Here is a 72089-nt window from a genome sequence, read left to right on the forward strand (position 1 = left end):
GGTACCAAATTTATCGTAAATTCTATCTCTCTTTCTGAAGGTAATCCAGGAACATCTTCAAGAAAAATGTCAATGTACTAAGAAACAACATGAAACTCACTAATGAATGAAATTTTCTTGACTTTTAAAGACATTAAGATCATGTATACTTGAGATTCTTTTTGGAACTTCATCTTGGTTGATAGTATAGTCTCTTTAATTCTTTTGAGTCATAAACTTCACCAATGTTTAATTTGAAACATTAAGATTTTATCATGACAATTTAGAAGAACATGATTGGAAGATAACAAACCCATTCCTAGAACACTATCCAAATGAGATAATGGTAGACATATAAGATTTATATAAAAATACCTATTGTCTATAGAAATACAAGAATTGCAAGCAAGTGAAGTGATGAGTGGGACATTGGTATGAGTATATACACTAAAATCACATGGTAATAAATAGGGAGATAATTTTAGATGTTTCACACAATTATGGAATATAAAAGAATGAGTAGCACTTTAATCACATAGTACATTGACGAGATGACCATTTATGATGCATTTACGTTGGATTAGGTCTTTAGATTGAATGAATAATACCATTCAAAGTGAACACTCTTTCAGCTATCTTAGTTCTTCCATCCTGATTTTTTCTTCCACCGTTACTTCCTCCATTTTTTTATTTTTTATTTATCAGCAAGAAACAACTAAATTAAATCAGCCCACTTAAGGGGTGGTTCAACCCTCATACAGAGTAAGAATGAACAAAAGGACCTTTCCACCTACACATTTAAATCATAAAGAATCTCCTACTGCCTTCCCCTACACTACCAGTCACAGAACGAAAAATTCACTGACGGTATCTTTGAAACATTCCACCTTAAGCTGTGCTAGGGAGAAAACTTTAGAATGATCAACCACACCACCTTTAAATAAGCAATTATTCTTGTGTCTCCAAATTTCACTAACCAATGTTATCCAAACATTACCCATAATAAGATTAACTGAAGTAGATGCATCTAAGATTTTGAAATGTTCAAAATGTGACCCAGGGATGTTATGATCAACCGAACTCAGTCCTAACCAATCATAACAAAGATTCCAAATTTGTCAAGCAACTCTACACCCAAAGAATAAATTATTTGTTGACTCCTCTAACTGCCTGCAAAAGCAACAAAGATTGCTCTCGATCCCTATCCCTCGTCTCTCTAGATTTACCTTGGATGCAACCTTGTTTTCAATCACCCTCCAAGTTGTAACATGAGCTGAAGGAAGCGCCTTAATCCTTCAGAAAAAATTGTACAGTCTCAAAACTTCCTCTCCTCCGTCTCTCCTTAAAGACCTATAAGCCGACTTGACTGAAAACGTTGTTGTCTCACTATCCTTCCAAACCCAGCTGTCCTCTGACTCCACCTCGAGCTTCTTGTTAGAAATTATCTCAAGGAGCTGACTTACTCGATCCTCCTCCCAAGCAAAAAAAAAACCCTTCTCCACTTTAAGTTCCACTTCTAGACCCCGTTAACCCAACTTCCAAAATCACGTAGATTTGTCTCCTTAAGAATAAACAAAGAATATAATCTCGAAAATTTGTTTTTCAAGACTCCATAGGCTACCCAATTGTCTGACCAAAATAGAATATCTCTCCCATTTCCAACCTCCCAATTAAAACGATCTTCAAACTTCCCTCCTCACTCCTCTGAATTCCATACCTTCATCAAATCTCTCCACCACAAAGAGGCCTTGCAATTATTAGAAAGTTTATCCTTCAGGCCTCTCCATCCACCATACTTGGAATCGATGACTTTCCTCCACTACCCCTCTTGTCCAAGTTACCTTGCTCCTTCTTTAACTCTCTGCATTCGTTCTGATAATGACCCAATTTGTCACAAAGTAAGTTACACTCTTATGGTGCAATTCCTTAATAGATAGAGTCTTTCAGTAAAAATATAAAATATTTAATAGGATTAGTTATGTCCAAAGTGTTCACAAGAAAGCAAATTCTAACATAAATTTAGAACTTTACTAATATCAGAGTCTCATAATTTTTTTTTTATTTCTTTTATACTACTATTATACTCTCATAAAGAAAAAGAAAATGTACTTTACATATATAGATTTTTTAAATAAATTTATCATCCGTTCATTCTATTTATTTATTTTGTTTAGATATATGTTACCCATTATTATTCGATATGATTATAAGCACGTGAAAGCAATCACAACTAAGTTACCATTAAGATTATACAACTTTCTTAATAGTTATATATTTAAAAGTTGAAAGTTCAGACAATTAGATAAATTTACTAGAACAATCTAATACTATTTAATTTGTACACACTGCATTCAATATTAAAATATTTTATTTTTAATAAGGGGATTAAAGATTGAGAATCTCAAAATTAATACACCAAATCTTAGTGCGTAACCACCAAGTTATTTTCTTTAACTTGTAACATGGGTTAACGTAATGTTCTTGGTGGATGTTGGCTTTGACCACCACCCCAACTTACATGGTTTTGTTGGGGTTGAAATCACATATTTTGTCAAACCGACAACCAAAATGTGGCAGTTTCTGATCCATGTAGAAGTAGGATATTGAAGTTGACGATACATTAATAAAGAAATAAAATCACTTTCAGAGACAGAGAAATTAAAAATGTTGGCACTCATTAGTTCATTTCCTTGACAGTTTCTGCACGAAAGAGGGTTAGGTTGGTCCCCCAGTTTCACAGCCATGGTCAAGGGCGGCCATGCCAGGGGTACGTCACTGCGTCTATCATTCACACCTATACTTCACCTGTCCTTCAAACTTTTACTTCTTTTACTGATGTACTGTCATCACCTTCATTCTATTTTTCTACTGTAAAAAATACTGTTCATCTTCAATACACTATATTTTAATTCTATATTAAAAAAAAGTTTGTTGAGAAATGAAACCAACTAAAATAAATTTTATGAGAATGATTATTTATAAGTGAAACTCCTAACTTGGTGATTTTTTTTTATCTTAACTGTTTTGGTTATTGAATTTTATAAAATTATACATATTATTGAATAAACATAAAAGATGAGTCTTACTAGTTTATAATTTGAGTGTGATTCTATTTTGGTTTGGAGTGCATTTTCTGCTACGATTAATGTTCCTTAGATGCTTTATAATAGGTGAAACACTTGTCCTAACTTTTTTTATCAGCAAGAAAAAATAAAATAAATATGAGTCACTTTAGGGGTGATCCAACTCTTATATAGAATTCAACACGCAAGACCCATTTATCCCCTTCCAATTATCTATACCATACACGACTTACATAAAATCAAACTACCCAACCAAAAGAGTTAATAAAACCCTTCTTACAAAAACAAACTACCGCAAAAATCAAAGTGACTTAATCAAATACATACATGCCAGAGGGTCGATGCACCACTCAGAGTAAGAAAAACAAGCAGGAGCAGATTTAGACGTTATCCAAGACCATACCTTTAGTTGAGCCAATGTGAATATTTCTGAATGATTTATCACTCCACCTTTGAAAATATGCTTATTCATGCGTTTCCAAATTTCACCAACAACTACAATCAATGCTTCCCCAAACCACGTTTACCTGATTAGGGACATTTATTAATTTGAAATGTGAGAAATGTGATACAGGATTTCGATGATCTATAGACGTTAACCCCAACCAAGCATAACACTTATTCCAAACCAGCCAAGTGACCCTACATTCGAAAAACAAATGTCTTGTTGACTCCACTTCCACCCTACAGAAACAACACAGGTTACTAACAATTGCAACCCCTTGTCTTTCCAAGTTGTCTTTAGAAGTAATCGAATTGAGCAACACTCTCCAAGTAGTGAACTGGGCTGAAGGCAGAGCAAAAGTCTTCCACAGAGAAACAAACAAACTATCTCCCTCATAAGTACCTCTTAAAATATGATAAGCAAATTTTACTGTGAACACACTATCCTTCCAATCAAACAGACCTCTCCTTCAGACGAGCTTCCACTCTCATCTACCATTAACCAACTCCCCCACAGGACTCTAACTTACCTTCTTTGTTACTACACTAGGAAAACAATCTTGGGAATCTACTCTTCAAGTCTTCAATACCCACCCAAACGCCTTTCCAAAAAAAGACTTCCTTCCCATTTCCCACTCCCAACTCGAAACAATCATCACATTTCCTACCTCAATCCTCCATCCTCCAAACTCCCTTCAGATCTCTCAACCAAATAGAATCCTTATTATTAATCTTCTGCTCTCTCAAACTCCTCCAACCTCCATACTTAGACTCGAGTATCTCCTTACACAACCCACTCTTTTCAGATCCCAAATACCAAATCCATTTCCTGAGCAAAGCCACGTTGAACAACCTTAAATTCAAAATACCAAGATCGCCCGCTTCTCGTGGCTCACAAGCCTTCTTCCAGGAAACCCACACGATCTTCCTCCCTTCCGCACCCCAGCCCCACATAAACCTTCTCTGAATTTTCTCAATCTCCTTCAACACTGAAGAGGGCAACTTATACAAAGAAATGTAAAACAACGGAATATAAGAGAGAACCGACTTAATCAGATAAACCCTCCCAGCCAGCGAAAGAAATCTACATTTCCACCTTCCCAATCTACTTTTGATTCTCTCTATCACACCATCCCAAAACGAAACTCTCTTGTGACACCCCCCCATCCCCCCCCCCCCCCCCCCCCCCCCACACACACACACACAAGCATCCCCAAATATTTAAAAGGAGCTTTCATCACTTCACAATTAAGAATAGCTGCAAACTGTTGTACTGTAATGTGATCAACCCCCACCCCACCAATTCTATTCTTTGAGAAGTTCACCTTATGGCGAGAGGCTAATTCAAAGTAGTGCAAGATGGCTTTCATATTAAACACGCTTCTTGTATTGGCTTTACAAAAAAACAAAGTATCATCCGCATATTGAAGCATATTTACCTTAACCTTCTTAGCCCCTATCTTCACACTCTCAATCTGGTTCTTCTCAACTTCTTCCCTAACAGCACCTGCCAAACCTTCCGCCACTATAAGAAATAGAAAAGGCGCTAAAGGATCGCCTTGGCACACACCCCTTTGATAAGTGTCTAATTTCAGTAATATTTCATATTAAAATATAGACACTTATGAGGATTTATTGCTAATTTACATATAAAATAATCCCTAATTTATGAATTTATACCTTTTTACATTTTTTATGATCTTTATTTGAATAAGAGTATTTTATTCCCAAATTTGGTGTTAATTGCAGATTTCTAAGGAAGATTGGAGATTTGGATTAAAGATGAATGATTTGAGCTTAAAAGATAAAGATAAGAAGGTCCCAGAATGGAAAAGATGCAAAGAAAGATTGGACCTTTTTTATGTTTTATCATTTAGCCCATTAGCGCGACACAATAAACAACCTAACCCTAGAAAACTAGGATAAATAGAGGGCTAGAGGCTCAACCTTAGGGTGCCAGATTGAGAGGAAAACATCATAGAGTGAATTGTAACCAATTGGGAGAATGGAAGGTGCTAGAAGTATGCGTGGCTAATTCTACCCTTTGGGATTGGGAGTAATCTACTCAAACTCTTATGTATTGAGGTGATATTTTATATATTAATATTCAGTTCTTGATTGATTATTGGTATTGTTGTTTTACTTTTAATTTTCCGTGACAAATTGAGAATCTTAAATCTGACCGGGAGGTATTTTTAGGGTTCGGACCTAAACAACAATACTTAACATATTTGAGTGCTAGGAATAGACTTGAAATGTTAATTGCTATTAAACGTCTGAGTTTCGTTCTAAGTTGTTCTTATAATTATGCGAGGGATCGATAGTTAGGGGACATTCTTAAGGATTTTATATGCGAGGAATCGATATAAATGATTTTTATACGGGCATCAATCTCAATTAAAGAACTTAATATTAACATGCTAATCAAAATACATGAGAGTGAGAGAGATGAAACTTAATCCCAATTTTTCCAATTGAAGCAACTAATTCTTTGTTTGTTTTCTTATTGATCAGTGCCAACATAATCACTTCAAACTCTTTTTTATTGTTCTGTTGTTATATTTAGCGAATATTGTACTCGATGATTCACTGTTCTTTGTGGGATCGATATCCGTCCTTAGGGACAATTATTACTTCTGACAAAAGCGGTGCACTTGCCAAACCTTCCGCCACTATAAGAAACAGAAAAGGCGCTAAAGGATCGCCTTGGCACACACCCCTTTTCGGGTGAAACTCCGTAGTTGAACTCCCATTCACTAGCACGGACACAAAAACCTAACCTTCCCAGCATGTAGTATAAGAACTCCCAATTAACATAATCGTATGCCTTCTCGTAATCAACTTTTAAAAACAATACAATTTTTCTTCTTCCTCTTCACGTCCTCTAAAACCTCATTGGCCACTAGGACGCTATCCAATAATCCCCTTCCTTCGAGCAAAGTTGATTGCCTATAATCAATTAACTTACTAATCACCTTTTTCAATCTCAGTGATAAGACCTTCGAGATTATTTTGTATAAGCAACCAACCAAAGATATAGGTCTGAAGTCATCCAGCTGCTGTGGATTATCAACCTTGGGAATCAAACAAATGAACGAAGCATTTGACCCCCTAGGTCTACTACCTCTAATCGTAAACTCGTTCACAACCTTCAAGATTAGGGTTTCTCTTATTTTTCGTGAAGGAAATGCATGTGCTAATAAACTTGCTAACTTAGGTTTTATTCATAAAGAATATTTTCATCGGTATAATAGATTTTCATTTAGTCTTTTCTTATAGTTCTTTATTAATATGTATAAATTACCTATATACCATTTTTGTTAATATATGAGTTTTGGTATAATCCATGTATTTTCTTATATTTCCTTTTTTTAATAATATTTTTTTCATATAGTGGTAGATAATTATTGTTATTTGAGATGTCAGTATAACTGAGATGTCAAATTTCATAATAATATTTAATGTAAGAGTTTTTATAAAAAAAATAATTGAAACTAATTGGTTCTCTTCATCAATATTATGGTGACTTGAAAAAAATTATATTTATGTAGTATTCGGTAGCATAGAAATAAGAAAGGCAAGTAGAAACAACCTTTGTTTATTTTTGGTTGAATGAAAATAAAGTAAAAACAAAAGGTGAGTACATCAACACTTTTTTGTACTTTATTGCACATCATTTATCATTCTCTTATTTTATTTTTTTTATTTTTTTGAATGAATTACTTTAGCTACCGATTCATAAACTTACACGCACTTTTTTCTTACAAAAATCTCTTATAATAAAATTGGTCTATTTTTTTAAAAAATAATTAAGAGAGGGCAGTGTAATTTTTTCAAACACTTCAGAAGTATTAACACAAGATAGAAAAAGATCAAACATTTTTATGTAATATATCAGGAAACTTGAGAACTATTTATGTAATTTAATTCCTTTTCTATTTTTCATTAAAAATTTAATTTTCACTTTATCTTTTATTTACTTCTATTAATTAACTTATTATTTTCACTTATTCCATAGTCATGTTTTCTAGCAGAACACCATTCATATTTTGGTTATCTTTGCCAATTCTAAAGTTTATATATATATATATATATATATATATATATATATATATATTCACAACATTATAGAAACATCAATATATGTATATGTGTAATTGAATGAATTTACTTGTATTAGACAGAGCGATCCACTATAACATTCTCTAATTACAAATATATTATTTAACATTTATTTATAATATTCACCATATTATATTTATTATTTTGAAAATTTCAAAATAAATTTTCTTTTTCGTAGGAAATCAAAATACATATATACATAAACATATTTTAAGAAAACAAAAAACATTCCCTTTCTCTTTTTGCATGTATGATTTCTTGGTCGGTCGCTTCCTTTCGCTTTCATGCGGAAGGCCCGTAGGGTGATATCCTTCCTTTGATGCTTGGCTCTGGACAGGGAAGAACCCGGATAAGACTTCAAAGTGAAAGGGCAGTAAGCGATACAAAACATAATAAAATTATTTTCAAAATTCTTGACTTATATTGTAACATATTTTCCTCTCATCCAACACACGATCATCTTGATAAACAAAATGCAAATAAGAAAACATCTTATATTTAAAAAAAAGCAATGTATGCATACCTAAATTCAATCATATACTCATATGTCATCCATATATTCTAATGGATAGAATTTCAATTCAAAATATTAACATTTATCAATTTATCAAAATCAAATGTCAAAATCTCAACCCAATTCACTATCTCTTAAGTCATAACTCAAAAACATTAAAATTCAAACAAAAAATTATTGATTTACCGACACAAAATTACTGATATAAATGCATTTTATCGACAGATTTAGGATCATTAGTAATTACGAAAACTATTTTTTTTAGTGCAAATCAATATTCGTCAGTAAACTTACCAACAAACACAAATTTATCGGTAATTGAACGCAAATCAAAATTCATTGATAATATTCGTCGATAAATGAATATTATGCGTCGATAAAATTCATCGTAATTTTCACAATATTAATATTTTTATAATAATAATATTAAATAAGATAATAATAACAATAATATTTATAATAATAAAAATAATATTATATTATTATATTATAAATAATAATGATATTAGTAATAATAAATAACATTAAAAATGTAAATACAAATTAATACTATTATTAATTACATATTTATGTGCATCGATAATTACCAAAAGATCTAAATCGTTGATAAATTTACACAGAAACATATTAGTGAGGTATTTTTGAATGTCGCTTTTGCGTCGATGATTTTCATTTATCGATTCATTTTGACCGTTTGTAAAATCATATTTTCATATAGTGATCATAAACACTTGAGTCTAATTCTGGAAGACTCTTACAATTAATTCGATTCAAAATAATTGCACATGTGATACTATGTTCACTAAGTTATCACTACAACAAATTTCTATAATAGAAAATAGTCTCATAAGACAAGGTAAATTTATTATGACCTACCATACAGTTTTTGCACATTGCAGACTAGGTCATAGGAACATCCTTCAACTCTCACCACTTAATATTTGTCTGAATGTGAGTCCAATATTAATAGATGTAGGAATATCTCTTTAAAATTTCCAAAATTAATACACAACCTAAACATTTCAACATAATATTTCATCCTTGAAAATAAGTATATTCACAATACATTGCATGTTATATCACAACCAAATCATCATAAATTTTGATTTACACAAACACATCCAACTCAATTCAAATGCTAATAAATTAAAAGTTCATCATCCATTATATTATAAAAATGTTCAAATACAATATATTGGTCAAATATAACAATATAATTAAAGATAAACATTTTAAATTTTATAAACATTTAAAAACATGTTTTTTCAAAGTTTAGGAAACCTCCTATCACTCAATCAACATTTGGCTCACCCAGTAAATTAAGCACGTGTTGCAATTTGCCAAGCCACCATTCTGCTCACCTACCAACCGACATCATAACGTCCAATAACCTTTAGCCGTCCAACAACTACACCATTGGAAATTTTTCATAAAAAACCTCTCGCCTACAAACCAAAGCTCTCAAGTTTTCAGTTAAATGAATTTTGTTCATCAAGAATTGGCTTACCTAACGACCAAATCATTAGGAGTTTTCATTTCAACTACTCTTCTAGCGAATTTGGCTTGCCTAGTGAATTTGGTTTTCCCAACGGTCAAAGCTCTCATGTTCTTAATTAAATGAATTTTATCTCGCCCAATGACCAATCCACTTGTAACTTGTATTATATAGCTCATCCAACGACCAAAGTTCTCGGGTTTTTGAGAAAACAAATTTCGTCGAGCGAGCACGTATCTTGTCGAACAAATTTGCATGAAAAATATGTTTTTTTAGAACCTAATAGGTTCATTATGATTGAAGCTAGTTTTTCAATTCCATTTCATCCTATCTTTGAATAAGTTGATTAAAAAATATCAACTTGAATCACTTGTCTATGTTCAATATTATAACATAAAATTGACAGATGCACACAATATTTCAAAAGCATTCAAAACAAAATAGGGTTTCATTTCAATCAAACTAATATCACAATTTCAAGTGAACTTATTCAAATCACAAATCAACCAATATATAATTCAAAATAAATCTGATTTAAATCACAAATAAACAAATACGCCAATTCATGCGAGAATTTTAAAATAATATGATCACACCACATTCACATCCAAATCATCTAACCTAAGGTAGTATTAAACATTAAACTAGTATCCCTTACATTTTTAACTTTCTCAACACAAAATCCATCACCAACTTCACAAAACTCACAGGAAGCCTAAACATGTACACAGAAAATCCTGATCAATAATTTGAACACACCCCTATGATCCTAACATGCAAAACTTCTCAAAATTAACTCAAATGAAAAAGGGACTAAGAATAATTTACTCTAAAGAAGATTCTAATCAATAATTTTCATCTAGAATTCCTATGGCAGGTCTTGATCTTCAAAAAGATGAACACGTTAGTCAAAATCTGAGAGAAAAGTCAGGAAAAAACAAAAAAGAGTTCGAAAGATGATTATTCATTTTAAAATAAAATTTAAATAACTAACTCTTACTATTTATAAATTTTACACTTTAATAATAAAATATTCATAATTAATCTGAGTTATATATTTTTATTTTTTTAAAAAGTTTTATGTTCTTACAATTTCTAATTCAAACTAAACATTATAATTTGAATATATATTGTCATTCTATAAAAAGATAATTGGAATTTATTGAACTTTTCAAGAAGCGTCAAACTTACAAGAAAGTCAATTCGGAAAAACAATTTATTTGAAATCGTTGTCTCTTACTTCTATCCTTCATCTTGTCTCACCATTTAAGACCTTGTAGTTAAAGCATAAGACGCACTTTTCTCCATCTTATTTCATTTGCAATGTTAAAGTAACATAAGTTTTCAAAAAATACTATAACAAATAATTGTTTATAATTTGCTTACTAAAAATGTAGAGTTAAGTGTAAATTAATGCAAGTGTTAGGATGTAAAGAATGATTTTTTTTAAAACAAACATATAAATAATGCATTTTTACTTTTTACGAGATGATAAATAATTTGAGACAGACTATAGTTAAATAATAATGTATTATTATGATCGAGATATAGACATATTTAGATAGTTTATACAAGTTCTTTTATCAAATTTTGTTATCTTACATGTATATGAAACAAGTGACAAAGTAATAAAAATCATGAAGTGTCTTTTTTCTTACATGTGTTTTTTGAAAAATGATTCAAGACCCCATCATAATGGTTGACAACACTTGGGGAGAGGAAGACAGAAAACATGGAAATTTGTATTATATGAGAAATAAAATTGATAAAAAGGATAAGTATTAGCAATTAGAGTGTTTGTAATATTGAGTTGTGTGTTAATATTCTTCTTTTTAGTTGAAGGATATAGGGAATGTGATTCAAATTAATGTGATTTATGTCTGTGAAATATTGGGTCTACCTAAGCTAGTGAACCATGAAACGCACATTAAACCTAAATTCACGCAACACGTTCAAGACGACCGTAGATAGCTAAGCCTACGCCATTGTCATGTGCAGAACTGACACAAACTGAATGTGAAACATTGACAAAACAAAAATCTCAGATTCTTAGTACCAAGGGGGTTCAGATGTTGAAAATGGCTAAGGTGGTGCCTACACTTTTTGTTAAAAGAGAAATCATGTTTTCACATAACTCATTTTTAAGAATAATATGATTATTAAAAAAAAGAATTTTTGTATTTGTAGAAGAAAAGAAAAAATAAAGGATTAAAGTAATAGAAGTGTAAAAATTTATTGGTATAAAAATATATAATAATGAGTTTTGGTAAACATAGAATCGAATTTGCACTTGGTCATGGAGCTCAAGAAAGCACAACATTGGATCTGAGATCACGCAAGATCCAAGAAAAAGGAACAACTTTTTACGCATTGAAAAGAAAGTTTAATTATATATCACCAAAATGATGATGGCTTAGGATCTCTCTGCACCACCAAATGCCAATAATTTTTAATGTAATGTCTTGATTGCAATCTCTTTTTGATTTTTTTTTTTCTGTTCCTGGATAGCCCTCGACCCCCTGAAACGAGACCCTATCTGGGTCTAATCTCTGTTTCTTTAAAAAAATATTTTTTAAAAATTAGGTATCATACATGTTATATAAATGTTAACCACCGCCCATTGTTATGCTTGCTTAAGCAGATTATGTTGTCATAGAATATTTTGACATAAGAATCATGATTTAATTTATAATTAAAGATTTTTATGCTAGCTTACACTTTTTAGATGATGTATACAAAAGAGGATCATACTTGTTATTAGGATTAAAGATTTTTATGTTAGCTTACACTTTTTAGAGGATGTATAAAGAGGAGGATCATACTTGCAACTGAATATTCTGTATAAAAATTAAAACATTTTTGTACGTATCCGTGTCTTAAGATCGGAATATTAAAGAATTTGCGACGATTATGTTTTTAACTGAATTTTTATTGTATCCTAAGTAAAATAGTTTAATAATGAGTCTTAAATAATGAAGGATTATTTATTGAATAATGAATAGTAGATATATGACTAATCTAAATGATTCATAAGGATCCATTCCAAAGATACTACCTGATCAATTTATAAATATCCATTTTTCAGGAAGTACAATTTATATTGTCACATACTCTTAGCTTAACTTTGATACTGTTAAAAAACTTATTATCTTTATACTTCTACTGACTTAATTATCGAAAAGTCTTTTTCAGGTGGATTTCTCCCATTTAGTGGAGACCAATTGAAAGTTCTTTCATCCTAATCGAAGTTCCTCCGAAATTATTTCGTCAAAACTGTTTCATTTATTATTTTTTACTAATAAAAAACACTAATAAATATATTAAACTAGCATATCTCTCATATATAATCATTACAAACTTATTTCAACAAAACAAAAAATAAAAAGGAAAATAAATTATTTCTCTATAATGACCACTTATGGTACGATGTAACTCTTACCCTCCAAATTAAATGCCATATCAAAATCATATGAATTTATTCAAACAGTTTAATACATTATTGATTCTCGAATATAAATGATAATACAAATATAGAAATATGAATTCTGTATATATGTAAACTATTGTTTATATACTAACTTCTTTCTCCGAGTAAGTTCGATTGTATACAATACATATGCGGTTATAAGAAAACGCGGTATGATTTCTTAAAGAATTTAATTTTTTTTTATTTCTGTAAGTATTTTAAATATTTTGGTGGGTTAATTTTTTGTGTCAATTTTTTTAGAAAATAATTCTAAATTAATATAAGGTATAGTTTTTGATACAGGTTGTGTGAGAATGTCCATAATATTAGATTCTGTTTTGGGAAGTTATATAAGAGAATTTTTTGTATAAAAGTTTAAGTAAATATCTTTATTTATTATTTTATTATTTGCTAATAAAAAAAATTCTCTTATTCGATAGTTTGGCAATGTGAAAAATTCCAATGGCTTGCAAGGGTGCAGGAACACGAATATGGAATTGTTGTCAGAATTAAATGGGTAAATTGATGGTAAAAGGTTGTGAGATATGAAAATTTAGTGTAAGGGATAATAGGGCTTTTGAGGGTACATAATTGGGATGGTGAAGGCCTATAATTTTGAGAATAAGAAGTTATAATGTAAGGGAAATGTTTGACAATAGTGCAACTCTTTTCCCCATTTACATGAAGCATTACTATTGTCCCTATATTGTTGTGTCTCTTACTTGTAAATGGTAAAATAAGAAAATGTAAGATAAGAATAAAAAGAAGAGTTAAAAGGTAAAGGAGAGGGAGAGAGAGAGAGAGAGAGAGTGAGTGGGGTGCCCTCCAGCGGCGCACATGGGATAGGGTTTGACACCTAGGACTACATAAGGCCAACAAACCCACATGGCCACTTCCGTGGGACCTAACAATTCTTTCCAATGAATCTTACCACATGACTCTGTGACATATATTGGTCCCACCCTTATGCCTATACCCAATTAGACCGAAGTGGGAAAAGGGCAAACTCAACTCAAATCACCTCCTACACCATTTTTGGTATTCATATTCTTCCATTTTCATCAAACTTCACATGTTTGACCATCACCTCCCATTTTCCTATATTCTAGACTCTACAATTCTGGATGTGCCGTTTTAAGGACTTGTCAATTAACTTCTTTTAGTATTCATTCTCACCTTTAAGATTTTTATTTATTATATATATCCTTCATATACCTATTTTTTTATGCCACTTTCTTGCACATCTTCAAATAATTAAAACAATTTTTTTATAACTTTGTAGTTTTAAATGCTATTTCTTTCTTTCTTTTAAATATCATCTCACGGAGTTTGATCTATGAAATGCAAATAAATATCTTTCGATAGTGAGTTTCTATACATATTAATATCTCATGCATGATTTTAAGCCTTCTAAAAAGGAATCGAGTTTCTTCTGCTCAACCCGAAACATGCATTTTGATGCTTTGAATTTTAAATTTGTTTCTCTATCATGATAAGATAAATTTCGGATTAAAACATTTTTAAGTTTGTAGAGATTCAATAATGATTACCAAACTATACAAACATTCGAACTCTTAAAAGCAATATACGAAATGCAACGGGAAAAAAGAGAGAAACCTAAAAACAGTTCAGACTTTTTGTTTTAATCAAATATTAAAGCTTACATGTTTAGTACAATAAGCCTATGTATAGGTGTGGTGCATAGAGGGATTTTTAAATAAAATATTATAAATTATAAATCATCTATATATATAATTGATTACCATTAATTTAAGAGTATACATACAGTAGCATGTTAGGTTGCACATAATAAAGAAAAGTTTGTGTAGAAAGATATAAGTTTTGAAATTATGATTATGAAGTTGATAAGCTGGAAGACTGTTGATAAGAAAATGGATTTTCTTTGAAATGATGTCTCTCAACTTGCGTGAATGAGGATCACAGTCATCCCACAAATTAAAAGCCATTGCGAAAACAAGATTTGGATGTCTGAAACTTAACCTGACTCGAATATCAACCACGATGAGAAGGTCTTAACATAATCTTGGACACAATCTTTTCAGTTTCTTTTCTCACTGTCTAGTTTGACAATCCCAGATGTTGAAGGGAGAGGACAATTGGGGCAACATGAACGTGGCCACCATGTGTGCGTGCAATTCTCAAGTAACGCCTCACGGATCATACCTCAAATCTTTATGTGTATGTACACAGTAACAACAAACAGTTAAGTGTTCCTGTCAAATAATTGCACACCTTCATTTATATATGCTTTTTTTCACCACAACTTCCACTGTCAACCTCCTTTAGCACATCATCCCAACAAAAATTTAGTCTGTCTATAAAGTGCGCTCAGTACTTTTATTTGTAATAATTATGTACAGTAAACAACGTATTAAGTGAGCATTACCTACTACAATTAAAAAGAAAACCACACTCATGTCTTTCATTTTTTTTATATGCTTTATTTTTGTTTCTGTGCCACTGAACAGTATGGTTATCTCATAGGCAACATGCCTGCCTCACAGAGAACCAAGGGGTTAAGTTTGACAATTACAGAGCTATAGATATTGATGGACAGAAATGAAAGGGTTTAGCTTATATAGTCATGTATACGCACACTGAGCAAAATGTTGGAAACAAAAAATCTTCTTGTCATCAGAGATCAAGTATCGTCACTTTCAGTAATGTATGTTGATTGAACACGTACGATATGTGTTAATTATATATGTATGGCTACTCTGATTGACAGCTCTAGCTAAATAGTGAATAACTTTCTATTACGGTGAAACATTTTTTGAAATTATTAATTACACTGTATGGATTAACTGTATAAAAACAATTGATGCAGAAACTAGGGAGTTAGTATATGTCTATTCCTGATTATTAATGGTAAAATATATTAGAAGACCTTTCTCTAACGCATGCATCCACGTAAGAGTCCACTTGGGAAACGAGTACTTCTTGAGTTTGGAATCTTTTTTATCGATCCTAGGTGGATTATCTATCTAAGACCAATAATAATGGTGGCTAAACCCAAAGATGAATAGTGGTGTTCACCTCTAACGATGATCTTTGTTTAAGAAAGGGCATCACAGTTCAATGAATGCAATTGAATTTGAATATATATCATTACATAAAAGTCGCAAAAGGTACACTTTTGAAAATTTTGCTTTGGACCATAACATGAACAGTTACTGGTGTATGGAATAATCGATCTTGCGTGTGCATGCAAAGAAGTGTATTATAAAAGTTATAGTTGTGAGATAATAGACATGAGTTGAGAAGGGAAACAGGAATAAAAGTAGAAGAATAATTTAGAATGAAAAAGGCATGAATGCAGTGAGTGAGTTACCCTTGTGTGTGAAATGACGAAACCCTAGGATGAATAAAGAAATGAAGTGGTGTAAGCAAGCAACATGGGGTGTCCACTTCCGCTTCTTCCACTCAACAATCATAGGAAGATAACATCACCTTGTCGTCACCAAGGCCAGCATGCACAGAAAAGTCCAGCTCACACATTCCTCCACGTGTCAGAAACCCATTCCCTCTAAAAAATTTCGATTAAAAAGACAGGACGCACCATGCGTCCTTGTATTAATGCCCACCACGCCCAAACGCTACCCTCCTTAAACGTCCCCTTGTCCTGCCCCTGCCCCTATACCATAGTACATTAGTACCCCCACCTCCTATCTTTCACTATTATTGCCACATACCAAACAAATAACTGAATGCTTAGAGAGAGAAAGAGTGATAAAGTGATAGAGCATATAAGAGACTGAAAACTCATGGAGGTTGGCCTGAAGAAGGAGAACATGGGGTTTGAAGAAACTGAGCTAAGGCTTGGACTGCCTGGAAACGCTGCCTCAGCCACTGAAGAAGTGCTAAGGAAGAGAGGATTCTCTGAGACTGAAACTCAGGATGACACTGCCACAGTGGATTTGATGCTTAATCTTTCATCCAAGGAACCAACCACTGGAGCAGATCCAACTCATAAGCACAACACCTTGCCTAAGGAGAAGACCCTTCTGCCTGCAGATCCTGCTAAGCCTCCAGCCAAGTAAGTTTTTCATTATCACAGCCAAACAGTTACAAATTTTCCATGCTTTTATTTTATATTTATATAACAGAGATTATTTAACTTCTTCTTTCTTTTCTAGCTAGTTGTACCTTTCATGATACAATATATATAAAAAGAGAGAGAGAGAGAGAGAGAGAGAGAGAGTGTTAATAAGCTTGTAAAGAAGGCTTATAGTATTTATATACTAATTCATGGTATGGTCTAGGGCTAATAAGCAAGTAATTTTTTATATATGACGCTTGGTGTGGAAAAGATAGAAACGGTGGGAAGAGATGAGATCGTGGTGGATGGAATAAAGAAATGAAAGAGACTGAAACATAAACTTGTGATAGAGAGAGGGGGTGAGAGTGATTAAAAAATATGCTTTTGTGAGTTTTGTCCAAAAGATATATTTTTATTTCCTGTATAAATAAATAAAATGCAATGAAAAATAAGACGTTCTCAACTCTCGTACAACATAAATATGGAATCACGTACGGGTTCATGCCAAAACCGTGTTCTACTTGTCTAGCCAGTTATGGAGAAAAGTGCAATAATTTACAATTATGTCTGAAAGTTTTGATGATATGTAGTACACCAGAAAAAAGTTACACCTTTCTTGTCCTGATCAGCCATAGCATAATTTCTTCTTCTGCCGATTCATTTACGCAGTGATGTAAAACACTGTATGGGTTATTAAAGGGTAAAACTACACCAGTAAATATAAAGGAAAAGGAGGGTTGGATTATAATATAATAAAACAGAAACATAAATTTTTACGTGCTTAATTAATCTATTTTTTATGCAAAGTTATATGGCTCCCAGCCTCTCAGTCACCACCAACTCTATTTTTCTAATTTGCTTATATACATTAATTAAATCTTCAAAGAAACCTGAAACGCTTCGCTGTAGAATTGACTTATTTAATAACTTGGTTATATAATTAACCTTATTATTATGTGTTGATGATGCGTTGTATTGTATTGATCGTAACAAAGTGATGGATTGAAATGAAATGCGTAGGGCACAGGTGGTGGGTTGGCCACCTGTGCGGTCCTTCCGGAAGAACATGTTAGCTGTACAGAAGAGTGTTGGAGAAGAGAGTGAAAAGAACAGCAGCCCTAATGCAAGCTTTGTGAAAGTTAGCATGGATGGAGCACCTTATCTGCGCAAAGTGGACTTGAAGATGTATCAGAGTTACCGCGAGCTCTCTGATTCTTTAGGCAAAATGTTCAGCTCCTTCACCATTGGTAAGTAAACACAATCTTTTTTTTATATTTCAAATGGAATGAAATCTTTGCATGCATGTAAATAGTTAGAAGCTTAATTTGGTTGATGATTAGGGTTGTAATGATTACCAATTAATGCTGCATGATGTGTGCAATGGCAGGCAATTGTGAATCCCAAGGAATGAAGGATTTCATGAATGAGAGCAAACTGATGGATCTTTTGAACAGCTCTGATTATGTCCCAACCTACGAGGACAAGGATGGTGACTGGATGCTTGTCGGTGATGTCCCATGGGAGTAAGTCTTTCACCTCTGCTCTATATCACCTCAAATCAATTCACCACCATAATTGAACTTTGTATTATAACTTCAAAGAAGACTCTATTTAGCAAACTAATTTACGTAGAAAATCATATCATTTGTAGGAATTAAAAAGATTTTTCCCATAATCTTTTAGCATTTCTCCTCGGCATCAGAAGAAATGCCTCCTTATATAACTGCCAATTTATATTATTTGTATATTATTAATTATATCATCATTACTATTATATCACCATTGATGCACCTATTGAATGTGACTTTTGGTGATAATGAAGTCATTTTGGTATAAAATCTTAGACAAAATAATAAATAGTATAACATGGATTTTGTTCATGTAAACCAGGATGTTTGTTGAATCATGCAAGCGTTTACGCATTATGAAAGGAAAGGAGGCTATTGGCCTTGGTCTTGGTAAGTGCCTGGTCTTTAAACTACTATCTTTTCAAGAGAGAGTTTCTGTAAATTACTAATTATTTTAGGTGTATCATTTATAAACCTTGTATTCACTCACGAAAGTGTTTAACTAATTTATGCATGCAAAGTCTAGAGATCTTATTTCGATACACATTATAAAAAAAGTTGTTTAAATTTTATTATTTCAGCACCAAGAGCCATGGCAAAAAGCAAGAACAGGAGCTAGAGTAGTGGCACATTGATGACCTGCTCCATCCTTTGTAATTGTGGTGCCCAAGTTGGGTTAGTAACTAAAGTAAGGATAAGCAGCAGCAGACAGGGATGGACATTGCAGGGTGTTGAATTATAGTTAATTTGTGTATGATTATGGTTTGTTATATGATATTTCAAACAAAACAATGAGATGCATGTCTAATTAAGTACTAATGATGAACAGAAACATAATGACTCTGAATTATGTTGTTGTTAGAGTTGGCTTTCTTATATATCTTTGGTTGTGTTGTGTGAGTGGTTGCTTAATAATAATTTTAAGATGTGTTTGTCTGTTGTAGTTGTAGCGACATATTATCATGCTTTACATTTAAAATTGTCTTGTAAAGTTTTCCCTTATCATTATGAGATTCCTTGCTATTAATCATATTTCATATAATAACAAAACTGTATTTATTGCATTTACGTTAGTTTTTGTTTTGATCATCAAGAGCCGAATAGATAGTACCGGAAATGTTCCCTGAACATAGTGGATGGGAAACAACAACATGTGCGTGTGCATGGAGCATTTATGCATGCCCATTTCAAATACCTTCTTTAATTTATTATTATATTCCTTCAAGATATTGCTGTCTAATTTTCCCTATAGAGAGAGAGAGTGTGTTAGTGTGTGTGTGAGTGAGTGTGGTTTCTTGGTCAAACTTAATTTTATAGATTGACGAGAGGGGGGAAACATCAATATGCGTAAATAATCCCTCGTTTAACTTTTCGTGGCATTTACAAATGAAATTTAATTTGGTCGTACTTTTTTTGTTGGATGATTTGGTGATGTTTTTTTTTTTTTTTTGTTTGGTTTAACTCGTGATATTGAATTTCAAATTTAATATTATTTTTGTATTTACAATACATTCATAAATCCTTTTATGTATATCCTTAATTGCCAAAATTTTACGGGAAATCCAATATGTCAAGCAAGAAAATTTAGATGAATATTTCTCACTAAAATTGATAGAAAATCGTAAAATTATTTATTACATGTCTTAATTATAAGATTAATTTCATTATTGAGTTAAGAAAAATATTCTTGAACGTGCATATTTTTTTGAGACATGACTCAATTTTAAAGTATTTTTTTTATCAACAATAGAAAATGAAATAAATAGAAGTACTAGGGGTACTCCAACCTATATACAAAAGACTTCTATCAAGGTATAGAAATAGATGTAACCCCAAAAAAATTATACAAGACATCAACCATGACAGGAAGAAGAACATCCTAGCCACAAAACACACTACATTCACCTATGAACACTAGTGTAGAAAAGTTCTTAGACAACAATTTTTAAACGTCTTAAACAGCGGTTTTGACACCGTAGTCTATCAACACGTAGTTTATACTTTCAACTTATAAATGACGGTTCACAACTATAGTCAATAAGGCCTTATAGACGACGGTTATTTTAACCAACCGACAACTATAGTTCACAACAAATAAGGTCAAAGTATACTAGAGAATGGTATAGACTGCGGTTGTTTTCAAAACCGTTATCTATACGACACTATAGAAGACAGTTGTAGACACAATCATTTAAGGTTTAAGGTATAGGGTATTTTATTTTTTTTTAGTTCAGATTGTTATATGTGTTTTCTCCTCTTATTAACGTATTCATTTGAAAATCCAAATACAGATTTAGACAGATACACATTTTTCAAATAATAAAATTATATATATTGATAAATTAATTACAACCACCAATATATATTTCTTTCTATCTAATTTTCTACACATTAGAATCATGATATATTACTCAAACCTATATACTCTTAATTAGCTATCCTAGAGTTATAGAAATTAATGAAGTATGTAGCTCAAGCATTTCTCACATAGTTCATTGCTTTGAATGTGATACTTGAACATCCGTAAAATACTACAATACAAAATAAGTTCAAATTACTGTTAAAGTATATATACTTTTATTATAAAGAATAATTTAAATATTGTCACATGTTTCCAATTTCTTTGAATTCCTATCCTTATGTAGTGGTAGTCATCCATTTCATAATATAGTAGTCATACTCATACCCTCATGGTTGTTTATTACACTACAATTCAATTAAAAATTAATATTGATATTTTGACAAGCAATAAAGAGAGGAAGACAAAAAATTACAAACTTTTAGGTTTAACCATGTCAGCTTTTGATAATTTGCATTGGGTTGACTTCTGAGTATGCTCTATCTACATCATGCCCTAATTAATAGAAAAAACTTTGATAGTAAACGTTTAAGTATTATACGTAGGTTTGATCGTGCGATGGTCGTACTTTATTAATACTAATTAAATACCCTCATATTAATTATTATATTTTATTAATATTAATTATATCATTAACTAAATATTAATTATAAATTCTAATTTTTTTATATAATCATATTACTTTATTTATAAACCCTAATACTAATTATAAAACTTTAATCATCGTAATTATATAACTAAAATAACATTAGCTAAAATAATTTTAATTATAAATCCTAAAATTACTTATTATTATTTTTTTACTCTAATAATTTATATATTAATGTACTCATAAAAAATAATAACCCCAAAAAAATAAAGAAAAATATTTAACAATAAATAAATAAAAACTTGACCAACCTGGTGGTGGTGGACAGCGATAGCTCGAAGGAGCAAGGTAGAAGAGACCAAAACGCAACTAAGAATATGTCCTGCATAGTGGAGAACCTAAAAAATCAATGATGAACACTGCAAGAATTGAGGAACAACATACAAGTAATATAATAAGAAATTACATAGAGAAAAGCAACATGCAAAGAAGCAAAGTGCAAAGAGAGCAAGGCTCTAGGGAGAGGAGAGCGCAAGAGAGTATGAAAACGAAAGTGATAAGAGCGTAAGTAAGGTGAGCTCTAGTTAGGGTAAAATAAAAAGCAAATAAACGACGGTTCTTACTAATAACCGTTGTTTATGCTGAAATTCAAAAAAAAAAATTACAGTTTTATGATAAATGTTATCTATGTGAGGCTCATAGACAATGGTTGTTGATAGGAGTCGTTGTCTATGTGTTGGGTCATAACTATAGACAGCAGTTTTATCATGAATCGGTGTTTATAAGTTCTTTTTAATTTTAAAAATGTCACTGCGTTTTAATGCAAGACTTTTGATTTTGAACCGATGTTGTAAGGCTGTCATTAAATAGCTTTTATGCATTAGTGAAAACTCATGACATAAAGAAAGATAGTCACAAATCCATAGATTACAAAATTGCACTTCCAAATCTCCTGCAAACCCAAAAAACGAATCCCAACCAACAAAGATGATCAGTTGGCTTTACAAATCACCTTTGCATCTGATATCCGAGGAATACTAATTGGAATGCACCACCCCTGATATATATTCCAACACTACAGGGTGTTCCAACTAATTCTTCAACTTGTGAGCCATATCCATCTTCTTCTAACATCTTCACTTCCCCTGTTGAGCTTACATTACTGCTACATTGACAACTTGTCCGCACCTGCAACCAAAAACCTTCCTCACCCCTAAGCCAGGATAAGAGATACATATCATGAAAACATGTCAACAATTAAAGCATACACATCATCTAGTATACTAATGTACACTTTTTACCCCTTATAGACTACCAACATTGATGTTGAGAACAGAGGAGGAACTGCATATCGTGATATAAAGTTGCAAAAAACTTAATAGTAAAAGTGTGCATGACCAAACCATTAGGGTCACATGTGACACTACTACAAGAAAATCATTAAATAACCACTAAATTAGAGATAAAAAATAATTAGTCACTATATTGACTAAATTATATACTATTTTAGAGACTAAAAAATTATTGATATCTAAAGTGGTTTCTATTATTAATAAAAAATTATAAAATGGTTTCAAAATTGATTCTAAATTAGCTACCAAGATTTTAACAACTAATGTTTTATATTCTAAATTAGTCTTTAAAAGACTAATAGAGACTAATTTAGAATATAAAGTAGTAAGTAACTAAAATCTTGGTAATTAATGATTAGATACTAATTTATAAACTATTTTATAAAAAAAAATAATAAAAACTATTTTAGATGCCAATAAACATTTTTAGTTTATAAAATAGTCTTTAATTTAGTCAAATAATAATTAATTATTTTGATCTCTAAATATAATTTCTATTTGATGATTTTTTTTTTTATAGTGTGAAAAGCAATAGACCAATGGCAGTGGCAAAAAAACACAGTTGGAAACTTCAAACAGGAGACATGATCTCACATATCTTCGGATAAGAAGAATCATGATAGTCTCCTCATACATTTCATATATGTGAGATACATTACATAACCCATCTAAACCCAAAATACAAACCTCATAAAACCCAAAAGCAGTCCTCTAACACTACTCTTATGTTTTACTTAAACATTTTTAAACCGTAATTATGAGATTAAGGCACTATTCAGAATAGGAAAAGGATAATATGGAATATTTATGATCAATCCAGGTCAAGACTTTAATTTGTGCATAACGAATATTTCATCCACCACAGTTCCTTTATGTCCTGTTTGCTTCTGCGAATGAGGTTGGAGCGAGGATTGACGAACGAGTGACTACCTTGTTTGTTTCCACTGTTTTGGAGGTGCATGTGCGGATGGAGGAGCGAGTAGGTAGCAAATTGTCATCTTCACACAAATGTGCGGATTTGAGAGGATTACACGTAGGAGCATACGTTTTTACGTTGATACCATTGCCCTATCTTGTGCATGAATCACAATTTTCTCAGATTGGGCACTGTTCAAGGAAACAAAGCATTCTGGAAAAGGTAAAATCAATTTTGCATGCAATATGTAGAGAACGAAAATCGATTTTGTCATACAGGAAAGTTGATTTTGGAGATTTTGTATGGAAAGAAGAATCTATTATTGTTTAGCTTTTAGTCATGAAAATCGATTTTGGAAACTTTGTACTCATGAGAGAATCGATTTTCATATCTTTGTAAAACACTCACAATTGATTTTGCTCTCTTTGGTGTCATTGAGAATCGATTCTCCTTACATTTGAACTGCATAGAGAATCGATTCTCTTACTGTGTTTCTTTTTTTTCGTTTTTTTAATTTTTAAAAATTTATATTTATATTTTCTCTTTCTTTTCAGGTTAGATCTTGAGTGCTTGGAGTTGTGTAGTTGAAACCTAAAAAAAAATTGATAGTACTTCAAACCTAAAAAAAAAAATATCATAACTCATTATTTAAATATTTTTAATAATAGAGTTAAATTTGAAACTTACATTCTACACCTTTAAAAAAAATTATAAATTCTATTTCAACTATCACATCACTCACAAATTTCAAATAAATCATCATCACAAATCTACTGTATTATCCTCAATCCAAACAACCTCACACATTCTCACACATCCTCTTTAATCTTCACAAATTAACTCTCTCTTATCCTCACAAATCTTTTCTCCAATCTAAACATACACAAAAATTACATTATTTCTCTGATTTCATATTCTCAGTTCTAAAGTGTGATCTTACTTTATAGGTTGTATATTCAGTCAATGTGACCAAATAAGTAGGTGTCTCTTTAATATGTCAAATTATTGCTTTCATTTTCTGTGAAATTATCATAAGCATAAATATTTGGAATTTGTTTTGAAAATATTATATGTATGCATGTGGTTGGATCGGAATTGGGAAGTAGATTGGAGCTACCTCATCCATGGGATCTTAACTAATTGCCAAATGATAATCTAGTTGGTGGTTTAGCTATTTTCATTTATTTGGTGTCCCTCTTTTTTTGTGGTGATTGATGAAACTAACATGCAAATGCAATAAACCGATGATGACAACTAACTACTATCACATATGGTTGGGAAACTAACATTTTCCCGTGGTCTCCACCGGAACACTTGAGAGGTAGTGTTGCGGATCCAAGTCAAGTTCATTACGGAACTTCAATCACTGCGATTAGATTTGTCGCTAAATTGGTGAAATACGCATAAAGAAAGTCTATATATAGATAAAGTTATGAACAACAAATAAAACTAACATCAGAAACGAAGGACGCAACTTTTATTTCCTATCCTCAAGTTTGCAGATAAAAATATTCTCTTTTAAAATTGATTATCAACTTTATTTACTATTTTGCATAAAATTATTTAGTTAGTGTTGCATTTCATTTATTTAATTTGAAAATATAGAGATTATTAATCTAAATTAAAAAAAAACCTCACAATTGCTAAATGTTTCAAGGTTAAGTAAATTATATATTTTTTAAAATTAAAATAGTTAAATATTTATATGATTTAGAAATAAATTTTCATCTTATGTAATGTATATATCTAGAATATTTAGCAAACTTCACAAGTATTAAAAAAATCATTAAATAAAAATTAATTTTAAAAATAAAAAATAATTAATTACTATATTAACTAAAATAAATAATATTTTATAAATTAAAAAATTATTGATATTTAAAGTAATTTTTATTAAACTATTTTTTAAATTAATATCTAATTAACTATCAATATTTTACCTATCAATTATTTTAACTATAAAAAAAACATACAATGCCTTTAAACTTTGCACATGCCACTTTGATACTATATTGCATCAGTTGAATTTCTACAAAACATATACATTGTTCCTTTTTTTTCTACTACTTTCTCTCCTTTTATCAATACTAAAAGTGAAAAATTCAATTGGAGGAAGTAGTTGATTTTCTTTAAATAATTTCTCGAAATCTTCTCTCATTTGTTAGTCATGGTGCAAGGTACAACGTTGTCCTATGAGATAATAATGTTTTCAATCTCATTCATTTGCGTGGGATGTTCTTGAAGTACATGTTCAATCACCATTGTGGTTGCTAGAAAATAAAATAAGTGATAATTTATTTCAGAAAATAATTATTGAGTAAATAAATTATTGAGTAGAAAAGAAGAAAAAGTTAAGGCGTTGATTGGAGTGATGCTAAACGAAAAGGAAATTGAAAGGGAAAAAAGAAGAGTTGCAATCAGCAGTAACGCGTCAACAGTGGTGGCAGGAGTGACAACGAGTGTGTGACGGCGGCAGCACTACACAACAACGCAAGTTGGACGAATAGGTTCAAGTTGAGTAGGGTGCCTAGGTTAAAGTTTTGTTCTAATTGTTTGGTTTGGGTCGGGTTATATGGAACAACCCCTTTCTTCAAAAAAATAAAAGCACAATATTGGAACCCCCAGGAAAATAAAAAGCGAAGAAGATTAGGATTGACTAGTATTTTAACTCGTCGTTAAGTCGGGTCTCGCATGAGAGCACCAAGCCAACACGGCAGCCATGAGCCACCGTGCAAAACCTGATTCACCACCGTCATGTTGTGGCGGCCGACGAAAAGTCGACCACCAAAATCTACATCCGCAATGACAGTCATGACTGCTTTTCAATGACGCTGCTTCTGAGAAAAATATTATTGCAAACCACAAGTTATGTGTAACTTGTAATGCATGATTATCCACATCCCGTAGGTAATCATCTCAGCCATTCTTTCACAATTTTTATTTTTATTTTTTCTGTTGAGGTTATATATTTTTAGTCGAAGGGACAGAACACGAGAGCAGTTATTTGAGATCCCCCGACACACCCAAAATCAGAGCCAGCATTGGCTTTCATGTCATGTCTAACAGGTACTTGGACCCACTGCCAAAATATGTCAGGTAGGCTATGGATAATTTTTAGGAACGGTTAAGATAATTTTAGTAAGGCTGAGGAAAAAAATTAAAAATGCACTAAAATCTGTTGTGTAATAATAATTAAAAAAAATCAGTTTGTTTGACTCTGAAAAATCAATTCTTTTATTAAAGAAAGCCCTTCGAAGGTTTTTCATAATACTCTCCTTGGGCTTGACTTGGCGCAAAACAGATTCCTCAGAAATCAACTGACTTGATAACTATATCAGCATTTTTCTTGGACTTCATTATAAGTTCTGCGTTGAGCCTGTCGTTGTTCTCTATCTGCATCATGAGATTTAGTGATGCATGCAAGTGTGTCACTCAGTGCCAACAAAATAAATCAAATATAAACAGAAAAATTAACATCACAAGTTGATGAGTAGTTTACCCGTTGTTTAGCAATATCTGGAGGTTTGCCTATAGATGGAGAAGGAGACATTAATCACAAGTACATTCAAATGCCCTCCTTACGGAGGAAACTGATATAGTATATTGGGGAAAAGTACAAGGTAAATACCAGTTGAAATATGCCTCTTTAAAACTCGCTGCATAGCTTTGTCAATGTCAATATCAATAAACCTAGAAAAGAATAAGAACAAACAAATTATAAAAAAAAGGATATCCTTGACAATTCTCTTAAGTTCAAAAGCAGAAATCGCTATCAGATTAGGTTGCAGCTTTCTTGATTCATGTAAAGCCATTTTCTACAGATCTTGAAATTGCCCAACTGTCATTCTAGAACATAAACCACCAGTCCCAGTCTTATAGATTATGTAGATCTGAAACAAAATGCAGAAAAATGAACAGCATAAAACAGTGACCGGGACTAGAATTCGCTACTTAAAGATTTTAGTGAACTCTTTCAACAAATGGTGCAGCTAGAAAGGCAAATAGTCATGCCAAAACAATTATACTAAACTATGTATCCCAATTAATTTCTATCCCAAGGCATTTGTATCTTCATGGGCTTCGGAAACCAAAGATCTAGCTAGTAACAATAATGACATGCATGAAACAAGCACAATTAATGATCGGCTGAATATTGTGGTTCAGTAACATACAATTGTCTTTCACAAGAACAATTTTCACAAAAGAATTTTCAAGCAGTAATTTTCAACACCTGAACATACAAGTTTCAAACCTATAAAGATCAACGGGAAGTATACGAAGACATATGTGCCTTGGTAAAATCAATACTTGCCATTTCTCGTCAAACAAAGATGATATCTCCTTCCATACCCCATCTTCCAAGAGCAAATAGTTACCTTCTACAATAACAACCTTGTGCCTAAACAAAGGAAGAATATAAAGAAATATGTTCATGCAGTATATCAACATATCCGAAATAACAGACAATGTAAAGTAGTAACAACTTTTAAATCAATAACCTTGATTTGTGAAAAGACGTCTAATTGGGGATTTGGGGATAAGCAAAGAAATAAGAGTACAAGTCTTACAGAAAAACTTCCCAATACAAGATATTGTTGCCTTTAGCATTAATATTACAAGTTATCAATAACATAATGATCAACAAAACTATTGAAACTAAAGACTGCCCGAGGCTTAATCTGTCAGAATTGTTATACATGTAGTACACTATCATAAAGTTAAATTATATTTGGTACATTTTCTCAACAGAAAGTTCTTGAATATGTAGACTTTCACTTGATCTTCTGCTTAAAAAATAGTTACTATATCTTGGACTTCGTAAAAAATTCAAACATAGACACAATTATGTCATCCGGTGGAGAATCTGATTATTCCCTGTCAAACTTTATCCTCTAACCTCATTAATGACGACAATTTCTCTCTAAATGTTAGCTTTAAAATATTTATCTTTCATCATTTGCTTTTGTTCAATATAAAATTATAATGTGTCAAATTATTAAAATAACCACATTTCAATATTAAAATACTCACTGAAGGTTCACAAAGATATCATCTTCCACTGGGTCCCCAACACCATGGTCAAATGATGGTACAGAAACTGATCCCTAAAGATTTTGTTTCACCAAAATGCAAAAGAAAAAAGGAGATTAGAACTCCATCATGTCAAGGAATTGATGCTAACTGTTCTTTCTGTGTATCCCAATTTTCCCACAGAATTAGCCCATAGAGATAATCCACATAATTTGAGCTAGAAAAAGGTTATGGTCATGAACCAATTCTAAAGTTTCCAAACCTGCTGATAATAATGCCACTAATAATGATAAATCTTACATCAATTTTTAGATTCTTGAGACATGTGAGAAGTCGCAATGGATTGAATGTCCAGGGAGCTGATATACCAATTGAAAGATCAGTGATTTTCTGATGAATACAATTTCTGGAACTAACGACTAATAAAAAAGTACCATACCTCCCCTTCTGGCATGTGCTTCCTCAGGATTCTATTATCAAAAAATCAGTCAGAATGTCAGAATTATAATTCCTCATGCTATCGACAATAAATAAGGACCTCATTTCACATGTATTTATACAGTTTACTACATGTAGTTAACTCTAGAACTTTTATTTTTATTTTTTTGTAAGGTGACTAGTTCATGGTCTAATCTTCCAATAATGTGTAAGTAGCATCACAACCCCAAAGGAAAGAGATCAATAAGAAAAATACATGACATGTGCACATCCCACAACCTTTTGAATACTTTGTCAAATGGAAAATGACAAAAGATCACCCACTTATTGCCCTTTCAAGTACAACTGGTTTGACTGTACGCTCTAACTAGTCAACTCTAGATCATCACTAAAACAATGAAATGAACCTGGTATAACATTTCACATGGATAACAACAAAAAATGTTGAGCAGCAGAAGGACACTAACCTCCATTGCATCTAGTTCAGAACGATAAAGATGAAAACCATCCATAGGAACCACAATCGCAACATCTGGAGGTTGCACCTTAGAGTCAAAGGAAGAAGCTTTCTCTAGCCAAAGTTTGTTTATGCGTCTGGCTACTTCATGTGCTACAGTGCTTTTTCCAGCACCCGGAGGACCGGCCAGGCCAACTAAAAGCCTATGCAAGTATCACAGAAAGCATGACTATCATGATTAAAAAAGGAGGGCACAAAAGGATGGCATAATTATTTGATGCTTGATTATATCTTCTACTTCACAAACTTCACCATTCCCACCCCCACGACCCATAAAAAAATATAGTAGAGGAGGGCGCTGTAACCAGTTCATTAGATTTAATATAATAAATAAATTGCCAAATATAGGATAGCACAAGACACACATTTAATTGAAGATAACATCTAGTGCAGAATGGCAATCAGATAAGTAATATAGCAGTTTGCACAACCTAACCAAGGCTTTCACAATGACAGAATTTGGTGATTCATGAGTTAAAGGTTAAGGTATAAATGGCAGTATGGCTACGACAGTCACATAATACTTCAAAATCATGCAGTGAATAGTAAGATACGACAGAAAATTGGTGGAGTGTACACATTTAATGATGCAACATGATGAAGGATATACATCATTCTGTACAATCGCAGCATCACTCAGAATAACTTCTGTTTATGTAATTCCACAAACAATAACTTACTTGTGATTAGGATTTGGTGACAGTAGCACCAAAGGCAGAAGTCTTGCAACCAATGCATCATATAACTCATCAACACGACTGCACAGTACAAGAACCAGAAGTAACAAAATTAACTCAATTCAGACAATCTATCCATAGCTTTTTCTACCACAAAAAAACTACGTAGCCAAATTTTAATGCTATGTTCATCTTTGTGTACTGCCTTTTACGGGTTCACCCAAGCAGTTTTCCCTGAGAAATCAACTGCTCTGTATATTGTAATTAAGCTCAACATGCTTGATGAATATGCAAGAGAACTTGATAGAGAGCTTAATGAATAAACAACTTTTGTTATTGATCAGCAAAAAACTGCTATAAAAAAATGGAAAGTTCATTTACATACAAAGATAAAATACAGAATGAGAAAGAATAACTAACTGATTATGTTTTACTATCAATGATTGAGAACTAACAATAGAAAAACTACCTCATTCTGTTTTACTATGGATGATTGAAAACTAACTTTAGATAAGATCCCCCCACAAGCTGGGAATTGATGTTTGACATTCCCAGATTGGAGTGAAATGTGCAAAATCAGCAGGTAATAAAGCCTTTATGTGGACACCAGTTAACTGAAGATATGAAGAAACTGATAACAGTTTGAGTAAACCCGAGTTGACCTTTTTTTGAACAATATGACAATAAGTTTCAATGTGCTTTGTTCTTTCATGAAAAATGAGATTGGCAGTGATATAGAGAGGAGAATACATCAGCCACTAAAAATTCACATGTTGTGGTAGCAAGGACACAATATTTGGCCTCATAGGAACTACCAGAAACTGTTTCTTGTTTCTTGGACCACCATGAAACGAGGGATGATCCTAGATACACCGCAAAACCAATCACTGATCCGCAAGTGTCATGGCACCCAGACCAGTCTAAAAGACTTGAACTGAGTATGATTGTCGTTAGAGAAATATATATACCTAAACCAGGAGCATTCTTGAGATACGATAATATGAAAAGCTGCTTGTTGATGAGCAGAAATGGGGGAGTCAATGAATGACTTAGATATGTTGCACTATATAGGAAATACGAGGTCAAGTAGTGATAAGGTAAAACATTCTATCAATCATACAACAATATGGAGATGGATCAGCGAGAGCACTGCCGGAAGCTTGATGTAGCAATAGTCAATTTGGGAGCTCAAAGGTTTAGCACCAAGAAGCCAGTATCAATGAGAATTTCTAGTGCACACTTGCATTGATAAATATGAAGATTAAAAAACATCAAAGTATATCACGAAAGACGTTATACCTTCCCTCGACAACGTGAATGTGTTCTTTTTCAGCGGATAAAACCTGGCAGAGCAAACAACGGTACCAAACATATTAACAAGGAATGCAGCGCCAACACTCTAATGAAAACTTGCGTGCTTTTGAAATCTCCGACAAACAAACATCTTATTTTTAAATGACATGAAAACTCGGTTTAATAAATCAATTCTCATTTGCAAATCATTCTGGTGGTGTATTTGAAGTTTTCGATTGCAAAACTGAATTCTGAACCTTATAGAGAGAGCTCTTCCTCGTTGGAAGTGACAGCTGCACAAACTGGCTAGAGCGTGCGATGGACAGTGAACACGGATTCCGATCGCGATTCTCCACTACTCTCAGTAGCAAAGGTTCAGCGTGATGCGAAATAAGAAGGAAGATTGAAGTAGTGCGCGGTTAGAGTAAAACGAGGAGGGAATGTGATGGGAAATTTCCGTTACGAAATCAGAATCGTATAAGGATTACATAGAAGCATACCTGCCGAAGCACGAGCCTGGGTCCAATACCCTCTTGCCGTCGTTGAAGAGAAAGTTGCTTCCATTTACGGATTTCAAACGCCTTCAACCGTATAGCAATCACACTACATCACAGTTTTCATATGAGTACTTGATTATAAGTTAACTAAGTTTTGTTTGAAAATCTTAACATCAAGTCGTTGTAGTATAGTGGTAAGTATTTCCGCCTGTCACGCGGACGACCCGGGTTCGATCCCCGGCAACGGCGTTTATTTTTAAATGAGTTAGACTTTTTTAAATATGGTGTTTTGTCAAACTAATACATAATTTGACATCAAATAACATACATTTTACAATCCATTATAATAATATTTTTAATTAATTAAAACAATAATTTATTAGTGTATTTATTTGTGGTGTTAAAGTATCACCATCTTAAATATTAATCAAAATATTATTTTTGCTTTTATCATATCAAATCCTTTTAAACTTTTTTACTTATCTTTAAAAAACTATTTCATTTTAATCTCAACAAAATTTTAAAAACGAGTTTAATATACTTTGGAAGACAAGGAACTCAACAAGTAATACAATTTTATATAAACTAAAATTGTAACATCACCAAATAAAATAATTATGAAATTTTAAAATTAACAAAAAATAACCTTATATAATAAAGATAGAAATCAAATCATATACATTTTTAGTGATAGATACATATATATATATATATATATATATATATATATATATATGACCAGTTATACCACAGCTATATTGGCAGCAGCTCCAGATGAATAGAGGGTAATTTTATTTGAAAAAATTAACGGAAATTAATGACAGACCTCTGAGGTGACTAATCATAAGCGATAACAACAACTAGTGAAAATTCACAGCTCTCGCCTTCTATAATAACATAGGTACAATTCAACAGTCAAACTTGAACTGTTTCGTGCCTACTAGAGTTTAAATAACATACAAATACATGCACAAGTAAATTATGTATACGCTAAAATCAGTCTAAAAGGGTGTCATTAATCCAATAAGCAATCCTCGACTCTCCATTTTATTTATCTACATCCTGTCTTCTCAATCCAGGAGCACGTTACAAAGTCGTCCCTTTTTTCTACTTCGCTTCGTTTCTTCATCGGGCGACTGCACATTTTTAAAAAATTATGTTAGAAAAATGAACTATAAGCTGAGGTATTCAAGTCCAAAATAAAATCATCCTATGCAACAGTACAACGCATAGCACAAGTTAAAAAATCCAAGCAAGTTTGAATCCCATTTCCATTATGTGGGATGAAGAAAAAAAACGAATGACTTTGCGTAACGTGACAAAAGGTCACTGGCCACTGGCCACTGTGCGTGAAGGGGATAGCTTCCTAGTTAGCATTCATCTATTTAGCAGAATAACAAATGACACCAAATTATTCTAAAACATGATCTGCTATTTCTTTCAGCTTTACCTCAGTATTGTCTAAATGAGGGACCCGAACCCTTTTGGAGCCATTAGGTAAACGCTTACAAGTTGAAGGGTTTTCCAAATCAGTAAAAGCATTGCAAACCTGCATACAAATCACAACCACGAATACAAAGGTACATTTGAGTTAGAAAATGAAGAATTTCAGAAACCCGGGTAAGCATGTTTTATTCATTTAGGGAATTTATTTCTTCACATTTACTGACAACTGAAGCTTCCATCTTAAAAGGCCAATGGAACTATAAAATTATGTAGAAAATATCCTAGCTGTTTCGATACCTGACTTTGGATAGCCCCTGTTAACATGTCGTGACAACCAGATGCATGCACATTTTCTAAACTAGGGCACTGAAGCAACAGTCTCTCTGTACAAAAGAAAATGGTAAAAAAGGATGAAACAACTTTTTAAGGAAATCCCTAATGTTGCATCAATTTTTCAGCTGATAATGGCAATAGAACGGGGTGTGAAAATATTACCTGGATGCAAATTTCTACAAGAATTTAGATTCAAATCCTTGAGTTGAGTGCAGTTTAAATATAAGGCCTGTATATTAATTCAAAATAAGAAATTCCAATATTAGAAGCGTGAGAAACATGCTCAATAAACTTGCTCAGTTAAATAAAACTTACATCCAAGCCCGAACATCCCCATAAACTAAGTTTCTTTAAACAGCTGTGTTTGATGATTAGCTTTTGGTTTGTAAGGTGTAGATTAGTAATAGATGTCTTCTGTGGTTTGTGGTTATTTTCATCAGCAATTGGATTGTGAGAATCGGGTTCACATATTGTCATGCCACAGTCCATAATTTCAATATGTGGCAATTGAGCCGTAGCAAATTGAATGCCACCTGGAACGTAAGATAAAACAGTTAAGGTAGAAATAAACCAAATGAAAGTTGGTAAATCAATTGAGTATAAAACAGTGATTACTTGAAGTCACATTAGGGCAAACAGCTAGAAGGAGTCTTGTCAATGTTTCAGAGAACACATTGCAAATCATGCTAATGCCACTGTCACTGACGCTGGATCTGTTATACAAGTTAAACCGTTAAAACAAACTTCTTGAACAGGCAACACAGTCACATGCTCAACATCCAATAACATTGGTCACTTCTATGTCAATTGACTAATTTCAAAAACATTGACCAATCTAAAGACTAGTTTATACTGTAACATCAATCATTCTCCATTACCAATAACCAATCTAACAACTAATTGACCAGTGGTTGTACACATTTAGACTAAAGACAGGAGTTGGCCGAAGAGGATCCATTTTGGTCACTCCTCCCCTATTCAAGCATGCAGTACTATTCACTTCTATATAAAATGTACTGTATCGAGTTGCAACAGACCTTTAAGTTTTTTCCATTTTCTAAGGCGTATGCACTTTCAGGACATTGAAGGAAACTAGAATGGAAGCACACATACCCACTGAGATCAAGCAATTCCAGATTTGGATAGCTTGAGGCAATGGCAGCGACAGATGCATCAGTAACTTCAGATCCAAAAACGAGTGAAAGCATTCGCAGGCCCCTAATTAACAGAACCAAGAAAACTTTGTCAAGGCAAATATTGCGACAGCTACTATTCAAATATAACCTATGACGCATAGATATGATACATTTATCAAATATCATACACGTCTGATATGACAATATGATTATCGTAAAAAGGCATAGCATATTATATACACATATAATGTCTTTAAATATGTATAAAAAATTATGAAACATAATAAATAAATATATAATTTTAATTTTGCAAATTCAAATTAAAAGCATTTCTATACATTAGTCTATAACTTAGAAAAAATAAAAATTACAAATCACTATCATCATAAATTACTTCCTATTCTCTACAAATAGGAATAGTACCACGTTCATTCCTTTCTTGAGATCGAGAGGGGAGTTACTGCTTTTGAATCAATGGAGAGTAATGGTTCAATGTTTTTTATATTATACATGCTTTTATATCTTGCATGTAGCTAGCTACCAGATTTTCATACCTTTTTTAAGGGCTGCGAGATACTTAACAAATATGTATCAGTAAAACATCCAAAAATATTAGTATCGGACACATTGAATTCATATATATATAACAGATTAAAGTGCTAGTCATTCATAGAATATACCAAACAAAAAATAAATGAGGATAGCAATTCCTCCTATAAATAGCGGGTGCTTATTAAAGAAACTTTTGGGGAAACAAAAATATATATTTCATAAAAATTATTAACTACGTATGTTTATAATGCAAAAAAACATGACAACAACTACAGATGAAATAAACCAGTGCTCATTCTCAGCATGTCTAATACAAACTTAAGGTGACATTAACATTGGCGATACTTATGGATTATGGTATAAAGGTTAAATCCACTTAAACAATTGGAAAAGGAGGCCAGCAATCCTAGACTTAAACAAACCTCAACTGAGCAGCAGTAAGAGCGAGCACAGCAGCATGAGAAAGTTGCATTGAATATATACGTATGTTTTGCAACCTAGGGCAACTTCTTCCCAAACCTTCAACCATGGTTGCAAGATCAGTGCTGTCCTTTTCTCGTTGAGAAAACATCAATGAAATCTCTCTCAACTGAGGACAATTAAAAACCTACCATTTCAGAGCATCAGTTAGTAACCAGAATTCACTCTAAGGCTAAGATCAAAGGGATATATCAAATTCAGAAATTGAGCATATCGCACAGAATTAAAAGATAGAAAAGTAATATTACCATCTTAGAAAGAGAGTACAGATCCGACAGCCAAATGGTAGAAAGACTAGAAGAACAAAGAAGGAAGCCTCCAAGGTTAGAACAACCTTCCATCTTAAGGCTTTTGAGACTCTTTTTATCGGCAACAAATCGACCTAACTCACTCCTGCATTGTTAAAGTTGCAGGACAGGCAAAGTTAATCGGTAAAGAGAAGCATCATATAGTTAAGTTTGCATATTTCCATATTACTACAAATTGTTTATAGCCTGTTTCGATACCTTTCAAAACTATCGTTCTAAAATGTATTTAAAGCTCAGTTTTTTATATTATTTCTTTCAATGTCGCTCCTCTCGATCAACCAAATCTAAAACAAAAGAACCTTAAGGATTTACAAACACAAACTTAATTAATCAATCCACTACTAATACCAAATCTACAATTGTTAACTTTAATAAAACTCAAAATCTGATTCCAAAACCCTATTTAGAATTCAAGTTATATATAATTTTGTCTCATTGAACCAAGCCAGAATCACGTGTTCACCACTTGTAAAATTTCACCTTACACAAGCTGAAAAATCTACTGTTCAACAACTAAAAAAAAACACTTTTCATGGAAAACAAAGAACATATAAATAAAAGGGTTAGAAAGTTAAAAATACCCGGTGATTCGATTGACTGCAGAATCAGAAACCGAAATCTCCAAGAATGCCAAATTAGGGCACGAAAATGCAATGCAAGCCAGCATCGTCGAATCCACATCACTGCAACATCAAAAAACACAGTTTACAATATCAAGTTAATACAAATTATTTTACATTTTGTTAATTATAAGCACGATACTCTTTGATAGTTGTCCAAATTATAGTATGGTGTCCTTTGGAACAGACATTTTCTTCCGATTAATAAAATCACAACTTATGGATTCCAAAAGATCTTGCAACTCAGTGCAGACATAAATGAATCGATATTTCAAATTACACTGATCGATTTTCATTACTTCAGATAAGTTAAAGAAATAAATAGAACTCAGACCTTTCCATTACAAGAGAGAGATTTACAATCCCCGGACACTTCTGCAACATCGACGCCACGAAACCCACCTGAACACTCGCCGGAACCCTAAGATTTAACTCCTCCGCTGCCTTCCACAAACTCCTCGTCATATCCCTCCAGCCTCTGGACACCTTAGCCGCCGTTAGGAGCCCCGACGGCGGAAGCCTCCTAAGTATGTCCCAAAGAACATTCCCCGGCAACCCAGACGAATCAAGATCATCCTCTTGGGACCACACAGAGGTGCACTCCGATGGATCGAGTCCGCAGGCTTCTTCGTGATCAAAGGAGAGAGCGCGACGGGGCTGGAGAGCAGAGCGGCGGGCGGCGGAGACAGATATAGAGGAAGGAGCGGATGCCACCACGGAGAGAGAGGAGTGGGAAGGGGTGGCGGAGGAGGAAGTGGCGGGGTTCCCGACGGTGCAGACATGGCCCTTCTTAGGGAGACCGCAACGACCGCAATTGTAGCTACCGCGTTTCTTGCCGAACTTTGCTTGGGAAGAGGCGGCGTGGGAAGGTGTGGGGTGAAATTGTTGCATGGTGTGAATTCTGTGAAGTAAGGTATCTTGGGAGAGACAGACACAGTGGAGGTCTTGAGATGTTAACATAAAAACAATGGTTTAGAGCGGGAGAGTTCGCGCCATATTTATTTCCCTCCTCTTCTTTGTTTTACTTTTTCTAAGGGGTATTCAGTCTAGTTCCAAAAATAATAAAAAATCTTATCTGTATTTAAATCCGATTATGTTTCTTATTACTGTATTTATAGTTTTAACATTCTCTCCTATAAAAAAATTACATAATTTTATATCTAAATATTATAATACAGATTTTTATTATATTTTGTGCGAACAAAAATATATTATAAAATACAATACAATCACATAATATTAAAATAATATAATATAAGATATGTATATTTACTTTTTTGCAAAAATAATGTTAAAAGAATTATGTGGTAGTTATTTTTTAAAGATAAATTATTTATTTGTTTTTGAAATAAAAAAGTTTTTCAATTACTTATCTTATTAAAAAAAATATAGTTATGAAAGCATAAAATTATTTAATTCAAAGATAATATTAAAAGAAAATATCAAATAATGTACATTTTTATATTATAAATGTAATTTTATATTTATTATAATTTTTTAAATATAGAGTTAAGTTAATTTATATTTATATTTTCATATTTACATTACACTATAACATCTTCTCTCTTTTTTCTTTTTAAGATAATCATTCTCGTAGTCACTTTCAATACTTTCTTATGTATATTTTAAATTGGTATCAATTTCATAAATTCTAAATTTTCTTTTAATTACTCTCCCCTTAATAAAACTTTATATAATCATAAAAAAGTTTTTAAATCTAGTTTTGTACTCTTTTTCCATTTATTCTAAATGTCTTTTTAAGACTTATTTATAGGAACTAATAAATATAATACAAATATTTTTAATAACATAATTATAGTATTTCCTAACTTTTACTGTTTTTAATCTTATTTGGTATAAATTCATAAGTATAAATTAATTCAATATTAAATAAAAAATAAATATAGGTATTGATAACAGTTGACTTTAATTAAACTCAATTTTTAATTTAATTTTATAAAGATATATATTACATATTAAAGATATTTACTGCATAACTATTATTATAGCACTTTATTGTATTATTGTATTTATTATTATTATAGCACTTTTTTAAACAGAGTATTAATTATTGTATTTATTAAATATAATATATTAATTAAATTTAATAACTAAAATGTAAATAGATTAAATATATAACATTTTTTCATAAACTCAATATATAAATATACTGAGGTTAAAAAAGACCAAATCATTTTTTAATGCTTCAAATTATTACACATTTACTCGTTGAAACGATATAAACTAATATACAACTATATATCTATTAACATTTTAATATAAAATATATTACATCATATTCATAAATTGAATTTATTTATTGTTTAATTCCTTTCAAGGATACTTTTTAGGTCTTGACCAATATTCTTAAATTTATTTAAAAATTCTTTGTGTCTAAAATGTTGAAAGTTACAGACAAAGAAAAGTATTAGTAAGTAAAATAATATATAGATCGCTTTTAAGTTTTTATTTCGTTTTTATATTAGATAATTAAGATTTTTTTTTTTTTCATTCTTTATTTTAAGCTCTTTTTTTTTAAGTTTTGTATCTGTTGATATCAATTCTCTTCTTTTTAATGATAAAGACCGGAAGAAAAAAAACATTTTGATTTCAAGTGTCATATATTGATTGTTAGTTAGATCATTATATAACATATTGTTATGATCTTTCAAACAAGATATGACCTATTTCATTCTAATCACATCACAAATCATGATTATACTTGTTAAAGTTAGAGGATACCAACACTTCTTTGTTTACAAGTATATCAATGTCTTCACTTAATTATTATATTTTGTAGGAGTTAAAGTGAACTATGGTAGTTTGTTGAACCTTCCTTGTCATTCGTTAACGAGAAACACTCTTGCAACTTTGAAGGTGAAATTTTGCTATTAATAAGATATATTGCATAAAATATATTTTATCTTTTGAGTTTCATCAAAATCTGTTTGTATAAGGTCAAACATATGTCTGGACATCAACAAATCTCCTTTCATGGGAACTAATTCACGCTCATTGTCACTAGAAGAATATTCACGTGAAGAAGACGAAAAAGAATGTCCCAAACACACATCCACATTATCCATAATCATCATAGACCTTTTGTTTGGATATGCACAAGCAATATTTCTAAAATTAAAGCACTTAAAACATTTTCTCCCTTAATTTTTTCTGGAATTTTGGGAGACAATGAAGAAAACGATGGATTAAAGGGTCTAGAACAAGAAGAATATTTATGAGGTCTTGTAATATTATTTATCATGTCCTTAAAAAGAAGTTACTTCATTGATTGTTTTGTTTTTCCATGAGGACAAGTGAGATGTTCACTTGTTGTAGGAACTTCACCTCTTAAGTTGTAATTCCACCATAGTATCTTGGTTTATGTTTTCCTTTGTAGTCTTATGTTTATGAAGTTCTATTATGTGTTAAATATATTCATTTAAGGCATTCAAAAACATTTCCATGTTATGCTTCATTTTTTTTTTCTCAATTTCGCATGTAATGAAGAGAACTTTCATCTCTTCGTGGTACTTTACACGTTGTGACTTCCTTGACAACCTTTGGAGTTGAAGGATTAATTTTGTATGTAATAAGAGGGCACAAACATTTTTCTCAATCAAGCCTTCAAGGAAAACCAAGTGACAATTTTTAGTTTCATACTTTTAACCATATCACTTATGATTTGGTTCTGCCTTATTAAAGCATAACTTTTAAAATTTAAAGTAGCAATTTTAATTATATTAGGTCTACTAGGCCTATAAACAAATAAAATAGTTTAGGTAACGTGTCTAATTGCAAACATCTTCCTCCTTTTGCTCTTATTGTTTCCCTCCATAGTTATCATAGTCTCTCTTACTTTCACAATAGGAGAAAGTTATTGAATATCTTTTAATCACTCCATCTCTTATTTGATGCAATCCTAGCTTGCATCTTCATTTGTAGATCCTCTTTTTCATTGTTTTGATTTTAATATTTTCTACGGATAATGAAGACTATTGCGGAAACATGAAGAATTGTAGAAATTTGGAAGAGTTGAAAATTATGACGGTGAATCTAAGTGAGGTTAGGCCAACACTTAGTTTCTAGAGTGGGGTTAGGCCAACACTACTAGGAGGAGTCTAGAAATTTGTCTAGCAAGAAGACAATTATAAAGAGAACTTTGAACAAGTAAAAGTGTCTTAATTGGACAACATTTCATTACTCAAATTAAAGATAAAAATCATGTACAAGAGACTACTATTTATAGGAGAAAGTCTCTCAAAACCTCTCAAATGAGAGTGTGACAAGTGTCACCACCTTATTGGTGCAAATCCTATCCATTAAGGAGAAGACATGTGGAGCTTCATGTCTTCCTTGCCTACATTTCTATTGCACCCCTCTTTTGCTATTTTACAATCTACTTTCTTTTTTATTTACATCCATATCTACTTTGGCCCAAAATACAAGACCCAAAACTTTCTAACTACTCTACACAATTTTTACAAGGCTAAGAAGAATAAAAGACTTTACAATCTCTTTAATAAGTCTAAATTTTCGTCTATCATCTTAGCCGAAAGTTTCGAGGCCAGATGATTTTCATCATTATTTCTCTTTATCAGTCAGTTCTTTATATTCTTTCTTCTTGGTCAAGCCATTTTATTTTTTCTTTATGATCAAGTCTTTCTCTCATTTCTTTTTCTTCACAATTCAATCTATATCTTTCTTGGTATTCTTGATTCATCTTTTTGTATCTCTCTAGCTCAAGTTTAATATCTTTTATTTAGATACTAATTTTAACTTTTTTAGGATTCAAATGAGAACTACAAAACACCTACAAAAGAAAGAAGATGCAAAGAAAAATAGTTGTTGGTTCAATAAAAAAACACTCCGTTCTTAAAAGATGACGACACACTTTTATAAAGACACTAAATTAAGAGAACATACATTCAAATGAAATACATAGACAAACCACCAAAGCGGAGCGGGCTGGTCCGCATAACCCATATATATTAAAAATCTATAAATTTCTTTTTGTACCTCATAATTTTTTCACATAGCCTCATATTTTCAAAAATTATTCATTCCAAATTCTACAATTCAGAATATAAATTTGTATTATAGATTGTGTAAAATGGAATATTGTACAATCTAAAACACAAATTTTAACTTTCACATTCCGAAATTCAAGAAAAAATGTTCAATGAAAAGTGTCAAATGATGATTTGAGTATTTTTTTTTAGGTGTGGAGTGCAATAAAAAAAACATGGAGGTGCAAAAAGAAACCCCCCTCAATCCGTAATTCATAACACCTTCACAAAATTTGATAATGATTTTTTTAATATTTGATAGTATTTTTTTGTCTTTCCAACATAGATTGTATGGTTTTAATACTCATATGCAATAGTCAAATTTTGGTCTTTTTATAATAAAACTTAAGTATAATATTATATTATATATATATATATATATATAATTCTATACTATTTTTCAAATTATAATAGTAATAATGTGTAAATTACCTTAAAAAAATAGTGACTTCTTTATTTTTGTTTTTAACACTTTAAGGTATTGATTTTCAATTTTTTCGTTGTCATATGAATTGTAAAGTATTCGCCAATTGGTTTTATAATTATTTCTTGTATTCTTATTTTATTTTCTACTATTTTATGCATATCCAGATTGAATTTCTAAAAGGTAATGAAATTAAAAGACGTGAACATTTATGTTTCGAAGTTTCAAATTAATTCAATAACAAGCTTATTTCAATACAATTCTTTCACGAAATTTTAACATTTTTGTTACTAAGAAAACTAAATAGCAAAGACATATACCTAAATGTAAGAACTCTTCAAGCATCCTTGGAAGACTTGAAAGAACTTCAAGTGTAACAGAATGACTGAAAAAAACTTCAAATTTTTTTTCAAGCTTTAAAAGAGAAATTTGAGAGGTACCAACTTCCAATAAAAGTTCCTTGGCGGAGAATATAGGAGAAGAATACTCCCATTTTTAAGTGACTTTGAAAAACAAGAAGACAAACTTTTAAGCGAGTTCAATTCTTATTCATTTTCAAAGTGTTTAGTATTCTTTCTTAAATCTTCGCTTGTTTGTTCCCTATGTGAGCACTTCCTTTTTTTGTCTTTGCCATAATTAATCAAGGAAAGCTTAACTTCAACTCAACAAGACCAAAACTCCACAATTGAATTCACCTTAAGAGGCCAACAAGTAACATCAACAAAGCTCAATTTAAATTGGTAAACTCAAATGGATTAAAATTGAAAAACTTCAAAGAGTAATTTTAAGGACTCAAGGCAAGAAATTAAAGATGCAAAAATAGTTGGCACTCAAATTTGGAAACCTAAAGAAAAGCACTAAAATAGATTGAATGAAACAATTTTTTTTTACTAAGAATGGTTATGGCAACACTGATTCAAGAATTCATTTAAATTTTTCTATATTGAATTCTTCTCCCAAATTTTTACCACATATTGCTAACACAATAGGTAATATTCTCACAAAATTTCATCTCAAAATATGCACTGAATCAAATGCAGTAATTCAAAATTTGAGAGCTATTTTTCACACTTCTTTCAAACTTTTTCAATATTGACATCTAGGCTTTTAACATTTATCATTTTTTTGCACTACGATTTTCGAATGTGCCTCTTTAACAGGATATTATCAATATATTGAAGTTCTCACGTAATATTTCACACCATTTTAACGTGTATATAGCTTGCAATAAATGTTCCAACTTGTATAAAAAATCAACAAACTACAAAGGGAAGGAAACATGTGAAATTGAAAGAAGATTATGATAACTCAAGACATAATGAAAATCTAACTCTAAAGAACTTGTTAATGGTATAATAACAAGCTAAGAGACTCAAATTCATAAATGTAAAAACATGCAAAGAGCCAAAATAAATCGGATTACACAATATTTTGTGGTAGACTCACAAAATAAAAAATAAAAACTAAAATGAAACAAAGTACTATTAAAAGTTTACGACATATATGGAATGAAAATGACTTAAAAGACATGGATTAGATTTAAAACTCAAATTAATAATACTAAAACAAATATTGAGCCAAATAAAATGAAACAAAAACAAAAACACACATAGTAGCATAAGTATGAAACCTAAAACACATGTTTTGGTGATTCAAGATAGAATGAATGATTAAATACGGAATGAATGTTTTGAACCAATTAAAAGCATAATGAACACAACATATTTGGTGAAATAACCCAAAACATATTCAAGATATGTAAAACAAAATGAAGATAACACAAAAAAATTTAAGAAGAAAACAAAGGTGAATAACACTTAGCTTAGACCAAAACCTTGCTCTAGATACCAAATGATTTAAACCTGGTCTTGAATCCTTACATGTTTTAGAGTTTATAATTTTGAATGGGTTTTGTGAAGGCAATGCGAAAGCTGGATGAAGGTAGAATTCATATTAGAAAGATGAATTTGATACCAGAAATTTGTATAGAATAGACAAAATTTGTATGTAAAACATAGTTACATATAAAATACATACGGGAAAAAAATTGTATGTAAAATTATCGTAGATAGCTGTTACATATGAATTTTAAAATCCATATGTAAATTACACATGAATATATTCATATGTAATTACATACAAAAAATTGTGTATGTAAAGTCTGATGTATTTACTACGGAAAAAACCGTATGTAATATCCAATTTCAATTTTTTCCAAGTCAACTTTATCAAGATATTTTTTATTTTACAAACCTGAACATGTATATTCAAAATTTTCTTTTTACAAACCTAAACATATATATTCAAAATCATGATAAAATATTTTTTAGATTGTAAACGATTATAAAAAAATAATAATGAATGTGGAAAAAGTTTGATCTAAGTTTATCGATGTGATAATATAAATATTCAAAATATCCAAAATATCCAAATATAGTTCATTTGAACCAAAGAAAACATCTAAGAAAAGAAATCCAATGTCAATACAAAGCTTCTTAACAAACTAATAATTATTATAATCACTAGTGGGTGAATTGTGTTGTTGGTTATAATTGTTGTCGTGTTGCACTTGGTCATTATATTGCATCTGATTTTGTTGTTGTTGAGTATTTGGTTGTTGAAAAATATTTTGTTTAGTCATTGTTGCTTGAGTTGGTATATATTGAAGGATTAAACTATGAAATAATTGAAACTGGAACCTGTTCCTCACTAGTTGTTAGTCGTTGTCTAAGTTCAATAATTTCCCTTTTAGACAAATTCTTTCTTATTGGAATGGAGGATGAAACAATTGTCATATAAAGAATATTATTTATTTTTATAGATGAAGCTTCAAAGTATATGTCAAAGCAAAAGTTAAAGGTTTTCCAAAGTCTTGTCTCGGAGGAAGGAATGAAGGGAAAGACACACAAGTTTAAGGATTGCTAGATCTAACTAATATATATTGAACAACACTGATAAAGTTCTTCCTTACATAGCAGTACATAAAATGTTAAAATGTTGTTGAAGTCAATTGCTTGCAAATAAAAACTGATTATTGACTTAGTATAGCAATACCTTTTTAAAATGGTTTAAAGACAAAATTAATATATAAGATTATAATGTTGCTAAATTAATATGGTTAGCATGATGACTATGATGACAACAAAAAACATACCCGCAAATATCCACGGGTAAAATTCATAATCTAAACTTAATGAATACTAACACGTAATGGTTAGGGTTATTTTAATTGTTCGCTTGTTCATAGGACGGGTATATGCATATAATGATATCCAACCTTTCAATACAATCATGGTTAATGAATTCTATTTGAATATTTTTTTTTAAATCAAGTGATTAAAATAAAGTTATTGGTGAGAGAAATATTAACCATTGAACAATTGTTTTGAATTTAATTTCATATGCATATTTTTTTTATTTAGACATGTGAACTTGAAGTTGTTTTTAAGACAAATAAATTTTTAAAATATATACTTTATGTTATAACATTAATTTTTTAAAAAAAAGTTATTTGCACTGATATTTTAATATGCATTTTATTTGAGTTATACTTTAAAATTATTATTTTTTATTTAAGTTTATATTTTAAATAATTGGATAAAGAGCTAGTTTAGTACAACATATATTAATATATTTCGTTTTTAATACAATAATAAAAAAATACAATCTTAGTATAACAAATAATAATTTTGATAATTTTGTTGAACACGTGTTTGGTTTTTTAATAATTATGAAATGGGTGCACATCTTTTATGGGCTATAAATTTTAATATTCCATGGACATGGTTATTGACAAGGATTAATTGAATCCATTGTTAGCAAATCCTTCATTCACCAACATACCTTCCCCTTTCACCTTCATGTTAATTACTGAAAAAAATTGATTTTAATATTTTTAAAATTTTAAATAATCTTAAATGAAGCATAACCTCACATTTTTTAATAACCTCAGTTGCACCTTCGCAAACTCGTACCTTCCTTCCAACCGCATCACTTCCATTTTCCTCCAACTGCAGCATTTGAGATAACAGATCTATCATTTGAGTGTGTGAGAGAGAATTGACGAAAACATTCATTGTATTTGACGTTCTCAGTGCGAAGATATTTTTTTTTAGTTTTGTACTCCATTTTTGTACCTCGCTAATTTTTTTATGATTTTTGTATTTTTGCACCTCGCTATTTTTTTGTGGGTTGTTTAATATGAATTTAAATATGGATGTTTGTTCTGTCAGTCTAGCTGCATTTTTTCACCTTACAATGATATAATTTCCAATTGTATACAACAAGAATGGATGCACGAGAAGAAAAACTGAATAGGGGACAATGAGAGCGTGCATTTGGGAGTGACCAGATTAAAATTAATTCCAGTTACATTATCAACTAAGTAAAAGTTAAAAATCAATACTCGCTAAAACCATGATTCATGTTAGATATCGCGGAAGATATTATTAACATTATGAGATATCTCAAAAATAAATAATATCATCATAATTCGAACATGTGCATTGTTTTATCCAAAATTTAGTTCATAAATAAAATAAAATTACACAAAGAATAAATAGGAAAAAGGTAGGTTTTTGTTCTATTTCCAATGGAGTAAGAAGGAACATCAAACTTTTATTTCTATATGGATAAGAATATGTTAATGGATAATTTTGAAATGTGAGATGAGTGTTGTCATACTTTTGAATCAATAGTTATCAGAGTCATCACAAACAACCATCAGCACTTGAAAATGAAGAAAAAAATATCACACTTTCTATCATATTTTTAAAAATATTGTTGGAATTAAGAAAAATGTATGAAGTTAGAACCAATATGAAGATGCAAGAAGAATTTGGCTCCATTGTTTGAGTTAAAATAAATTAAAAATTGATCTGCTAATCAGTTCAAAGCGTTGAGCACCATACACGACTAACACATTACTTTCTAGGTGTAATTGCCAGAATATGAACATCCTTCCTAACAAAAATTATTGCACCATGATATATATATTAGTTAGGAGAATTTGAGAAACATTAAGACTATAGTACTCGTCGTATTTGATTTGATATTGTTACATTTCGAAAAGTCATGATAAAACACACCTGATAATTATTAAAAATAATGTACTTAATTATATTAATTGTTATTGAAATTTAAATAAAACTATCAAAAATAAAATTACTGTAAAATATTTTGTTATTATATTAAAAACATATATCAATACTTATAGTAATAAACTGACTATTTGTCCTAAATAATTTTATTTAAAATTGAAAAATAAAAATAAAATATCCGCAGGTATTTATATATGTATATATAGGTATAAAAATATCTACATTCACATACATCCAATAGATAACGGGACAAATAATGAAAGAGATTTTTTTTAAATGTGGGTTGGAACTGGTACTAGCACTGGTGCAAAAAGTTTAAAGATAACAGCTATAGCTATTTCAATTTATAATGGCATCTATATAGCCGCATTTGGTCTACATACGGTCTTAAATCCAACACATAAGAATGCTGCTATTTAGTCGCATTCGTAAATGAGATTTATAAATGCGATTATGGTAAATAGCTGCATTACGAATACGATTATGGTAATAGCCGCATTTATAAATATTTCTGCTGGATTTAAGAATGCAGCTATGGTAAATAGCCCCATTTATAAATCTTTGCACGGGATATAAGAATGTGGTTATGGTAAATAGTCGTTGTTGTATATGGTTGTTGTTTTTTTTCTAGTACAATCTGTTTAATGCTTATACCCATCTAAATTGATTTGTTCAATTATAATCAAGCCAGACAAATACATAAATTCAGATAATCAAATTTTATATATTGATAAAAATGTATTACAAACACTAATAATATATCTTTATCTATTTAATTCATACACTATTCATCGGCTAACCTAGAGTTATAAAAATTTATGAAATATGAAAACCAATAATGTTTCACATATGATATGGCTTCCGAAGACATTTTGAAGAATTACTTTTCAAAATGTGGTTGACATAAATTAGTTTTAAGAAACATATATGGTAAAGAATTATAAAATTAATTTACCATCATGTTACCTTATGCCAATCACTTTTAAGGTTCAGTCTTACAATGGTAACCATCAATTGCATAATGTAATAACCACACTCATAGCTTATTGGTTGTTTATTACACTATAATTCAATAAAAAGTAAAAGTTAATATTGATAAACAATTAAAAGAGAAAGAAAAAAAATTACAAAACCTTTAGTTTTATCCAGTTCAGATTTTGAAAATTTGAACTGGATCGACCTTTTAGGATGTTATATCCACACCGTGAACTGATTAATACGGAGTTAAGTTTTTAGTGTACTTACCTATCAATGATATTCTTAAAACTTGTGGATGACTTTTTGTGTAGGAACATAATCACACAATAGTTTTATAAACCATTGATAAGACAAGTAACTGTCAATGACTTCTATATCATCCATGAAAAGAGTTAATAAATATTTAAAACATGAAATAATAATAATTGACGACATATAATTAAACTTACTTATTAGAAAACCATTATATCATTAAGACTATAGTTATCGTCATATTTGATTTGATATTGTTACATTTAGAAAAGTCATTATAAAACACACCTCATAATTATTGGAAATCATGTAATTAATTATATTAATTGTTATTGAAATTTAAATAAAACTATAAAAAATAAAATTACTTAAAAATATTTTTTTTATTATATTAAAAAAACATATCAATACATATAGTAATAAATTGACTATTTATCCTAAATAATTTTATTTAAAATTGAATAAAAAATATCCTAAATAGTTATATTTTATATATGCATATAGGTATAAAAGTATCTACATTCACATACATCGAATAGATAACGGGACAAATAATGAAGGGGATTTTTTTAAGAGTACTTCTATTTTACAAAAATATTCCTTTCACATAAATAATTCAGGTACTTAAAAAAGTTGTATTCAAACGCACGGAAAAATTGATTGTACAAGGCATTTTCTTTTTTAAAATGTGAGTTGCAGCTAGGTACTAGCAATGCATGTCCTGTTTTGTTAGTCACACAAAATAGAACGTATTATCTTCCGTATTAATAATGAACAAAACTTTCCAAAAATAATCATTTCTATATATATATATATATAAATAATATTGAATTGATAAACGAGTTAGATAAATTTAGTTGATGTAAAGCTTTGAATGATTATTTATTTTTCATACACCGGTTATTTTTAGTTTGTTTTTACTTTATATGTATTTTTATCATGTTATATTTTAAAGTAATACAATTGTGTTTTAACATTAAAACATGCCATGTCAAAGAGTATGGACATCTTATGTTTATATATTTATATTTTTAAATGCTTTGAAAAACTTTTTTTTGTTCAGTAAAATATTTGGAGAATTATATAAACATTATTGAGAATAAATTGGTATATTTGCAACTGCTTATTTTAAGATGTTACAAAATTCGTCTAAATAGTATAGAAATATTTAATTTAATTTTCTTCACATAATATTATTAAAAGTTATAATTAATTTTTCTAATTTTAAATTAATTTGGTTCCTTTTCTCGTGATATAAGAAACTAAATTGATGTTAATTTAAAAATGGAGGAATTTGATTCAAGTTTTTTTCAATAATAAAAAAATCAAATTGAATAAATTATATAAATGCTACAAATATTTTTCAAAAAACTAATACAATAATAAATAATTAGATTTAAATACTAAATAAAAATAATTAAATATAGATATTTAAATAAATAAAAAAATTGAAATCAAGTCCCAAAATCCGAATTACAATGAATGAATTTAATTCCCTCACGCATCTTAACAAATTATTAGTGACGTGGACGATAATACCCTTAAAAATATCTAGATCAGAGGGTTTATCGTTTATAGTTATAAATTGTCCACGTGAAGCACGCCTTCCATTATCTTACCATTATCTTAATTTTATTATAATAATGTTACAAGTTCCAGAATCTCTTTACCTGCTTTCATCTTGCAACATTTTAATATGTTTTAGTTAGAGAAAAAATAAATGAAACAAGGAAAAGGAAAATGAAGATAATTAGTAAGATATTTATGAGTTGATTAATAGAAAAAAAAGAGTTCAGTAGATAGGAAATAACATAAATACCTATAATAATAATAAAAAAAAAACATAAGAGTACTTTAATCCTTTATTCTATAAAATGACCTTCCTCTCTCCCTCATTCAATGAATTATCATAATAACGTTGAACGAGGGTTTTAAATAATAGACGTTTTTGTATTCTTATTATTTATTAATTAATTTCAGATTGATTTTTTTTTTGAGGTGAGAACGTGAAGATTAGATATGTGGATTTCTTGACCTTATGAAGGGCGGTGGTCCTACTAACGAAGGGCATTGTTTTAAACGTGTACCAGTTTTTCGTCCTATATCACTTTCCACCTACGTCGTTTTATGGTTGAAACTGGATCCACCCACGTGCTATTGCATTTGTTTATTACTTCATGGATAAATATCGACTGGTAAAAATATCCACCTCACATCTATTTTGTAATAAAATATTATATTTAAATAAAATAATATTTTTGTTGAGTTATAGAGAAAGAGGAATTTCAACATACATTATTTAGTCACTCTTAATGCTCATATCACATAATGTTAATATAATAAGATTTTTTTTTTTACTTTTACAATAATTATTTTAAAACATTTACTGAAAATAATTTTAATTAAATAACTATATACAAATGTTTATAATTAAATAATTTACATTTATATAACATGTATTCAAATTTTATTGTTTATAATATTTTATGTGATTACTAACATAACTAGCCAACAATTTACTCAACAAGACTTTGAGCATCTCTAATGTAATGAGTTATCTGCGTTGTTTCATTTTAAAAGCGTTATTTATATTTAATAAAAAACATCATTATAGAGTGAACAACATATCATTGTTCATGGAATAGTAACTTTTAATTAAATGAAAGCAATATGTATTATTGAAAGAAGATAAGAGAGTAGAATTATTGTTTTTCGGATGGGGGTATTGTTTATGAAATGAAACTCATGCACGTATCTATGATTAAGGAAGGAAAATTATAGTTTAACACCCACTCTTTCTATAAAAAAAAAAAAGATAGTGTGAAAGTAAGATCTAGAAACGAATGATTGCGATGGAAATGGTCCATGAGTCACAGTAGGTATCTGGGAAATAGAGTCTGAAATACAGACGCAACGACCCATTTTCTTGTCCCAAAATCTCCATAAGAAAGCAAGTATCCTTTGCTTCTTCAGTTGAACCTCGAGATGGCTTCATCAATGGGAACCATGGTGGTGGCTTTGCCAAAAACACAGAAGAACCAAGCTCACACCTTCCTATCCCAACTACCAAACACCCTAAAACCCAAACCCACCAAAACTTTAAAAACTTACACCACCAACTTTACATGCAGTGCCACGCTTTCATCTACTCTGCAGAGCACTCAGAAGCAAGAAGAAGAGAAGAAACAAAAACCACTAGCGGAGGTGTGGCGCAAGATCCACGGGGAGGACAACTGGGCCGGCCTTCTGGATCCCATGGATCCCGTAATGCGGGCCGAGCTTATCCACTACGGGGAGATGGCCCAGGCCTGCTACGACGCCTTCGACTACGATCCCTACTCCAAATACTGCGGCAGCTGCAGGTTCTCCGTACCGGAATTCTTCCAATCCCTGGACATGCCCAACGTCGGATACACCATCACACGTTATCTCTACGCGACGGCCAACATCAAGCTCCCTAAATTATTCCGCAAATCGCGGTGGCCCGACAAGAGGTGGAGCAAGCACGCGAACTGGGCAGGGTTCATTGCGGTGTCGGACGACGCCACGAGCAAGCGTCTAGGGCGGAGGGACATCACGATCGCATGGAGAGGGACAGTGACGAACGTGGAGTGGGTGGCCGACCTCACGAATTACCTTAGACCGATCACTCCCCACGTACCCTGTTCCGTGGAGGGTGTAAAGGTGGAGGCTGGTTTCTTGGATCTCTACACGGACAAGGAAACGGAGTGCGGGTTTTGTAAGTACTCGGCGAGGGAACAGGTTCTCGGGGAGGTGAGGCGGTTGATGAAAGTTTATGAGAACGAAGAGGTGAGTATTACGACGACGGGGCATAGTCTTGGAAGTGCGATGGCGACACTGAGTGCTTTCGATGTTGTGGAAAATGGGGTGAACGTGGGAAAGGATGGGAGAAAAGCGCATGTTTCGGTGTTTTCGTTTTCGGGGCCGAGGGTGGGGAATGTGAGGTTCAAGGAGAGGTTGGAGAAGGAGCTGGGGATAAAGGTGCTGAGGGTGCTGAACAAGCATGACCTTGTACCGCAGTCGCCGGGGTTGTTCTTCAATGAGGACTCGCCGCGGTGGTTGGTGAAGCTGGTGGAGTGGTTGCCCTGGTGTTATTTGCACGTTGGGGAGCAGTTGGAGTTGGATCACAAGAAATCACCTTTCTTGAACCCTGATGCGGATGTTGCCTGCGCCCATAACTTGGAGGCTCAATTGCACTTGCTCGACGGGTACTTTCTTACACTTTCTTCTTCATTCTTCACTCTTCACTTCAACAACCACACAAAACTCATCTTCAACAACTCTGCGTCTACACAAAACTCACTTCACCCACTCATGCAAAATTTGTGTTTTCAACAGTTTTTACTCATAAATCATCGGTTAGGTTAAATAAATTAGAGTGCTAATATCTTCAGAAAAAAATACAGTTAATACCTTAATAAATCAATATTTTTCTATAAGATATACTGATAATTTGTAATTTTTTTATATAATCATATTATAACTCTTAATAATATTATTTTAATATTTTTATATCATTTAATTATAAATTTATATATCATTTTATATGTTTATTAATAAACTTATTATTTGTTTTTTATATTTTTTTTTATAAATGGTATACAACTTTAAAAATTATACAATTATATATATATTTTTTTTACTTTTGACTGTATCCAATAAACTTTTCTCAATAAATTATGACAGCTAGAAATTAAAAAGACATCACCCTGCTACCTACTTTAGGAACCAAAAGACATCTTTCAGCGAAACACTTTATAACCTCAAGAAATAGTATAATAATATTTTATATTAAAAATGAAAAATAAATTAAATATAATTAAAATATTAATTTAATGGATTATGTTTATGTGAAGAATGTGAATGTATAGTACTCTCTTTTTACTATATTATATTTCTTTCTCTTCCTTTGCAGGGTTGGAAACAAGAAAGTTTACAATTTAATTAATTGAAAAATAATGAAATATTTTCAATAATTAAATATAAATTAATTGAGTCTCAATCCAACCAATCAGTTTTTCTAAAGATTGACTGTTTTTTAGTGATGTATGGGTCTATTAGAGGATGTGAGTAATAGATAGAGAATATTTAAAAGATGTGAAGAATCCATATAACGATAAAATGATATTTTCAAAGATGTGATGTCTTGTTTTTGTCTTGTTTGTGTCGTCATACACATGCCAACAGCTGTTAATATTCTGAGTTATGGAGGGTGTCAGCAGGACCATGCCTCGTGACTAATTCAGAAGATATGTTTTATTATCTATATTTCTATCATCGTTCTATTTATTCCACATAATAAACAAAATTATTTTATTATTCTATTATTTATCACATACATATTATTTACTCTCTTTTTTTCTGTAGCCGTTTCTTCCACGTCTGGTTAGATGAAAATGATTTAGGAAGATATTTTATAAATAAAAATATTAAATATGATGATCTGATAAGAAAGGTTTGATCATGCGCAGATACCATGGAAAGAATGATGCATTCAAGAGAACGAGTTTGAGGGACATTGCTTTGGTGAACAAGGCTTGCGACTTCTTGAAGGACGAGCATTCGGTGCCACCATACTGGAGGCAAGACCTGAACAAGAACATGACCAAGACTGAAGAAGGAACGTGGGTGTTCAGTGAGCGTCCAATATCTCTAGATTCACACCATGATATTGATCCCCATCTCGGCGAACTAGGCATCCTTTCTTCTGATCAATCAATCAATCAGCAGTGATTAAGGATCACACTCTATCTTATGGACTATATCATTGCACCACCACCACCATAAAAAAAATGTCTGTGCCTGGCTAGTCACAGACACATTACTCTGCATGAAAACGTTACAGATATGGGACTTCTGGAATTAAGATAGTTAATTATTAAATATGTACGTGGACTATGCATTGCCATTTTCCTTATGCAGTTGCATGAGCACTAAAAATTTCAAAAATATCTCTCTGTATTTCAGATCATACTACCAGAATTATTTTGTTTACATTGTTGTTTAGTGTGCTGGAGTCTTTAATCGATCCAAACCTCACAAACATATACTTGAAAAGGCATTCTCGTAAGTATGATCTTGAACGGGAATTCGAAAGCTCTTGTATGGAGTCTTGGTAGGGTCCAAGTTCCGAAGAAGGCAGAGTTGGGATTACCCCTTTGAGCGTGAGGTTTGGAAGGTTTATGGTTAAAAAAGCAAACTCAACAGAAGAGAATATGAAAGTGTGAAGATAGATAGCAGAGTAAAGTTAATAGTTGTGTGCAGTATTACCAGCTCGCTTTGCCATTGCCAACCATAACCACCATCTTATCCACAAAATAGAGTTTACTACTAATAAACTGAAAAGTTCTCACTTTATTATCCTACTTCCCATTTAATCAATGAAGCTATTTCGGATAGAAATTAAGAATGGTCAATCTAACTCATAAACAACTACCAAAATAAATCATTTTAGATAGTTAATTTATAATATTATACTTAATGTTTTAAGTTTTACATGGTGTAATTTAGATGCTTTTTAGATCATTCAATCAGACATTTTTCCAACAAAATTACATGAGAAATATGCATGAAGAAATCATGAAAATGAAATGTACCAATACGATCCGCATAACCGATATTCTGACTTGGCATTCGGTCTAAGACCGATCGATACAACCAAAACCGTTATGTCTAAACAGGATTAACGAGACTAATCAATGTTTAAGCGCTAGGTAATGCATTCTTAAGCATGACCCAACTTTCTAATTCGGCCAAAGAACAGAGGGCTCATGGTAATTGTATAAGTAAGCATAGATTTCAAGCATAGATTTCGTACAATATTAATAGCGTCAAGTGTCGAATACCAAATTCTTACTTGAGCGTCAGAGTGTCTTTTCCAGGTGCCATCCGAGCTTGTAGTTCACGAAGACGAGGAGTAGAGCAGCGAAATAAGAGTGAGGAGTTTGTTTTAGGAGGAAGGGAGGAAGAGCTGACCGACTGACCGAAGGAGTGATCAAATCGTTCTCTTAGTTCCAACCCCGTTCGAGAATAATTAACGTGAAGAAGAAAGTAGATGGTGCCAACCAGAAGTATGATGAACGAGAAGATGTTTGATGCTGAGCAGATGGTGCTCTTGATGTCTCTGCAGAAAGAGATGGCTGAGATGAAGAGAAGGAATGAGAAGACTAAGCGAAAGCATAAGGCTGAGATTCTAGCTCTCCGAAAGGAGAAAGAAGAGATGAAAAGGAAGTTTGTGGAAAGGGGGTCCATCTGTCGAGCTGACCAACCCTGTTGGGAGGTCCTTCACCACCCCCGCCGACCCCAGAATTATTGAGGAGCCGAACGATAAGATCCACACCCAAGAGGCTGACGACGAATCCTATCTGAATAGGTCGGTCACTACAATCGGTACTTTGGACCCAACCCGCCGACATCCATCTATAATCGGAGTACCCCTACCGGCTAGGTGGAAGGACTTTAACAGGGACCACTATGACGGTACGACCGGCCCCGACGAGAACATAGACGTGTACACCACACACATGAGCTTGTACACCTCGAACAATGCAGTCATGTGTCGAGTTTTCCCCACCTTGCTAAAAGGAGGAGCTTTAAGTTGGTTTATGAAGCTTCCTCCAAACTCTATCAACTGTTTTGAGATGCTGGTGTCCAAGTTTGAGACACAATTCGCTACCAGCCGACCGCATCACCTAACTTCTATCGCCCTGGTCAACATTCGCCAAAGCCCTGAACGTAGTCATGCATCACATGGTCACAACCCTACGACCGGGATCGTTTGCTGACAGCTTGTGCATGGAGCCAGCTGAGAGCCTGGAAGAGCTTAGGCGGAAGGCCGCTAAGTTCATTCAGCTGGAGGAGCTAAGGGAGTTTAAGAACCAGGCTCGAACCGAGACAGGTGGGGATTAGAGGAAAGAAAAGATGGAGGAGTGCCAAAACCTGGTTGGACAAGGAGATAGGCACAGAGACAACTGGGGGCACTGGTTCAAAAGATACACCCCCTTAAGCGCCGACAGGGGAAAGGTCCTAGATAAGGCCTTAAGCGTCGATCTAATTCCGCCACCAAGAAGGGTTGCAAGTCCTCATAATGCTGACCAAACTCGTAGATGTCGGTACCATAGAAATAGTGGAGATACCATAGAGGACTGTCAGACGCTGAAGGATAAGATTGAGAAACTTATCCAAGTCGAGCACCTTCAGCAATTTGGGAATGGGGATTGGGAATCGAAGCGATCCCCACGATGGGAAGAGGCGACAAGGCAAAGGGACTACTCCCCTCAGAGGACGAGAGAAGACGACCGTCGACCTACAAGAAGGGAAAGAGGAAGGGGTGAGTGAGAGGTCATCAACACGATTGTTGGGGGTGGTAGCTCCAACAATGCTAGGAAGAAGCACGTGAGAGCAGTGTATCAAGTGAACACCATTTCTTTCCAACCGAGAATGCCCCCAATCACCTTCATCGATGAGGATTTCAAGGGTGTCGACCTTCGCAGGACGACCCCATGGTGATATCAGTCAATATTGACAAGTTCACTGTCATGAAAACTCTGGTGGACCAAGGGAGTTTTGTGGATATCCTCTACTGGAAGACGTTCAAACAAATAAGGATAGCCGAGAAGGAGATGAAATCGTATGATGATCACGTGGTCAGCTTCTCGGGCCAAAGAGTGGTCACTCAAGGACATATCGAACTTTATACCACCTTCGACGAAGGTGAGGCGAGCAAGACCACTAAAATCCGATATCTGGTAATATATGTCAACACCTCTTATAACATCCTACTGGGATGACAGTCCATCAATAGGCTGAGGGCGCTCATCTCCACACCTCATCTGGCCATGAAGTTCCTGTCGGTGTCGGGAAACATTGTCACAGTGCACGTGGATCAGAAATTGGCACAAGAGTTGGTAGAAGTCTTATGGGCGTACCGCTGCACGTCCCAAATCTCAACACAAGAAACACCCCACAATCTAACCTACGACGTCAAAGCCATGATTACGGTCGAGGTAGGTGAGCCTTCCCACAAAAGGCAACTCTTCGATTTATCCCTAAATCAAGAGAGTCTGTCGGTCAGACTTGACCTACTAAACGAGCTTCGTGACAATAGCAAGATCCATGAAACTGCATACAAGCTCCAAGCGGCCAAGTGGTATAACAACAAGGTCCGATCGAGAAGCTTTCAGAAAGGAGACCTTGTTTGGAGGATGCTAAGTGAGGCTAGGAAGACGGACGAAAAATTCTCATTCATCTTGGAAAGCCCTTTTCTGATCCAAGATGTTACAACCGAGGGGGCATATCACCTAAAATAGAATGTCACGCACCTCAAATTTTATTATAGTTAAAGATTAATAAAATCATGCACTCTTTCCTCGCCAAAGCGTTTTTTCTCTAAGGAGGTTTTTCGGTCGGGAAGGTTTTAATGAGGCATTTCTCTTCCATCATGTGCATAAGCATATAAATTCACTCACTTTAAAGCGCTCGACTCGATTAAAGATGTAACCTTAATCAGCATACCCCGCTGATACCTAAAGACTTAGTTCGGTCAAGGATGTAACCTTCAACGGTATACTCTCATGACACCTAAAGACCACTCGGTCAAGGACGTAACCTTAACCGGTATAGCTTGTCAATACTTAAAGGCTCGGTTCGGTCAATGATGTAGTCTTAACTTGTATACCCTATCGATACCAAAAGACTTAGATCAGTCAAGGATGAAACCTAATCGATATACCCTCCTGATACATTAAAGACTTGGTTCAAACAATCATGCTCAACCTCATCAGTCATACCGTCCGAGACTCAACAACTAACAACTTAAGCAAGATAATTCTTATCCACGATTATAACGACTAATTAGCTATTAAAATTTTAACTTATAACTTGTGCATTATGAAAAAGAGGAACGAAGAGAAGGCAATCGATATATTCATAAAAGAAAAGAAGAAGGAGGTCACACCCTGAACTCGAAGGAACAAAACTAAAGGCCACACCCCGACTCGAGAAAACAAAAATCATTAAAGACTAAACGTCCTCGGCAGAAGTGATCAGCGTCACATTCTTCAAGGCCTCCACCTCGTCAAAGGGCACCAGTCGACCCTCACAGACGTCTTTAGTGGCGTTAAAGGTACCGATCAATGGTGGCCCGTTGTAGAACAGGTGGACTTGTTGGACGACCTGGTCGAAGCTTTTGCCCAACATCACCAAGGTATCATCTTGGATCTTGTTAAGCTTGGCTTCCACCGAGGCTTTCTCCATCCTGCACCGAGATCTTGGCCTTAGACTCCTTAAGGGCTTTCTTCAGTTCGGTCACATTGGTCGTCTTCTCCCTTTCCCTCCTTTCCAGCTCGGCTGCACTAGCCTCGGCCAATTCAAGTTCGACCTCGACTTTAGCCATTCTGGACTTGAAGGTTGAGACTGTCTTCAAAGATGACTTCAGCAAGCTGGAGGTCTCGGTCAGCTCATGTTCAAGTCGCGAGATCTACTCGACCCTCCGGCCTCAAACGTCAGCGGCCAGTCGGTTCAAGGCGAGATCCCGACATTGCATCTTAATGTTGGTCAAGAGTAGATCCTCCTCAGGGACGCCGACGATAAGGTTTTCAACACAGACCGACTAGGGCACCCTTCGAGAATTGGAAATCGCCGCCAAGAAGAGCCAAGGGGGTCATAGGAGCTTCGGGAGTAGGGGCGACAATAACAACAGGACCGACACCAGCAACAAGATCGACAACACCGACCGATGAAGTAGACTCCAGCCGAATGGGGGAGCGAGGTGGCGGACGCCTCAGACTACCACCCGTAGATCGAGTGGTCCTAGCAGTGTTGGAGCCCTCCTTCCTTTTTCTTTTTCTTCCCCTGTCGGCATTAGTTGAAGGACCGACTCCAAAATATGAAAGGTTGCCGGCCGCAACCGATTCAATACTGCCTCAGCCCCTCTCAAGGGCTTGGGAAAGAAAGACGGTCATAGTACTGCTTGACAGAGGAGTCTCTTTAGTCATAATATCTGCATCAAGAAAAAATGCATAAGTTTATGACCATTGACTAATTGAGACAAAAAACAAGGTAAACATACCTCGAAAGTCTGTTCATCACAGAGACGACTTGTACTCGATTAACAACTTCCGTGTGGGGAGTCTTCGAGGGAGCTTGTTAAAGAGAGAATAAATCTCCTGCTCCTTGACATTCGGAGTCAAACGAGACCACTCCTTATACCGGGTAGGGTTCCTAGTCTAATATAAAGGAAACTAGAACTTACTGACTTCATCAAAGAAAAGCCCCATGCCCTCGGGCTCAACAAAAAATATGAAAAACTTTCCTTTGAAATTTTGGTATGAGGTGGTGTAAGGATTAAACAAAATATTAACTGACCGACTGATAAGCGACAACTAGCTAACATGCTCGGTCGGGTGAGAGGTATAATAACTCAAAAAGATAGAAGGAGTCGAAGAGAGGTGAAACACGTCGCATACAAGGCGGAAGGTCTGAAGCGAAGCCCAAGTGTTTGGGTGGAGTTGAGAAGGGGCCACATTGAGCGTCTGATGGACGCCCATGGTCAAATCATCAAAAGGGAGGACGACGTGTAGGTCAGAAAAAATATAGGAATAGACGAAGAAGAAGGGACCTTCTAAGGGAGATCGACCCATACATATGGTATCAGTCAGTTGACAATAATCAATAGCCAAAATATCATCGTCGGCATCCGACTTCAGAATGATGTGCTTTCCTATAAAAGAAGAAATGGAAGGCCCATCCAAGAAGACAAAGATGAATCTAGTTACCTTAGGGTCTACCCAATTAAGCCCCAAGAGGTGGGACGACTGCGCAAAGGTAACTGAACACCTTTCAGGTCATTGGCCCTTACAACATCCTCCACAAGGGGCAATACCTGAATCGCCCTGACCGACAGGGGTTCGGTCATAGAAGAGCCAGAAGAAGAAGAAGACGAGGACGAAGAAGAGAACAAGGAAGACATGACTAACCTCTCAGGTAAGGAAGACAACGTGCTAGGACGAGTAGGTTTCGGATGTCGGAGTAAGAAAATAGTGACTCGGAACAGTGAGGGAACCACTATTTATAACCTTTGGAGAGGCCGGAAGACGAAGCGTCAATCCCATCTCAATTGTTAGATATCTCCCTTGATCCAACGGTTCATGACGAATGATGCCAAAAACCCCCGTCATTAATACGCGTCACATCACGTGTTCGGCGCCGCCAACGTCACGTCCAACCTTGGGAAGCCCAACCGTCACTACGACCTCAGATAAAGACTCTTTGGATTAACCATCCTCGAGCCTAGGGGGCAAGTGTATTGATACGGTCCGCACGACTGACACTCTGACTCGACATCAGGTCATAGACCGACCGACTTAACCAAAACCATTACGCATAAACAGGATTAACGAGACTAATCAATGTTCAAGCGCTAGGTAATGCATTCCTAAGCATGTCCTAACTCCCTAATTCGACCCAAGAACAAATGGCCCATGGTAATTGTATAAATAGGCACAAATTCCAAGAATCAGGTATGTCATCATACAATATTAATAATGTCGAGTGCCGAATATCGTATTCTCACTTGAGCGTCGGAGTGTCTTTTGTAGGTATCACATCCGAGCTTGGAGTTCACAAAGACAAGGAGTAGAGCAGCGAAAAGAGAATGAGGAGTTGTTTCAAGAGAAAGGGAGGAAAAACTGATCATCCGACTAAAGGAGTGCTCTTTTGATTCCAAACAGAAAAAAAAAATTAAATAAACAAAAGGATCTGCATTTATGATTCTCAAACTTCAATGGTATAAATTCTGTTTTGAAATTGATTTGGTGACCACTCCTAAATAATAATGTTATATATAATATTAAATTATATTTATTATATCACTAAAAAAAGGATGATTCGTTATAATGACTTGTCATATAGAAAGTGTAATGCTGAATATTAAACTTATTATATTTATAAAAAAATAAAATTAATAAAATAAGTAATTAATATATCGGGACAATTTAGAATTATCATAGAAAATTAAATTTTAATCTTAATTGACATAATAATCTATTTAGTTTTTCACACACACTTCAAATTTCATTCTTCAATTCCAAACCCCTTTGTTTCTTCTTCAAGAACAAATTTCCTTCTTTAAACCCTAATCTTATTTCGTGGTCTTGCTTCGTGATTACTCTTTTATGGTTGTAGTTGCGGTTTGTGGTTTTGTCTTGTAGTACCTGTTTTTGTGGTTTTATTTCAGTGTCGTTTTCGTGGGTTTTTCATCAAAATGGTGTATTTTTTTTTCATATTTATGTAAATGGGCAAAAGCAGAAAAAATTACAGAAATTGGCAATTCTTGGTCAAAGTTGCCAATGGTGTAGGCAACATCAATTAAATTTGTTAATCTCCTCACCTTTTATTTTTTAATTAAAGTTTCTAACTGGGTTGGCAACTTCAGTGTAAATAAAATTGATACTAGGTTGACAATTTCACTCCATTGAAGTTGCCAACCGTATTAGCAAGTTCAGTTCATTTTTTTAAAATAATTAATTTTGTTAAAAATTAAAAAATTTATATAATAATAATTTTTAAAATTAAAACTATTAAAACTAAATTTTTGTTTTCACAAGAAACAAAGTTACCCAAGATTAAGTTGGATTAAAAATAAGTTGTGTAATAAATGTAAAATATTTAGTATTTTTTAAATGTTAAAATTAAAAATACTTTTGTTTTTAAAAAATTGAAATTATATTCATGAAGTAGCATTTATAGTTGATATAGTTATAAATAAATAGGCTAGTGTTTAACAATATTTAATAAATAATAAATAAGTACAATTCATACATGATTATAAAATAGAGATGTAGGAAAAGTTGTCATTTATGTGAAGCTGTGCCGCATGGTGGTCTTCTTCGTTGTCTTCGTGGTCGTTGTTGTGGCTGTTGTTCGGATGGAAGGGTAGGAGGGGGTGGAGGTGGAATGTCATCGTTAGTGCCTTCGACTTCATTATTATCATTCTGATTTTCGGACACCTGTGAAGGCATTGTTGGTCGATAATACTGCATGGATGACATTGGATTGTAGGCAGATGGGGGGGTCATGGTAGAGGTTGCAAAGGGATTTGATGGACCAACAAAAAATTGTTGTTGAGATGGAGATGTTGAGTAGTTGAAAGGTGGTTGATGGAATGACATGTGAGGTTGATCCCTATATCCGAACAACTAGGTCAGTTGAACACCTGGCAGATGAAAAGATTGTTGTTGAAACGACATGATGTTGATAGTGAGGTTGTGTAGTCTCATGTGGCATATCATACTGTTTTGAAAATATGTGTTAATTTTGGATGAGTGAATGAAAAATAATAAATAATTTTGTAATCGAACTTACATCATCATCGGACGATGACTCTATAGGCGAGATGTAGCGGATAGTATGGTTGATGTACCATTGCATGTATGTTGACTTGTCATGCAAATGACCATTTCCATTAAATTGATTTCCCTGAATTAGACGATTATGACGGTCATTCTACATCGCTATCCATGCCACATGATATTGTGGCCAGTATCGATCAGTTCGTCCTCTCATATCCTCTTTGTGAAGTTGATCAAGATTGAATGGGTCATGTGGAATACTTTGTTGAAATCCAAATTGGCACATAACCCTATCAACCTGATGAAGTTCAACCGTTGCGAAATATATGAGAGGAACTACCGCTCGTGCAATTGGGGAAACCTCGATAGTGATCAAGCGCCTAACATAATCCACTCGATATGGAGTCCAAAGAAACTGTAAATAAATGTTTGAAACATCAGTAATATGAAATTTTCAGTTAAAATGATATGTTAGTTTATATATTGGTTACAACCTCTTTAGCTTTAATGCCATCAAACATTGCTCGTATTTGAGGAACAGTGGTTCCTCCTGTGTGCGTCCTATGCATCCTCCGAGTCTACCTAATATAAGCAAAGGAATATTAAGAACTTTGTTTTCTTGTCTCGAAAATTAATAAAAAAATAGCATACCTTTTCCCGAGTGGGAAACCAACCCCTTGTTGAACTTCTTTATCGGTCAATGGTTGAAGTTGTGGAGAAATGCATGTTAGGCGTTCCCATGCCCAACACTGTAAAAGCAGCGTGCAACCTCCAATATTATCTTGATTAAAGTCTATTCCGTGATCGAGCGCACGATACAAATAAGCCAATACAGCTGACCCCCAACTATAATTCCTAACGTTGTTCAAGTCAGCCAACAATAATAGATACATTAAATGTACCTTACTACCTGAAGAATCAGGCATCAATAGACTCCCAATAAGTGTTAATATGTGAGCTCGAGCATGTTGAGCAATAACATCATCGTTTGCATGATGTGGCAATTCCTAAAAAGTGTTGTTAAGCCAAGACAAACTAATTGCATTTCCTTTCACCGCTGTAGCGGGTGGTATAAATCCGAGGAACTGCTCACACAAAGATACTAAATCACCATTAGTAATCCCGGTGACAGCCTGTCCATCAACAGGTAAACCCAATATGAGTTCCACATCCTCCAAAGTAACAGTTGTTTCACCGAGAGGAAAGTGAAAGGTATGAGTCTCTGATCTCCATCTTTCCACTAAAGCTGTAAGTAGTATGTGGTTGAAGTCAATGTTTTTAAATTTTAACAAATGTCCAAAACCAGAATGATCAATTAACTGTTTGACTCGTTGGTCAAGTATGTCCTCATGCTTTAGTATCCAGATTGCATGTCTTCTGGGTCTCAATAGTCTTTCATTACCTTCCCATACGTCTTTAGTAACATGTTTATCTTGGAGTCGCAATAGGGACATATTCGCGGAAAGGCGACAAGATGCCATAAAATTCTAATAAGATGGTTCATGCAAATACAACCATATTTTATAGTACCTTTATACATAGTTCCTATTGAAAAAAAAATAATTCCTGTGTGGAGCTCAAATATAAATATATTTTAATTAATTTTATTTTATTTAATTACACTTTAAACTATATTATACACCATTACACTTTAAAATAACATCTTTAAAAATATTGTCTATTTTAAAACAGTATTTTTTATTATAATCGTAATTATGGTAAATTATTGAATAATATATATATATATATATATATATATAATTATAAATCAGTTGGCCCAATACAAATTATAGTTTGTTCGGTGTTCGGTAGGAACCAAATTGTGCAGTAATCAAATACCAATTACACTTTTAACAATATTAATTTCTACTTAAAACACCACTAACGAGAGAATGAAGAAATATTCACTACCTACTTTTAATATTATATATAAATATCTAATATAATATAAATTAATTAATCATAAATAGAAAATACAAAACGATTTTTCAGAATTAAAATACTATAATTAATTAAATAATTAAAGTTTTAGACAAATATTACCTTTGAAGATAACTTGACACACCTAAAGAGTTCCAGCACAATGCAATAGAGTTCCAGCACAATGCAATAAATTGAGTGTGAATTGGATATGAGATTGGACTCTATTAAATAGAGTTTCTGAAACTTTAAATTCATCCAACCAATGAATATAAGTGTGAATTGCCAAGGGAATCTCTGTGCCATTGTACCCAAAAGAATCTATATGTAGCCATGTGAGTAAAGTGTAGCTTGGCATGTCTTTTGTGTAAGAAAAACATTGCTTGTGAGAAAATCAAGCCGTGTTGCACGTCCTTGCAATTAAAGTTGCAATAGTGTGAGTAATTTTTTCATTTTGTGCCTATGCAAAGTTGCCAACCATGAAGAAAACTTTGAATAGAAGTTGCCAATGGTGAATGCAACTTTTTCCCAAGTTGTCAATGGTGAAGACAACTTCTTTGTTATGAATTTGGAAAAAAATAAATGAAACAAAGTGTAGCTTGGCGTGATGGTTTTCTATACACGCGTGATGGTTTTCTATACACAAATGTCACAGAGATTGATTGCTAAGGATTGGACTTCTCAATACAAATTTTAATAAATATGTTAAAATTATATTTAATTCAGGCACAACATTTGCTATATAATGGAACAACAATGGAGTCTTCTACACATGTTCTTGTCTTAATTCTTGTATCCAAGTAAAAAAAATTGAGGAGAAAGTTTGTGGGACACATTATTTTCTCCTTCTAGTGTAAAGTTCAAACAAAATCGTCAAGGTAATACATTCTTGTTTATCATCTTATTTCCTCCTATTTAGGCAACACACACACACACATATATATATATATATATCTTGTATCCAAGTAAAAAAAATTGAGGAGAAAGTTTGTGGGACACATTATTTTCTCCTTCTAGTGTAAAGTTCAAACAAAATCGTCAAGGTAATACATTCTTGTTTATCATCTTATTTCCTCCTATTTAGGCAACACACACACATATAATATATATATATATATATATATATATATATTTGTATAAGGTAATTTTATTTCTTTTAAAATGCAGATGGACACGAGGAATGTCGGTGGAACGTCACTAAGCGAACATGAAGAACCAATAATTAGAGGCATCGTGGACGACATAAGTGAAGATGGAGAGAACTACGACTTTGATTTGGATGATGAAGATCAGTTCAACAGATCTTCTTCACAGTATATTCCGTCTGGCAGTCAATCCGAACATAACATTGACCGCGACCTCAATGAACACATGTGTTTCATGTCAAAGGAGGCGACATTGAACGCCATAAAACAATACCACATAGACAACGATTACAAATTTGTTGTCGTGGAATCAAAGCCAGACATATATGTCGCTCGGTGCATACATCATGAGGGAGGGTGCCAATGGAGATTACGTGCATCTTTTAGTAAAATCCGAAGTCAATGGGAGATAAAGAAAATTGATGCACAACATAGTTGTTTGTCAACAAATCTTTCGGCAGACCATGTTAATTTGGACTCAACCCATATTGCGTCCATGGTGCTGACTTTAGTAAAAGCAAACCCTTTTGTCCGAATTAAAAGCTTAATTGCAGAAATAAAAAATTTGTATGGCTATACTATCACATATAGAAAAGCTTGGTTGGGAAAACAGAAAGCTCTTGCTTTGGCATTTGGCGATTGGGAACAATCCTACAATGATCTTCCTAGATGGTTGGAAGCAGTAAAAGAGAGCAATCCGGGGACAATGGTGCAGTATATTGCTTCTCCTTGTATGGTTGATGGTGCTCAAGACAATTCTTGTTACACGTTGGATCGCGTGTTTTGGTCTTTCAAGCCTTGTATCGATGGTTTCAATTTTTGCAAGCCCATTGTACAAGTTGATGGGACATTTCTAACTGGAAGATACCATGGAACATTGTTGACCGCAATCGCTCAAGATGAGAATCGAAACATATTTCCATTGGCGTTTGCGATTGTTGAAGGCGAGACTCGGGAGGCTTTAATTTGGTTCTTCCAATTATTGCGACAATATGTGACACCTCAGCCAAATTTGTGCATGATTACTGATAGAGGAACCGGTATAATTTCAGGATTACAATCCGAAGAAGTTGGATGGGAAGGAAACGACCTCGTTTCTGTGTATTGCATACGTCATATCGCATCGAATTTCAACAAAAAATTCAAAAATGCCCAGCTCAAACAACAGTTGATTAACATGGGTAATAACATTGCTTACCTTCTCTAATAGATAATTACGACTTTTTACCATTTAACTAAATTCATTTACTTCTTTATGACAGCTTATGAGATGAAACAACCGATAGTACAGGCAAAACTATTAGTTATGCGATTTGAGTTCAAGCAAGCATTTTCCTGGATAGATCGCATACCGTTAGAGAAATGGACTCAAGCATACGATGGGGGAAAGAGGTATGGTCACATGACCACAAATCTAGCGGAATGCATTAACTTCCTGCTTAAGGGAGCTCGTTCCTTACCGATTTCCGCTTTGGTTAAGGCAACATGTTACGTGCAGGTCATCATTATCCAGAAGATATCACAACCTTATTTAGAAAAAATCAACAAGATTCGACTATGTGTTTCGTGGAAAGGTTTAATGTAGAAAATTCTGAATTTGATGTCCAAGAATTAGCCACCCCCCAACATGGTCGACGACCTCAGTCATATACAGTTAGATTAAATGATTGGTAGTGTGATTGTGGTCACTTCCAAGCTCTTCGACTTCCCTGTCGTCATGTTATTGCCGTTTGTTCCTCTTATAATTTACAAATGACGACATTCATTGATCCGGTTTACAACCTCCACACGATTAGAAAGGCATATCAAGTTCAATTCCATCCCGTTCGAAACGAGAATTATTGGTCTACTTATACCAGACCAAATTTCATACCTGACCCCCACATGCGACGTAAAAACTCGGGACGACCAATTACAACTCGTTTGCATAATGAAATGGATCAACCAATTCAAAACAAGCCAAAAAAATGTTCTTACTGTCGCAATGAAGGTCATAACAGAGGAAATTGTCCATTTAGACAGTAGAATCATCCTTTGTAATGTTGTTATCAAATATTTTAATATCATCTTCTTTTAATGACTTATATTCAATATTTTCATTTATTTTACATAAATACATTTTCATATATTATATAATCTAAAAATTTATACATAAATCATACCACATTTTTGTAAGTGTATTTTTAACTTTAACAATATTTAAAAAATAGTAAATATTTTTAATTTATCACACAACTCATTTTTAATCCAATTTATTTAAAATTATTGTAAAAAAAGTAATTTTAATTATTCAACTTTATATACCATTTTCTTAAATAAAATTAAATTAAATTTTGATATTATAATTAATTGTCATTTTTTAAAATATTATTTATATACTTTTATTTCCAAAAATATTAATTGTCATTTATATAAAAAAATATGAATTGAACTTGCTAATACGGTTGACAACTTTAATGGAGTGAAATTGTCAATCCAATATCCAATTTTATTTACACTAAAGTTGCCAACCCTGTTAGAAACTTTAATTAAAAAATAAAAAGTGAAGAGATTAACAAATTTAATTGATGTTGCCTACACCATTGACAACTTTGACCAAAAATTGCCCATTTCTATAATTTTTTCTACTTTTGCCATTTACGTAAATGTGAAAAAAAAATACACCATTTTTTTGTGAAAAACCCCGTTTTCGTCGCTCAACATTACCAAAACCAAAATCAGGTTTCGTGCATTTTGTTATCTCACTTTTGCGGTTCATTAATTATAAACAATGTGGGATTCCTGGAGATTGGGAAGTTGTAAGAACACTTAAAGGTGGGATTCAAAATCAACTTTTTATTTCTTGTTGCATGTGATAAATATTACTTATCTATTATAAATATGTACTGCACTTTGGAGTTCGTGCTAAGATAATGTAATTAAACACATTAAATGAGTTTAACATAATAGTTTAAATATTAGAATATAGAATACCAAAAAAACATGTAAAATTTATTATTTGTTAATTACGACTTCAAACATGATTGTCAATTTGCTATGATCCCCTTATTGATGAATACTGGTAACAATTAATTTTCAACCCATTAGTTTAAATTTTTGCTTTTAAAAATTAAAGTTACTTTAATGCTATTATTTTAGTTAAATTCCGTAAGGATTATGATATTTTTATACTTTCTTTTCCCGCTCAGTTCATAATAAATATTAATATTTATAATAAAAAATTAAAGAAGAAAACCTTAATGAAAATACAAATAAAATGCAAAATATTTTAAAATTGTTAATTTTTATAAATAATTAAAATATTAATATTTATTAGGGGTGTAGGATGAAGTAAGAATAATGTGAAATATTTTTCTACGTAAACCATTTGCATTTTGGAACATTTTGGCGGAATGAAAAGGGGTTAGTTAAAACTTTCTAGAACTATGAGGAAACACGACGCACTCACATTAGACTTTAAGACTTTTTTCACCGTGATATAATTTTGATAAAAGAATTACATAAATGGAGTAGATATTATAAATTATATAATTAGAATCGTGTTTGTAAAATGGATTTAAAATGAAGAAGTTGTGTCAAATGTATGATTTTAGTTTATATCTATTTTTTTTTCATACAACAGGGCATGCATATATGATTTATGGATTTTTTTTTCAGTTTATATAAAATTATGCTATCAAATATGTTTTCATATTTTTTTAAATATGTATTTCTTTTCCTGATTTAGGTTGAAGTCTAGTATATTTTACATTCTTTTCTTTATTGTTTTGTTGAAGTGTGATGGCTAGCTCGAATTCTTTTTTTTTATTCTTTATTTCTTTTTTTATGTTTTTTTTTATAAATTTAGATAATATGATTAATAATTTATTTAAATATTTATTGAATATTTTTGGATTATTTAAAATATTATTGTAGGCTTATATTTAAATTATTTATTTTAAAATAGTTAAATATTTAGTTAATTAAATTAGTTAATGTAACTACGTATGTTAATTGAAAGACATTTTAGAAAATTTAGAGCAATGCAACTAAAATATATGATATAATTAAATAGAGATTTATGTCTCATATCCAATGTTATAATCAACACAATTCAAAATTTGATGTTCATGAAATAACAACTTCCTAACTTGGCTGACAACCTCATACAAAAATTAAATGATTAGTGGTGTGATTGTGGGACATTTCAAACTTTGACTACCTTGCCCTTATGTAAATGACGTTTGTTTCAGTTGCTACTTGCAACTACTAACATATGTTGACCTAACTTATACTACACAACATCTACAAGACTTACGAAATTTAATATCATTCTATCCAAAATGAAAATTATTGGTCAACATATACATGTTTGAACCTTATTCCAGACCCTCACATGTGCCACAAATAGTCAGGAACACCAACAACTATGATCCATAACAAAATGGATCATTCAGGTCAAAATAATCCAAAAATTGTTCTTATTTTTGCAACGAATGTCACACTCATAGAATTTGTCTACATGGACAATGATAAATAATTTATTACATATTTATTTTTCCTTTTATTTCAATTAATATTTTAAATATTGTGTAAATTGTAAAGTGAGTCAACATATGTAACAATTCTAAGTGACAAGTGGAACAAACAACACTTACATGAGGATAAGGAAGTTAAAGAGCTTGAAATGCCCCATAATCACATCACCAGTCATATAAATTTACTATGTAAGGATTTAGAAAATAACCTTAGAGTAGAAGTGATATATTTTAAATGACACATGAATATTTTATAATTAAAATAAAGAGTATATAAATAGAAAATTCAATTATTCAGGTTTCATTTTAAAAGAACCATCATCTATCTAAAACTACTCTTTTCCATTTCTATCCCTCTTTCTAAGATTCTAACCCCCTCCTCATCAGTTTGACGATCAAAGTCCGCCATTAGACTCCTTACAACAAAGACTACAAGATTGCCTGATCAGAATCTCTAATAGAGTAAGTTCATTTTTGCTATTCTCTTTTAGTCAAATTTTGAACTTGTTAGGTTTGTCTCGGTCTAGGCTTTGCATGTGTCTCTTTTAGCTTCAGGATTCGTCTTTGTTAGCTCAAAGTTCTAGTGATATAGTTAGATTTTTTACCAGGACTTTGTGGTGCAGGTTAAGCTACCATTCAGCTTTTGATAGGTTTGGAACTCTTAGTGAGCACCTGGTCAAAAACTCAGGTAAAGGAAACTAGTTTTAATTTCCAATAGAACCCTATGTTAGAAGACCTGGATGTGAGGTTGACATGGTCACCAGTTTCAAAATCTCCTTGTAGGATTGTTTTTTTTTGTTTGTTTGAGTAAATTAGTGTATTGAGTGAAATTAAATGTGAAATGGTTGATTTTGATAATTTTGTATAGTATAGGTTGAATTTGATACGACTAAGTTATTGAATGTGTTTTGATTGAGATTAAAAGTGTTTGAATGAATTGAATTGTATTATGATATAATTGAAATGTAAGAATTTGTAAGTATTGGTTCTTTGATTTTAAATGAATTTGATTTAAGATGTTGAATATATGTAAATGATATTATA

General features: G+C 32.5%; 5 protein-coding genes and 1 non-coding gene across 8 annotated transcripts; 4 read left to right on the forward strand and 2 right to left on the reverse strand.

The window, feature by feature from the left end:
* The first annotated feature begins 16694 nt into the window (after positions 1-16694).
* LOC137814261 (auxin-induced protein AUX28) lies at positions 16695-19592 on the forward strand. Its single transcript, XM_068616887.2, has 5 exons — positions 16695-17160; positions 18184-18410; positions 18551-18686; positions 19054-19121; positions 19313-19592. Exons 1-5 carry the CDS (start codon positions 16889-16891, stop codon positions 19348-19350), a joined length of 741 nt encoding a protein of 246 aa, XP_068472988.1. The 5' UTR covers positions 16695-16888; the 3' UTR covers positions 19351-19592.
* A 7519-nt stretch (positions 19593-27111) lies between these two features.
* On the reverse strand, positions 27112-32560 carry LOC137814262 (P-loop containing nucleoside triphosphate hydrolases superfamily protein). 3 transcript variants are annotated; one of them, XR_011081627.1, is made up of 12 exons: positions 32404-32560; positions 32161-32258; positions 31910-31953; positions 30614-30691; positions 29884-30076; positions 29418-29448; positions 29279-29337; positions 28979-29052; positions 28260-28346; positions 27576-27837; positions 27447-27475; positions 27112-27340 (listed from the first exon to the last, which is right to left on the reverse strand). XR_011081627.1 is itself a non-coding variant. In XM_068616888.2 (12 exons), exons 1-12 carry the CDS (start codon positions 32465-32467, stop codon positions 27254-27256), a joined length of 906 nt encoding a protein of 301 aa, XP_068472989.1. In that variant the 5' UTR covers positions 32468-32514; the 3' UTR covers positions 27112-27253. The 3 variants fall into 3 exon arrangements, 1 of the variants encoding a protein (XP_068472989.1); XR_011081626.2 differs by having other exon boundaries at positions 28200-28346; positions 32404-32510; XM_068616888.2 differs by having other exon boundaries at positions 27576-27637; positions 32404-32514.
* Positions 32561-32577: 17 nt separating this feature from the next.
* On the forward strand, positions 32578-32649 carry TRNAD-GUC (transfer RNA aspartic acid (anticodon GUC)). Its single transcript has one exon. It is a non-coding gene; the product is annotated as a tRNA-Asp (tRNA).
* A 612-nt stretch (positions 32650-33261) lies between these two features.
* On the reverse strand, positions 33262-38278 carry LOC137814263 (F-box/LRR-repeat protein 17). Its single transcript, XM_068616889.2, has 11 exons — positions 37610-38278; positions 37237-37338; positions 36596-36740; positions 36290-36474; positions 35293-35397; positions 34795-34892; positions 34495-34712; positions 34342-34408; positions 34144-34229; positions 33851-33949; positions 33262-33536 (listed from the first exon to the last, which is right to left on the reverse strand). The coding sequence occupies exons 1-11, from the start codon at positions 38233-38235 to the stop codon at positions 33471-33473; spliced, it is 1797 nt and encodes a 598-aa protein (XP_068472990.1). The 5' UTR covers positions 38236-38278; the 3' UTR covers positions 33262-33470.
* Positions 38279-51784: 13506 nt separating this feature from the next.
* Positions 51785-55109, forward strand: LOC137814266 (phospholipase A1-Igamma2, chloroplastic). Its single transcript, XM_068616892.2, has 2 exons — positions 51785-53323; positions 54587-55109. The coding sequence occupies exons 1-2, from the start codon at positions 52080-52082 to the stop codon at positions 54846-54848; spliced, it is 1506 nt and encodes a 501-aa protein (XP_068472993.2). The 5' UTR covers positions 51785-52079; the 3' UTR covers positions 54849-55109.
* An 11441-nt stretch (positions 55110-66550) lies between these two features.
* On the forward strand, positions 66551-68113 carry LOC137816044 (uncharacterized). Its single transcript, XM_068619145.1, has 2 exons — positions 66551-67709; positions 67791-68113. The coding sequence occupies exons 1-2, from the start codon at positions 66551-66553 to the stop codon at positions 68111-68113; spliced, it is 1482 nt and encodes a 493-aa protein (XP_068475246.1).
* The last annotated feature ends 3976 nt before the right edge of the window (positions 68114-72089 follow it).

Source organism: Phaseolus vulgaris, chromosome 1, assembly GCF_051622355.1.
Source record: "Phaseolus vulgaris cultivar YP4 chromosome 1, ASM5162235v1, whole genome shotgun sequence".
NCBI lineage: Eukaryota > Viridiplantae > Streptophyta > Magnoliopsida > Fabales > Fabaceae > Phaseolus > Phaseolus vulgaris.

Coding starts and splice junctions, on each gene's coding strand:
- LOC137814261 (XM_068616887.2), top strand. CDS start 16,889: ATGGAGGTTGGCCTGAAGAAGGAGAACATGGGGTTTGAAGAAACTGAG. Junction 18,411..18,550: donor GTTCAGCTCCTTCACCATTG/GTAAGTAAACAC, acceptor GTGCAATGGCAG/GCAATTGTGAATCCCAAGGA. Junction 18,687..19,053: donor GTCGGTGATGTCCCATGGGA/GTAAGTCTTTCA, acceptor CATGTAAACCAG/GATGTTTGTTGAATCATGCA.
- LOC137814262 (XM_068616888.2), bottom strand. CDS start 32,467: ATGGAAGCAACTTTCTCTTCAACGACGGCAAGAGGGTATTGGACCCAG. Junction 29,053..29,278: donor TCAAGAATCTAAAAATTGAT/GTAAGATTTATC, acceptor CAAAATCTTTAG/GGATCAGTTTCTGTACCATC. Junction 27,476..27,575: donor AAAGAGGCATATTTCAACTG/GTATTTACCTTG, acceptor CTCCATCTATAG/GCAAACCTCCAGATATTGCT.
- LOC137814263 (XM_068616889.2), bottom strand. CDS start 38,235: ATGTTAACATCTCAAGACCTCCACTGTGTCTGTCTCTCCCAAGATACC. Junction 34,893..35,292: donor GAATTGCTTGATCTCAGTGG/GTATGTGTGCTT, acceptor CTTGTATAACAG/ATCCAGCGTCAGTGACAGTG. Junction 33,950..34,143: donor CAGGGGCTATCCAAAGTCAG/GTATCGAAACAG, acceptor ATTTGTATGCAG/GTTTGCAATGCTTTTACTGA.
- LOC137814266 (XM_068616892.2), top strand. CDS start 52,080: ATGGCTTCATCAATGGGAACCATGGTGGTGGCTTTGCCAAAAACACAG. Junction 53,324..54,586: donor CAATTGCACTTGCTCGACGG/GTACTTTCTTAC, acceptor GATCATGCGCAG/ATACCATGGAAAGAATGATG.
- LOC137816044 (XM_068619145.1), top strand. CDS start 66,551: ATGGACACGAGGAATGTCGGTGGAACGTCACTAAGCGAACATGAAGAA. Junction 67,710..67,790: donor ACAACAGTTGATTAACATGG/GTAATAACATTG, acceptor TCTTTATGACAG/CTTATGAGATGAAACAACCG.